Here is a 72,089-nt window from a genome sequence, read left to right on the forward strand (position 1 = left end):
ATGTTGCTGAAGAATTAAAAAAAACATCCCTCTCGCGAACTTTTTTTCGCAGACGCTTTCAAACCAGGAGACTTTTCTTTAGTAGTCAATAAGCAAAACGTTCGAGAAGCTATCAGTTCGTCTCCTGCCGGTTCTTCACCAGATTTATTATTATTATTATTATTATTATGTATATTATTATTGTTATTATTATTATTATTATTATTAGAATACGTCTATACCACAGAACAAGTCCAATTAAGGGATAGGAGAATAGCAAGAGAAAAGAAATACATACAGAAAACATTACCGAAAGATGTCAAACGCATGTTGATGTACGTTATAATTTTCGCACATGGTATATAAAGGAGAATGTTTCTGAACATCAATACGCGGAGTAGGTAGGTAAAAGCATACATGGTTTCGGGAGGTCAGGCGGGGAACAAAGTAGAGCTTGCTCAAAAGATTACTACAATCTATACGGTAATGTATCAGATTACGAAGAAAGCTCATTGAAGCGTTCACGCGTCTAGTCTTAAGATCCTGACATTCGAAACGCTCAAGGAGTTCAGATTGCGAGCGACCCCTTTCGAGATAAGTACCATCAATTCTATGGGCCAAGAACTTAAGAAAACGACGCTGGACTGTTTCCAGATTTTGAATGTGTGTCTGGCAATTTGAAGACCAGATAATACTTCCATATTCGAGACGAGAACGAACAAAGGCAAAATATAACATTTTCAATGATCTGATATCACTGAAATTTTTAGTGCATCTTATAATGAATCCCAGAGATCGCAGTGCCCCGGAGACTATAACATTTATATGATTTGAAAATGTTAATCTTGTATCAAAAGTAATTCCCAGGTCGCAGATCATGTTGTCTCTAGTAAGCACACAGTGATCTATGTGGTAATCAAAGAGGATTGTTGTGGATTTATTCGTGTAGGACATAGCATGACATTTTTGAACATTTAAAAACAGATTATTACATTTGCACCACTCTTGTATCCTAATAATATCTCGCTGCTTCACAGTCATGTGTGTTAGATATTTTTCTGTACACTTTAAGATCATCCGCATACATGAGAATATTGGACTCGATATTTGCACTGATGTCGTTAATAAACATGATAAAAAACAGAGGCCCAAGAACAGAGCCCTGCGGAACTCCAGATGATACAGTGATTTCTTTAAATCTAAATCCGTTACACATTACAAATTGCTTTCAGCTCCCAAGGTAAGATTCGAAGAATTGCAACAATGATTCTGAGAGACCAAATTCCCGAAATTTGCATAACAGAATGCGGTGATCCAACCGGTCGAAAGCTTTAGAGAAGTCGGTATAGACCACATCAACAAATTGCGTAAAGGAGCACAAGTTAGTTACTGTAGAACGACCACTAACGAAGCCGTGTTGAAATTCGGAGACCGTGTTGCGAACGCTTGCAAACAAAGTGTCATACAGGATGGATTCAAACACCTTAGAGAAGTTGCAAACAAGAGATATTGGTCGATAATTTTCTACTTGAGTTCTGTTGCCTTTTTTGAAGATTGGCGAGATACTTGATAATTTCCATATTTCAGGGAATTTGCAGGTTTTGAGAGCAAGATTAAACACCAACTGCAAGGGATACGCTAGGACTGAGGCACAGTCTTTTAAGAGAAACGCAGGAATATTATCGGGACCAGCCGTTAATTTGGGTTTAAGTTTCTTTAGGGCTGATGTTACGTCTGATTCAGATATGAAAGGCGTGTTTACATTATTAGTGTCAGAATGAATAACGTCCCGGCCAGTGAAAACTCCCGAAGCAGTGTAGCACTGTTGGAAGAAATCTGCAAAAGCATTGACGATGTCGTTTGAATCTTGGAATTGATTATTTAAATATGACATGCGACCTGGAACACCCTTAGAGTTTTTGATGCCACTAACGTGAGACCAAAATTTTTTTGGGTCAGTTCTAATGCTACCTTCAATACTGTCAATATAAACCTTATACGCCTGATTGATGTAGTGTTTAATTTGCGAGCGGATCGCTTTGAATATCTGGCATGTTACGGGATTGTTATTAATTTTGTATTGACGCCAAATTTGCCATTTCCGTTTAATATTTATAATAATCGATGAGTTGAACCAGGGCGGATAGCAACCATTGTAACCGCTGCAAGTTTTTGGGACACACGTATCTAATAAGTTGTTAAATTTGTTGTAAAATAGAGAGCAGGCTATGTCAACATTGGTTCCAAAAAAGACCACTCTGTGGATGCAATTTTCTTATATAACATGTGAAAATCAGCTTTTCTGAAATTCCATCTCTTAAAGTTTTTATTGCTGAAGGATTTAACTGTTGACACGTTAAGACTTAAATTCATTAAAAGAGAAGGATGATGTAAATCTTCTGATAAAAGAACATCGACTGCCTTAAAAACGGCGCATTCCTTATTACACAAAACAAGATCAAGATATCTATCGAAGTTGTTAGGCACTCTATTATATTGATGCAAATTATAGAATTGTAGGAAATTGAACAAAACTGAGGTTTTACCATCATGGATAGAAGTAATAGTCAAATCAAGGGTGTAAGCTGGTATATTAAAGTCACCTAGTATCATGACATTTTTACCCTGAATATAGTTCAGCTGCCCAAGCAATTGAAACAACAAATCATACTCTTGCAGTGTTGACTTGGGATGAATATAAACTAGAAACATGTAAAGACAGAACTTGTGACAAACAATTTTTACTCCTAGAATGTCCGTAAATTGCAGATCGTCAAACCCATCCAATGAAAGATCCAACCTATCTACTATAAACTCACGCCTACTCGCCAAAAGGACACCGCCACTTCTAGATAAATTCATTTTCGTTAAATCTCTGTCGGATCTGAGAGTATAGTAGTCATTATTGTTGCACAACTCAGAATCTAAAACGGAATCATTAAGCCATGTTTCAGTTAAAGCAATAAAGTCATAACTGCAGGATGAGATAGCATTATACAACTGTGTTAGCTTAGTGTTGCGACCGCGAACGTTCTGATAATAGATTGAAACATTTTTCCCCTGATTATGAATGGACGATGGAGACGCTTCGGGCGAGAGACTGTAAGAAACTGATACTAATTGCTATTTGATACCTAAAATTTCAGATTTTATTTTATTAAGAAGCCTCTGATAAGTTTGGCAATCCCTCACATCCCAAACAGAATGATTAACATCAAAGTTTGTTTTGTCTTTCTTATTCAATAGCAAGCAATTGACACATCTTTTAAAGGTAGATTTGCAATTTTTTAAATCATGACCGAGTCCGCATTTCGGACATGTAAGTTGATTTTTGCAGTTGGTTGCAATGTGTTGAAACTCGTTACAATTAAAGCATCGTCGAACTTCGATGGCATCATATACATTACAACTGTCATAACCTACAATAAGACGTCCAGCATCCATGATCCTTTTATATGAATCTTGATCGACCTGAACAAGGGCTTGAAATATCTTATCATTTTTCTTTGTCGGACCGAAATTGATAATTTTGCATTCAGGCTTAATTGAAAATAAATGCTTGTTAATCTGAATTAAATAACTAGTTAAGTGCTCCAACTCCCATTTTTCTGACATACCCACAACACGAATTCGGGGATTTAAGGGTTTTACCTCTTTCACTTCATAAGCGTTAGATAACTTATCCACGGCAAGCTTCTTAAGCTTCTCATTGTCGACGGTACTATTTCCTGCTATCAAAACACCACCCTTTTTTACGTTTTTAATTCTGCCAATCTGAATTTGTCTTTCAAGTGGATCAATATTCTGAAAAATATCTGACTTTGTCTGAGAGTTAATCTGCTGATTTTTTGGTTGGATTATGATGGCTGGATTGTTATGTCTACGAACAGTGTCCGAAAACAAAGGACCGGGGCTGGTAAAATTTTGGCAGCATTAGAGTGATTTTCTTCAGCGAGCTTCAAAAATTCAGTTTTAAATGACTCAAATTTTAAATTAAGATCTGACAGCAGATCATCTATTCTTGCTTGATTAAAGAAAACTGAACTTGCTCTACAATCGAGACAACGCCATGACAACCCGGAATTTTTTCAATTACGGCAGGTAAATCAGGATCAACACCAGCACAGGCAATGTGAAAGGATGTTTCGCAAGGTCCATTACAAGTAATAAACTGCTTTCGGAAATTAATTGGTTGCTCACAAATTTTACACTTGACCATTATATCGAATTAAAGAGACGTCACCGGGTACAGAGTGCTCTGACAATGTCGCTCCACTCATCCGAGTAAGTGACGCTCACCGACACTTGGAAGACTTCAAGTACACATGCACTAGGCAGTCAAAAAAATAACGATAAGATAGGAATGTCTGTTTGAGAAATCGATTGAAATAGCTTAACTGTTGGAACAAACTCACCAAATCAGCGGTTGGAAATCGAACCACTGGCGCAAAACGCACAATTACACCAATGAAATAATAAAATGACCATTTATTGCAGACAAAACTCCGAAAAATTAATTCAACTAACGGAGAGGTGCACGTCGCACCGACAACGATAGTGGCCAAGTTTAGACGGCATGAGACCACAATACTTGAAAGATATTATATCTTTGTCAGCAGGTGAAGCAGATCAGCAGGCACTAAGAGCTTTAACAAAACTGTGCAATTTTTTATTGTTTGGCCAACTTCCTTCAGAAATTTGTCATTTATTATATGGTGCGTCTTTATGTGCCCTTCATAAGTGTAACGAAGTTACTTAGGAAACGCTCCCGGTGGCGGAAAAATTCCGCTCCGAGCCGGGCCAGAAAATTAGCGCGGAGCCGACTACATCAACCGCGTCCACCGAATCCGCCCCGGAACCCGTGTTTCTTCCGGCCGACAATACCCGGACTCCGCGCTGAACAGAGCTCCCCCACCGCCACAGCCGCGAGTCAACGGCCGCGCGTAGCCACCGAGCCAACAAAAGGACCGCGCAGAGCCTGCAGAGCTCATTCCATTCCGATTCCGATCCCAATTCCGATCATCCACCTGACTCTCCTAGCACCAGCTCCGAACCGGCTCCCGATACAACCTCCGACTCCGCTTCCGACCCCCAACTTCCGGCCCGTTCGCTCCCCTAGTGAGCGAACCAGGTCATCCCCTGTTTTCGGCCCGTTCGCTCCCCTAGTGAGCGAACCAGGTCATCCCGCTCATCCGGCCCGTTCGCTCCCCTAGCGAGCGAACCAGGTCATCCCGCTCATCCCCTGTTTCCGGCCCGTTCGCTCCCCTAGTGAGCGAACCGGGTCATCCCGCTCATCCCTTGTGTCTGGCCCGTTCGCTCCCCTAGTGAGGAAACCAGGCCTCCCCCAATCCCCCCCGGATCCCGTTACACCCCCGCAACCCCGTTACACCCCGACCCGCTCTCTCGCTACGCCGCCAAGAGAAAGTTCCAGGGTCGACCGACGTAAGTACGAACATCCCCATATCTCCCTTGCCGCCGAGGACATCCCCCAGGTCACGGACACCATCCCCGGAGGATTTCGCCTTCACCAGGTGGTCCCCTTGTACATAGTGTAAATAAAGGTTTTGCGACGACTGTTTGTTTGTTTCCCCCCTTACCCCGCGCCCTGACAGCTGACCCCTGGACGCCGTCATTCCGCAGAGCTACCCCGGCCGTGTGGCGTCCCACCACAGCCGAAAAAACGGACTGGCGCTCCACCCGGAAGTGATCGTCACATAATTTGGCACCCGAGCAGGGACCGCTGTCAGAAACCGGGTAAGAGGAAAAGCGCCGCCCGTACGGACCCTCCGACGAGATTATCGCCGCCGGTAATCCCCGGAGTCTGTCCGCCGACCGACGATCCGAATTTCCGGAGTGGAGTGACCGCCGCCGGTCAACCCGGACCCGATCAGCCGAAGGATGAGGCGAGCACCCACGGGGGAACGCGTGCTCCGGTATGTCCGGCCCGATGGGACGCCACTGGCAGCCGGAAGCACGACCGCAAACCCGGAACCCGCCGCCCACCGCCGCTGAGCCCGGCCACCACCGGCGACAAGAAGACACCTTTAGTTCAATTAGATTTTTCGAGAAATCGCCCTTTTATTTAGTTTCTTCAAGAAGCCATTTTATTTTCCAAGAAACCGTTTTAATTTTCGAGAAACCGCCTTTTTTATTTATTTTATTTTCAAGAAGCCGTTATTAATTTTTCTTTTCCAAGAGACCGAGAAGACTGTTTTGTACCTGAAGAATAGATGTTTTAATTTTGTAAACCGCCGTTTCAATGAAAGAAAGTTATCAATTTATCCAGAAAAATTGGTCTTGAATTAAACTTTAACAAATGCGAGATCTTTTGCCGTTCTGGAGACACAGATTTAAAAGTCATAAAGGAATTTCAAAATTTAGCACCAGATATAAAAATTTGTGACCGAGGAAGTTTATCTCTTTTAGGCTCTCCAATCTGTGACCAAGGTTTCAAAAATACCGTCGAAAAACTATAACTACAATTGAAAATCTTTTAAGCAAAGCTGAACTTCTTAGCAGACACGTGGCTTATACTTTAATCAAGAACTGTCTCTTCATACCAAAATTTAATTTTTTATTAACAACTCCATTGAGATTTTCTAATTATGTTAATTTGATTTATTCTTCTTTAAAGTCTTTTTAGAAAGAATACTTAATTTACGTTTAACTGATTAACAATGGTCTCAGTCCAGTGTTGTGCTGTGCCTGTGGGTATAATACAATACACTGGACACTGCTTCAGAAGAAGTTCTGCAACCTTATTAGCTAATCGAGGAGGATCTTCTTACTTTGAAGAGACATGGCGGATGGAAAAGTGGAACGGTGGCAGAAAGCTATGTTGCTGATTCTTTAAAAAGAAAAATCGACGTGGCTCATATGATGACTGAAGCCGGGCCTTCAGGGTCAAAGAGCCCAGCATTTCAAGTACATTCTGGTCCCTCCACCACTCAAGAGGATTCAAGCATTGAAGTTGGGTAGACTACAAACAAAAGCACAACTGAAGTAATCAGCTAATCCCGGGTCTATTTTCTGATGTTCAGAATTGCACAATTAATGTTACTAATTACAATAATTGCAACTTAAATAAATAAAGCATTTAAATTGCCGTTTTTACTTAATTGTTTATTAACTTGAGATAAAATAAATAAAGGAATATATTCTGGTAAATATGGAAATGTTTTTGTAGGCTTTTGTAAAGACAGGAGTTAGGATAAAAGTGATTCAAAGCAATTCCTTCGATTAGTTCATTAACCTTCAATATTCGTATTCTCAACCTAAACTTAAGTTAGGAAAGATAAAGGATTGGATTACTACAAGGATACGTTTAACTCAACATTACCTTTTTCGTTTTGATTGGAAGTTCACATTCCATACGTTAATTTATAAATCGAACGAAATTGAATAAATCGAAGTCCGATACGTCAATACCAGTCATTCCGTGCTGTCAATAATATCGGTCTTACAGTGATCTGTAATAGCACACAAGATGGCGCTAATCCAATTGAAACTAAAAAATATTCAAAATCATATCATTTTTTACCGTTCAACAATAAAAAAGTTATGTAGGTATCTGGAGTTTCGATAGGTATATATTCGTTGTATAAAAAGATTTTAATTTATAAACGTATCTGAAGAGTAGACAATTTGGGCAATTTTTACGCACGGTGGGTGGTAAAAATTTAGGTGACTGTAAATATGATGTTTCCGGAGATGTCATTTGAATGTTAATTTGACATTTACATGCAAGGAGACCAAAAAAGTCATTTTTATATTTATAATTTATCATCACAATTATAGCGTATCTATCTGCATATTTGCGGTGTCATCTTATTGGTTACAGTTTGATTTATGCCAGTTTTTGTCTCAGCCTTGATATACAAATAACTATTAAAACACGAGTCACTGGGCAGTGTGAATAAAAATTAAGCAAAAGCTTCTACTTACAATTATTAAGAAAAAGCTAGGGTTGGGTTGAATAAAAATGAAGCCTTTGCTAAATGTAAAAAGTAAAAGCATATACTTTAAGTATAAACTAAATTTTCCAGCATTTGCTCAAAACCGTGCGAATAAAATAAGTAAATACTCGATATATTAAGTAAAAGCTTAAATATTTCTAAGCCTGAGTTCTCCCTAACTTAAAAATTTTGTAGTGCTTGTTCTCTCGCATAATATGGCAGCTTTCATGAATGTAAGGTCGCAGAAATACTATCCTGAACGAATTAGAAGTCGAAGTGAAGATTACCACAATTTGTATCGCTTTAGGGAGGAAAATGTCAACTGATTAGCTGAGCACTTTCCGGGCCAGAACAACGAGACTAGAGGAGGTGCTTTGAGTACAAAGAAACAAATGCAAATATTTTTAAGGTTTCTTAGTGACCCAAGATTTCAAATAGGGATCGGAAAAGAAGAGGGTGTACAGTACATAGATCAACAGTCAGTGAGACCGTAAGTTTCTTTTTACGAAAAATAGTGGCTAAAGTACATACGTGGATCAAATTTCCCGACGACAATACGGATGAAGCACTTGCCGATTGGAGTGCTCATTATAGATTTCCATTTCCATGTGCCATCGGAGCAATAGACTGTACTCACGTTCCGATTTTAAAGCCATCACAACATGGGGACGAATATGTAAATAGAAAAGGTTATTGCAGCATAAATGTGCAAGCTACGGGTAACGGAAAAGAAGAATTTACCAGTGTTGATGCACAATGGCCTGGATCAGTGCATGACAGCAGAATATTAAGAAGATCATTCATTTACCATAAAATGAACAATCGTAGGCGCAACCATGAACTTCTTTTGGGTGATAGAGGTTACGGAATTACACCTGCAACTTCTGAAGAAATTGCATACAACAAGCTGTATAAAAAAGAACGCGTCCTTTGGTTATTATAAGTTGTTGCGTAATACATAATGTTGCCAAATATTTAAAAAACCATTTGCCAAATGATGATGAAGTTGAACATTTACTTGAAGAAAACGACGAGGATAATGAAGAAATTGAAGAAAATCAACGAGAAGATTTGCGCCAGCGTGGTCAACAAAGAGGAGGTGAAATTCAGAATAATTATTATACAGGGTGACTGACGAAAAACCTTTGACGCTGAATCTTACTTATTTTTTATGCGATTTGAACAAATGACACATCAAATGAAATAGTTCAAAAAACACTTCATTATCATCCTATTCGATATTTTTTTCGACATCTATTTTTTGACAGACGATAGCCAACTTTTTTTTTTCAAATTACACTCTATATATTTTTTTATTCGTTCTTATAAAGAATCTTCTTCTGAATATTCGTACATTAAAAGAAAAAACAAAAAATGTATTTTAATTGAAAAAAATTGAAAATCAAAAATCAAGTAATCAAATTTGTAAACAATACAAAATCTATTCTGGTTGCTCAAAATTTCCTCAATGCTGTTGCAGACACTGTCGATACCTTCTAGAAATGCCCACTTTTGCATTCAGTAAAAAATTTCGGGGTTTTTCCTGACATACTCGCACTACCCTTTTTTTTAACTCTTTTTGGGTACCTGGTGGGGTCAAATAAACATTGTCTCGAAAGCTTCCAATGAATATAAAGAAATCCAATGGATTCAAATCTGGGGATCTAGCGGGCCATCGAATAGCTCCATGAGCACCCATTCATCGTTCACCAACATAATTTAAATGATTTAAAAATACAAAAATCATGTGTGAATTATGTGGTGTGGCGCCGTCCTGATGAAACACGACTCTATTCAACACTGCTACTGGTATCTCATCCAGAAAGTTGCTTATTTCGTTTGATAATAAATAATATGATATTTTGTTTGATTGAGGCTGCTATCAATAAAAAAAGGACCCACTAGTCCATTCTATCTCCAAAAATGCCACACCACACGTCAACACTAAATCGTCATTGGAAATTTTCTTCCACAGCAACATTATTATTATTATTATCATCAAACTGTTTTGACAAATGAATATTCAGAGCTTACTTAGTCATTTCGAGCATTTAGAACAAGCTTCTCTCTTGTTTATTTTGGTCACTTGATTTTTAAATTTTGTACATTTACTCTTTAATTTCTCGACTTTTGTTTAATGAATGAGTATAGTTCTTTGCATTTTTATATTCAGAAGACAAATCTCTACAATACTGACTAAAAAAAAAATGTATAGTGCTATTTGAAAAAAAGAAACTGATGTTCATCTGTCAAAAACTGGACGTAATGAAGTGTTTTTTGTTCAACACTGTCAGAATTTGAGAATTTTCTCCTGTGTGAATGAATTTTGATAAATTTGAAAACTTGTCAAAACGAAACGTCAAGCTAATTTTGAAGATTTTAAGTGATTTAGAGCCTTTAAGGGGCTCGTCGAACAAAAAAACGTTGTATTCAACTCGTTCTTGTGTAAATTGGCCTTTTTTGGCAGTCGTGGGCCTTTAAAACGCTCGTTTCACTCGCGTTTTAAACTGGCGCACTCATGCCAAAAAAAGGCCAATTTACACACGAACTCGTTAAATAAACTACTATTTCTAAATTATTTCATTTAATGTGTCATTTATTCAAATCGGATAAAAAATAAGCAAGATACAGCATCATAGGTTTTTCGTCAGTCACCTGTATATCAGTTAAAGTGGTGAAGGATAATTTATTTTCGTTAGTATAATACCGGGTGATCAAGAAGGACTGTTTAAGTTGGCAATACAATTAAGAAAATTTTTTCATTCGGTTATTTATAACACTGCAACCGGATATGTTTTGTTGGTTTATTTGACAAATATCTAATATAGGTATAGCATTAACAACGACAAGCCATCAACAACCAAAAGTTACTCCTGTTATACGATTTAAAATACCATTATGTGTTACCAACTTAAACAGTCCTTTTTGATCACCCCGTATAATCAAAATAAATTTATTCAGCATTTAAAAATAACAATTTTTTATCTTATAAGGGGGAGATTCACGAAAAGTAATTTGCAAATAGCGTTCGATACTGCAACTTGCAAATACTTTACAAGTGCTTACCGACACGATTGCAATCTAATTCACGAAAAGATTGCAAGCTACGGATAAGTTACCGGGAATGGAGTGACGTTGTCATGACAACAGTAAATAATTTGCAAATTTAAACGTCAAACTAAATCGTCAAACGTCGTAACGTGCATCACATCACATACAGTTGTTTTTGTTAAGTGTTTGTGAATTTGTGCAAATTGTTTTCACAAGGGGAAAAAGCGTAAAGGCTGATGGACAAAAAAGAAAAAGAAGCGCCAACTTTACGGCAGCTGAAACAGAAATTTTAACGAGGGAAGTGGAGGCGCGCAAACACTTCCTTTTCGACGCACTAAAGGGCCCAAAAAAGTAAATGCAGTGACCCCTACAATAAGATCAGTCCAAGAGCTTAAGAGCAAGTTTTCCGAAATGAAGACTCGCACCAAACGCAAAGCAAATAATTTATTTAGAGAAGCCAAAAAACAGGGGGTGGTCAAAATACGGCTGAAAAATTGTCTTCTTCTGAGCAACTGTTATGTTCTTTTATAGGAAAGCAAAGTATTGAAGGTAATTTTGATTTTAAATAATAACGCTGTGAGGTCCAGGAGTTATTTTGATGAATAAAAATAACCGGACAAAGGAGTCAATATGATATTTTGTTTCCGTAGAAGGGTTCTGATTACTCGTTTGGCCGCGTTCATTTTTGCCTTGCATTTTCGCTTTACTTGTAAAAAGAGCGACTAGGTCATCTTGATTCTCGGCACGTTGTTGACGACACTTTTCTTCCGATGTCAGTACTTCGATAAGGTTGTTTACCATCTGTTGACTTTCTGGTCGAACCCACCATGCCTGTCGTAGACCTTCAAACTCATCAGGAACCGAGTCCAGCAGTTTGACCATGAGGGACGACTCATCTATACTTGGGCCAACCAACAGATATAGTAATAAAACCGCCCCCTAGTGCCCGCGTATTTTAAATAGCAGCTTCCAATTGGCTTATTCAAAGCGTGCGCAGATTTTCGAAAGCCTGATGTACATCCACAAAAATTACTTGATGGCATTCGGCATCTCATTCGTTTTAACCTCGCTTCGGGAGTTTGACCACGTGTTTATGTTTGTTTGTTTTCCTTGGCATTTTTCGATTTGTATTACAAAATAGTTGTTTTTCAAGACTTATAAGAATGACAAATGGTAAAGAACCTGCTTCATTGTGAAACAAGCTTCGGCGTATATCGTTCTACGCAACTAGGCCACATCCCCTTTTTTTTATTACTATATCTGTTGGTTGGCCCAAGTATAGCTTTACATTCAACTGTTGCATGCGCAAAACAAGTCCCTCGAATTTGGCAATATGCGTCACGATATCATCGGTCAATGTTTGCATAAAACTGAACTCCGCTTGCACGGTATGTGCGGCTTGTTTTGTTTGTTGCTCAAAAACACTATGTAACTTTAGCCACATGTCTATTGCTTTTTCGCAAGTTATTATTAACGCCATTACCTTCGACTCAACAGTTTTAACGATGACCTGACTCGCTGAACGATCCGCCTTGTCTCATGTCTTCAGCTTTGTTTCGTGTGCCGCTCGTGCCTCGGGAGACTCGCCTTGTTCCGCCAACTCTGGCTCCAACAATTCACCAGTGCACACCTCGTAGGCGCCCTCGATTCCACGAAGCAAGTTCTTGACAGCGAACTTCCAGATATGCCAATTTTCAGCACCTCTCAGTTTCTCGATTCCGTGAAACTCCATACTGTTGCTTCAAATCCAGCGAACAAAAGAAAATAGCAATCCGTCGACCGCGCTAACAATCCGCGCTTCCTCGACACCGTTCGCTCCAGCAACAAGAATCACTTCTTCACGAGGAACCACGCTCTGCTACCATGTTGAGGTCCAGGAGTTATTTCTAATCGTTGGGTTTATCGAAAAAAACGCAATGTTGTTGGTGAAGTTACTCGATTCAAAGCTCGTCTGGTTGTTCGTGGTTTTTCGCAACGAGAAGGAATTGATTATATAGAAACCTTCAGTCCAGTAGCACGTTTCGACACAATTCGAGCTGTACTGAGTATAGCTGCAGATGAAAAACTCGAGTTATCGCAGTTTGATGTAAAAACTGCATTTTTACATGGTTTCATTGATAAAGAAATTTATATGGAGCAACCAGAGGGATACAATGATGGAAGTCAACGTGTTTGCAAGTTATTGAGAAATCTCTATGGTCTCAAACGGTCTCCGAGATGTTGGAACAAACGATTTAAAGATGTTTTAATGAATCTTGAGTTTCAGGAAAGGATTGTGGCTGCAACAAACAGACAGAGTATCAACATATTCCTGGAAACTGAAGGAGGGGTTTCAAATTACAGTCGACACTCTCGGTTGTTTTCTGAACGTCCAGATCGATGGGACTATTCACATCACACAGAAGAGGTACATTGAGGACGTCTTGCGTCGGTTTCGCATGGACTCAGCAAACCCCGTGTCAACCCCAATTGAGAAATGCGAGCCTCTGGGCATCACAGAAGAATCTAGCTCTACTAGTGCACCGTATCGAGAAGCTGTGGGCTGTTTGATGTACTTGGCTGTTGCGACACGACCTGACATTGCTTTCGCCGTTGGCTATGTATCAAGGTTTCTTGAAAAACCGAAAGAACGCCACTGGTCAGCAGTCAAGCGCATTTTTAAGTATCTACGAGGCACAAGTGCGCTTGGAATTCGATACGATGCTCTCGGAAATGCTCAGCTCGAAGCTTACAGCGATTCAGATTTTGCCAGTGATCCAGACACTCGAAGATCTGTCAGCGGAGTAGTTTTCAAGTACAGTGGCGGAGCCATTGTTTGGGCAAGCAGGCGTCAGCAGAGCGTATCCTTGTCGACTACGGAGGCTGAGTATGTGGCTGCTAGTGAGGCCGCCAAGGATGTTGTTTGGCTTACACGACTATTTAATGAGATCGCTCCATTTGATGCAACTCCTGTTCTTCAGGTCGACAAAGCTTGCGAAGAACCCTATTTTTCACAAGAGATCAAAACACATTGATGTTCGTGCCCATTTCGTTCGGGAGCTGGCCGAAGAAGGAAAATTGATCATTGAACACATCGCCAGTAAGGACCAAGTTGCTGATTTGTTAACAAAACCGATCCCGAGCACACAATTTCGAAGATTACGGGACAAAATGGGCTTAACAGTAAATTTGACGTTTTAGGGGAAGTTTTAGTATTTAAAAACTTTCAAATGTGCAGCGCCAGTTGTGTTTTGTTTTTGTTACTAGGATATATTGAATCCATGTTATTTTTGTCACAAACGCCCAAATTAAAAATTATTTTTTCTTAGGTATCTCGGGAAGATTCGATATTGGTATACCAAATTATAATGAACCACCAGCAGCAACAAACAGCAGTAGTGATGAACATGAAGTTATTTTACAACCGCCACCACCATTTGGTAAAGAAACCTGCGAGAACCATAGCGTTAACGAAAATCCTGGGCCCTCTTCATCATTTGGTAAAGGAAACTGCGGCAAAGATGAAGTTATTGAAAATACAATTCCTGGACCTTCAAAATTTAAAGCAAGCGATTCGATAACACCAAAACAAAAAACTACATACAAAAGAAATCTCTTTTAGAAGTTTCACAAAATACTAATTTGCAATTAAATAATATTTTTAAAGAGTTGCAAACATTGAACCGAACGTTGAAAAGAAACATGGAAATTCAGGAAGAACTTCTGAAATTAAAGAAGAAAACACACGCCTGAATACTTGTACTTTTAATTTTTAACCCATAATTTGTGAAAATGTATAAAATAACTTTTTCTTTACACCATACTGTTATTGGGATTTATCAGTACTCAATGCTTGATTGATATGACACCTATAACAGTCTAGGCCGTTATTGAAAATTATCAGAGCGAGGCCGTTATTTTTGCTGCCGTTGCTACGGTTACGGCACAAATGACAACAAAAATGTTTATGTAATTATGTTATTAATATAGATCTTTCGTTTCTAATGACAACTAAATTTAATTTTTGAAGTAAAGAGAAATGTCAGTCTTACAAATAAATCATCGTTAAATGTTAAGTATTATTGGTATAAAGAAAACTATAAAACAACATACGGCCGATATGGATATAACAGACTCGGTTGATTATAAAATCTCGGCTCCGCCTCGATTTTACAATATCTCAACCTCGTGTGTTATATAACCCATATCGGCCTAATACCGTTATATACTATTAACGAGTAAATCTGGTTCGAATTAAATTATTTCGGGCGTCATTATCGATAACACCTCCTAAATGATGTATATCTTCTTGAGCAATAAGTTCCTGCACATCAGGGTCAACAGCCATAACTTCGCCCTGCTGAAGGCAAATGTTATGAAGCACACAACATGCAAATGTTATAGCACAAACTTTTTCTGGGCTATAAACAAGAGCACCACCAGTCATCGCTAAGCATCTGAAACGAGATTTCAGTGCCCCAATGCATCGTTCAATTGGATTGCGTGTGGTGATGTGCACGTCATTATAAAGTTGTTCGGCAGGTGTTCTAGGGTTTACCACAGGTGTCATTAACCAATCTTCTTGTGGATATCCCGAGTCACCTACAAAATTATAACAAAAGTGTATAGTCGATATCGCATTATGAATTATAATTACACCTATCAGCCAACCATCTTGCGAAGTTGCCATCTACAAGTGCTGTTCGCAAAGCACTATTTCGCCATATACCGGGACATTTTTTTAACTCTGAACATAGTCCACGCTTATTCCCTATGTTCAATTTTAAAAAACACAGATCAATGCATTGTGAGTTGCTATGGTACCAACTATACATGTCACGCACATTTCTAATGCTCTGATTGGCATAGAATAACTGCATTATGTGTATTTCTTCTTCAAACAACATGACCATTTTGTTAAACTGTCAAGTTCCTACTTATTTTCGTTACCTTGGTTACGTGATTACAAACATGCATTGACCTGTGTTTTTTAAAACTGAACATAAAGTCCATTCATTTTGTATTGAACTTTTCAAGGTCAAATAATTTAAATTTTGGCACTGTAATTATGTTTTGTAAATAGTGACATGCATATAACCAACATAATGTGATTTAGCAATGCTCAATTCAACGTTTACGGTGTTTACCTGCATGTCACTATTTACAAAACATAATTACAAAGCCAGAAAATAAAATTATTTGACCTTGAAAAGTTCAATACAAAATGAATGGACTTTTGGGAATAAGTATGGGCTATGTTCAATGTTAAAAAAATGTCCCGGTATAGGAATCGTGATTGCCACCTGGATGGGCAGCTAATACATTAAATGTTTTTAAATCGGGTCCACAAACTAACTGAACTGTGATGAAAAAATCTGTCAACATATTGTTCTGGATATTCTCTTGGTTTCTGCAGAAGTACATGTGTACAATCCATCACGGCTAAGACATTTGGAAAACCCCAATGAAGTCTGCCTCTTTGGCCAATTTCATAAAATTGTTGTTTAATATTAGCCAGGTCTGCCTCATGGCAGCGGAGGCGGAGAGGCTGTTTCCAACAGGAAACGAACCGCACAGAAACCTCATTATCAGAGAGGGACCGTCGAGACCCTTCGGATTGGAAGAAATCGAGAAAGCGGGACGGAGGCTTAAGAGTGGTAAGGCGCCAGGACCGGACGGAATTCCGTCGGAGGTCATAAAAGATATCGCTGCTGAATACCTGAACATCCTTGCGGAAGTAGCCAACTACTGCTTGGATGAGGGAGTATTCCCGGAAGAATGGAAAGAGGCAAGGCTTGTCCTACTAGAGAAACCGAAGAAGAACGCTGCGGACAAACCGACATACCGACCAATATGCCTGTCGAACGCGATAGGAAAATTCCTCGAAATACTTATGGAGGAGAGGATCAACGAACACCTGAGAGCAGAGGGAGACCTGTCGGGAGAGACGGTTTCCGGAAGGGGAAGTCGACGCTTGACCCCATGCGACGCATAAACGAGATTGTAGCCGAAATTAACCAAAAAAGCTACAGACACAGGAAGGTGTGCCTCATGATTACATTTGATATAAAGAATGCCTTCAATTCGGCCGAGTGGGGGCTTAACAGAAGCGAAGTGGATAGGTGGAACATGTGCGGTCACATTACGAGGCTGGTAGATGAGTATCTATCTCGGAGATACCTGTGGGTGGGACGCAAAAAAATGCAGGTCACGAGAGGGGTACCGTAGGGCTCCATATCAGGACCTCTGTTATGGAATATCTTCTATAACCGCATCTTGAATGTGACAGTACCGGAAGGAATCGAACTGCTAGGGTATGCAGACGACCTGGCGGCTGGAGTGATTGGTAGAGACAGGGAGGAGCTGCTCTCGAACGCTCAGGAAACGGTGAACCAGGTCACGAGGTGGATGAGGGGCATGAGACTAGAGGTGGCCGCCGGAAAGTCGGAGACAGTGCTGTTATGTAGAAGGCGGCAGCTGGATAGCCTGACTGTAAACATCAATGGGCATAGAGACCGGCAGCGCCGTGAAGTACTTGAGGGTCTATTTCGACACCGACACCAGGATGACGGAGCATGTCAGAAGGGTTGCAAACTGTGAATACCAAAAACAAGTTACGAAGTAGGAAGGTACGACATTTATTTTCGTACGTTTACAGTAAGTAATAAGCAATCTTTTCAGTAAACCGCAATGGTTTTATCGCTAAAGCAAAACACCTTCATTGTGATGTCGTATTACCGAAATGGTACCCTGCAGAATGGAGAGTGGGCTTATTCTAATAAACGCTTGCAAGGAAGAATTTTTCGGAAAATTTCCAAATGATAACATGCGGAAGCAAATTTAATTCCACATGTTAGAAGGATTGTGGACAGATTTGTGGCAACTAGAAGTATCGAAAAAGGTAAAACTGTAGGAAGACCGCCAGTGAATGACGAAATTGTTGAAGATTTACGCCAACGAATGGAACAAAACTCAAAAAAATCTGAAGTTATGACTTCAGACTGATGTACCACTCTCCACTTGTCAGATAATTGTTATAAAAAAAACCCGGTGGCATCCTATAAAGGTTGGAGTATGGATTGCTGCCTCACGAAGGAGTTTAATTGCTTTTATTGTAAAAATCAAAGTACCTATCATTAATGAAGTTACATAACCTCTGTTTTTCTATTTGGTACCACAATATGCGACAAAGCGGCAAAAATCAAATATATTCGAATTCCACAGGACTCTTGATATATGTTCTTTTATAGACAATCTGTACTTTATGGTCGAATTTTTCGATGACAAAAACTAGTCTACGAATTAAGAACGATGTGGATATAGGAAAGTATCACAAATGAATAGCATTTTTACAACGGAAAAATGTAGGATACCGTGCAAAGAAATCCAAAGTGTTAAAAAGGGAGCACATTGACAGATTTTTAAATGAACCACCAAATATCTGATGGTGAAAGTTGCAACCATTTTTGGCTTATTTGGCTGCTTACGTCGAGAAGAGTTGTGTAAACTGACAGTGGACGACATAGAAGAATTAGAAGACTCATTATTAGTTCGTATTTCAGACACTAAAACCAAGATTAATCGTAGTTTTTGTATTGTGGGCAGTTATGTTACTTATTGTCGTAAATACGCTGCATTACGCCCACCTAATGTCACTCATCATCGCTTTTTCTTGAAATGTTACAACAATAAATGCACCGTCCAGCCAGTCGGCATAAATACATTTGGTAAGATGCCTTGTGAAATTGCTGAGCTTCTGAAACTACCAGAACCTAAGCTATTTACTGGTCATTGCTTCCGAAGATCCGGAGCATCCCTGTTGGCAGATTCAGGAGATAACTTAATGACGATAAAACGATTTAGAGGGTGGAAATCATCAAACGTTGCAGAGTCATATATCGACGACTCTGTTGGAAATAAAAATCAAATTGCATGCAATATTCTTCCTACTACCTGCGCAACTTCATCGTCTTTGTTTGAGAATTCTTATAGTTTAGAAAAACCCTCGGAAAGCAGCAGTTCTCTTCAAGCTCCTACAACGTTGGGAGTCTCATCACCTAGCAATGATGTCAGCAGCCTTTCCAATAATGTTCCAGTGAAGATGAGAAATAAGATGACTACATCCGAGGGAATTAATGTTAGACATTGCTCAAACTCTAATGTTTATATTAACATTTATAAATAAATAAAAAATAACTAGTGTTAAAAGTTTTTTTTTACTAGTGTTAAAAATACTTTTAACACGGTAAGTTATGAAGAGCAATTTTTAATCAAATTAGCTTCCACTAAAAACGTCACTTTTAATGTCAGTTGTATAAAAATAACTATTTATACACAGAAAATGGAATAACATTTACGTCAGCTCCACTATCAACTCTAAATTTGACATTTTTGTTAAAAATTTTCAAATCAACCATCCAATTGTTTTCATTGTTGGTGTTATTTTGTACCAAATCTACAAATCCCTTCATAGCAATCAACATTGTTAATTCTCCGATTCTTACAAAATTTAGCAAAATGCGTGTATCCACTACAATTTTTGCATTTTTTTACTATAAGCTTTGCACTCACGTGGCATATGTAGTGAACCGCACCTACTACGTAAAATTGTACTTGTTAATGTTAGCGTCAAATGATTGTTTATTGTCGACATTAAAGTTACTGGAACTTATCTGCTCCTCTCAGTCTGCTGCTCTCTTCTTCTCTTTCCCCATCTCTGTCTCGGTCAACACCAATCTGTCCTTTATCAGAGACTCACTCAATGTCCCAAATTCGCAATTTTCACTTAGCTACTTCAACTGCGTTACATACTCGTCCACGGATTCTGCTTCTCTCATATCCCTTGAGAAACATATGTCCCTCTCGTAGATCACATTGATCGTAGGAGCAAAATAACCTGTGAATTTCGCGTGAATACTTGCGAAACTCGCCTTTTCTTTATCACTTTCAAACTTGAAAGTATTGTAAATCTTCAGGGCGTTATTTCCAATGCAGTTAAGTAAAACCGCCTCCTTGTACTCCTCTGTTTCTTTTTCCGCCTTTGTTACTTACAGATAAATATTCAACTTTTGCACAAAAAAGTTCCATTTCGCTGCGTTATCAGTGTTATCAGTTTATCACCATCTAACTTTAGTTCTGAAGGTGGTTTCGCACTGTTCTGCATTTTGCTGTTTTTTTGCACTTTTCACTTTTCTGGTTGAATTCTTCTTTTTTTTCGACTGCGCCATGTTATATCTGGGAATGCCAATGCCCAGGCATTACTACTTTTTATTGAATCCCCACTATTTACATTATGTACACTCATACATATACTATGACAATTCTCATGTTATAAAACTTATAAATGGAAAAATATTTAGAAGCAGTAAGTAAAACTTTAGATAATTTTCAGTTATAATACCACGAGTAGGCAAAGATTGTAGAATATTTTTGTGGTGGTATCACGAATGGTCATTCGCTTTATGAACACCATGAGTGCGTAGCACGAATGGTGTTCGAAAGCGTAATGACCATAAGTGATACCATCGGAAAAATATTCTACTATCTTTGACTACGAGTTGTATTCAACAGACTATTCATATATTATACAACGAGAGGATTGAAAATTCTCGATTATACGAGACGTGTTTCCGGCAACACGTCGAGTAATCGAGAATTTTCCATCCTCGAGTTGTATACGGGTAGACTATATCATGAATAAAATAAATAAATAAACAAATAAACAGGTTCCCGAAACCGACTGGGCGCATTCAGTAGCAGAGCGATTTAATGTGACGTTAATGTGACGGTTAGCGCAAAAAATTTTGTAAGTTAAGGCGGCGAGCGAAAATACAAAGGTTGGTATATTCGAAATCGCCCTGGTTACTACAATAACCGCTGTAATACATGGTAACTAAAGAAAATCAAAGATTCTTATTGGTTTATAAAGTAATGAATGATATAGTCAATGAACCAAATCAATGATTAAAATAAAAATTTTCAAAGCTAGTTCGCAAATCTGCGTTACACATGATTTCATTGTTCAGTTAACTTCGTAAGAAAGTAATAATTTCCTTGAATAAAAATAATAATCAAGGATTGTTTAAAATATTCACCTCGACCACTAGTGGAATAGTCAGTTATATTTTCACTAGTGGAATATTCGCTGGAATTTTCTGTTGCTAGGCTACGAAAGTAAATATCTGCTATTTTATTGGTTAATACTTGAAAAATAACAGGTGAATTTAATAGTCTACTTTATTTTTTGAAATTGGGGTTAGGATCTCTGTTATTAATTTTCTGGGTTAGCTTAAGATGAGAACAAAATTTGGGGTGAGTATGGAGGATATACATAGAAAAACTACGTAAGTTGCAGTTTTTAATGATGAAAGAGAAAAACAAAAACAGTTCAGACAGTTCACAAAATGGAGTTCCTTGGGTATGTGCAATTGAAAACTGAAAAAACTTCTATATCAGAAATAGTTAAAGTTTATGTGGTGGCCCATAACATACATTTGGATGATGGGTCAATTACAATTTTAAAATTTTAAAGGATTTTCAAAATAAGCATAAAAGATAACAACGAAAAGCAGGTTCTGATAACATTTGGAAGACCACTATCCTGCTTGGGATCATTTATGAGTTTTAATTTCCAAAACACTACAAAAAAAAAAAAACGAATTTTTAGAAGCCATAAGCAAGATTGAAGATGAGACAAGGTGAAACAATTCAAAGCAATTAAATTATTTCCTTGTTGCTGTGATGATAATAGTGACAACGACAAGACGCCTCCACAGTAGTGGAGTCCCGGTATTCGGGCAAAAATCTGGTCCCGGGGCCACAAGAAAAGTCCCGAGACCTAAAAAGTTCCGAACTTTAAAAACATGTACAAAAAACAGCTTATGTGTGCCATACGTGGTAGAATTAACCCTTTAGCAGTCGCGCGGGGTGTACACAACACCCCAGCCTCATAAATATAGCTGCCATACTCGCTTCGGGCTGGATAGGTGGCACCGCCATTCAGTACCTTCCATAGACAACACAGTAAACCTATAGAACGCAAACTCCCATAGTTTTTTGTGCCCCGACGCCATCTACTGGCTTGTGGTAGGTGCAAAATAAGACACAGCCAGCTGGATATCCTGGCTTTTTTATTTATTTTAATTTAAAGTAATTTATTTATAAAACTAAAAGACAACATTTATTTTGAAGTTTTTATTTTCAATCTTCTTCGATACATTTCCATTGCATTTTTATAAATTTTGGTTTGGTATTTCTTTTCCTCAATTGCGGCAAATAGAAATTTATCGCATCCTTGCCTTGCATTGCATTGCTCTTTATTTTGTCATCGAATTTTGCATGAAGTTTTATATGTTTTCGGTACATTGCAACCCGAATTTTTGATCGACCTTCTGCCTTTTTATAATTTTGAATATGCTCAGCTTTTCTTATTTTTTTTTTAAACTTTCACAAGAATTTATATCTTCATTACTACATAAAACAGGAGTTACACAATTATAGTGTCTTCAATAGAAATGTCGTAGATCAGTAGATCGGATGAAAATTCTATAAAAAGTAGTTTTCAGTTAAAATATAATTATCAATACAATTTTTTTACTATTACTGGAAGTAAGTCTGGACTGGAAAAGGAGGGAACTTGTATCGAGGGTACGGCCATATTCATTCGTGCCGAAGTCTTTGCTGGTAAAATGAAGTCCACACACAGTGTAGCTTATACCTACACTTTCATAGGCTCCAAAGTTGATAACTGCTTGTTACCCGTCTTTTTAATCCATTCCATAAAACGCCCAGGATATTTAACTGGATTTGGAAATCTATGGCGAGTTCCACATGGTTTATAATTCCTTTGCAGGGTGCAAAGTCGCACAATAGTAAATTTATTACTTATGACTTGATATGTCAAAATATAATTTTTTAAATTTTGGCATAAGTTTCCGCGATTTTTATTTTTATAAAACGGCAGCGTCCCCTGACGGCTTGTGGTGGGTGCGTTTCCAAAAAAATGGGGAAAATGCATAGGAGTTTGCGTTCTATAGGTTTACTGTGTTGTCTATGGTACCTTCCAAGGCCATCTGAATCAAAAAGCTACGCTTATAAGGCCGTTTGAATTTTCGATTTTTCCATATAAACTTTGTTTCTGTGACATTTCGGGCGGCAGAACCTTTTTGCGCTCCATCTACCGATTTCGAACACAATCGATTGAGACTTTTTCATGGCCTCCTAGATCAAAAGAGACAAAGCGTCTCTTACCAGGCCCGTCGCATTCGCAAAATGTCTGTTTTTTGGATTTGACATAAAGGGGTTGTACTGTAGGTCCATCTATTAAATTATTATGGAACATACATTTTACAAATGCAACCAACATTACACTAAATTTTGAAACTATTTGAGTCTCTGATCTACTTTGTTCATGTCAAGCCATTTGCCAATGTGGTTGTCAATTTGAAATATATATTAATAGCACAACAAAATGCCGCAAATTAAAAAATGTTGCGTTATTGACTGTAGTTCTTCCGGATTAACAAAGAAAACTTCATTTCACTGTTTTCCCGCGAATTTAGAACTGAATTTACAATGGAAAGAAGCTTTAATCAATCATGCTGGTAGTACAATCTCTATGATTTTTTTTTTAGTAAAACGCCCATTTCGTTTTGTTTTTCAACAGATGTTGAATGTTTTACTGAAAGTTCTGTCGTCTGTGGTGAACATTTTTCAACAGATAGCTTTCTGACCACAACCAAACGGCGCATGTTAATTCCTGGAGCAATACCTTCCATATTCAAAGTATATTTAATATATTATTAGATATAATCTTTACCATCTTGTAATAACATTTTTAGCACATCAATTATGAAGTTGATGATGTTTCTAACAATTTAACTTATTATGAAAATTTAGACGAGGAATATCAAAATTTTTGTGATGTGGGTACTCAAACTAACACGACGTCTTCGGAAATAAAAGATCTCTATTACACAAAGCATTGTTTGGCACAAAAATGCAAACGTTTACAAATTCGGTGCAATCGCTTGAAAGAAGAGCTAAAAAAAGAGAAAAATCATGAAAGCTCAAAATGGCAATGTACTATGCAACAAATTATAACAGATGCCAACAACATGAATCCGCGGGCAATATTAATATTAGATCAAATTAAAAACTATAATAAAAAAAATCCAAGATGGTCAGAAATGACCATTCGTTAGTGCATTGTATGGCGATTTTGTTCTCCAAAGGGTTATGAGTTTCCCAGGAATTCACTATTTAAACTACCTTGCAAAACAACATTGAAAAAATATTTTGGCATTGGAAATGAAGACTTAATTCGGAATCGCCTTATATGCGAAATTAAAAATTTGAATGCCCCGGAAAAAGTGTGTTCTTTGGTAGTGGATGATATGGCAATCAGGGAATCCGTTTATTATTCAAAAGCAGAACATCGTATATTTGGATTAGAGACAGTCACTAATAAATCATCTAACAAAATTGGAACTAAACCGGTTATTGCAAATCAACTTCTTTGTTATGTAGTTCATGGACTTTCAACAAAGTACGTTATACCAGCAAGTTATTACTTCCACAGGCAACTAAATAGTAAAGAGTATAAATTAACATTAGATGTTTTAAAATTACTAGCTGATTGTGGATTTAAAGTTATTAGAATCGTGGGAGATAACCATAAAAATCACGTTGCCCTGTTCAAGCATTTTGGAAATGGAATGCTTCAAAATGTTATTGCTCATCCTTATAATCCTGGACTTAAATTCTTTATGAGTTTCGATTATTGTCATGCACTTAAAAATGGTAGAAATTTATTTTTGGATCATGATATGGCTTCATCAGATGGAATTATTACAGCAAATTATCTGAAAGAACTATTAGGAATTCAAGAAAAGTTAATAATTAAACCAGTTCGATATTTAACGAAAAAACATATTTATCCATCTAATTTAGAAAAAATGAAAGTACGTTTAGCAGTTCAAATATTTTCACCGCCAGTTACTGCGGCTCTACGATATATTGCTCATCATGGTGGAGAAGAATTCGCTTATTTCAAGGATTGTTCTGCAACGGTGAAATATATGGAAAATATGTATAAGTTTTTTCAAATCCATGATGTTAGCAATAAAACACAACACATTCATCAAAGGGATGTTAATACTGCTCCATATACTAACATTGAAGATGTACGTCTTCTTTGGTTAAATGAAGAATTCCCACATTATGTAAATGATGTTCAGTCCACTTCAGCTGAAGCAGGTATACAAGGCTTAACAAAAGAAACTGCTGAAGGGTTAATTTTTACTGCGAAGAGCACGTATCTATGTATCAAATATTTAATTAGTGACCTAAATTTTTTTTATGTTTTAACAAGAAATTTCAGTTCCGACGCTGTAGAATCAATATTTTCTAACGTTCGACTCCGCGGTGGTTCAAATGACCTCACAGATTGTAGGGCAGCTGAACATGCACTTCGACAGATTTTGAAAAGCGGTTTGATAAAAAGCGTAAACAACAGCAACATAATATCTAACACTGAATACATTAGTAATGCAAAACTGGCAATACCTCGAAATTCAAATGACACTGATGAAATTGTTATTACTTTGAACGAAATTGTTATTGAAAAACTTGAAAAATTATCTGTGTTTGTACATGATGGTTTTGAAGTTAATAGTTTTAAAATGGAATCGGCAGCTACAGCTTTTTTATGTGGTTATCTTATAATGAAAGTTGCGGAATCTGTGAACAATTGTGAATTGTGCTTATCAACGTTACGGAACACCTCTCCTGAAAAAACGAGCCCTTTGCTAGAATTAATTTATAATCAAGACCGAGGAAAATTGAACTATCCCAACGAAAGATTTGTAGGCCTAATAGAATTTGTGGTGGATATTATGATAGAAATCCTTCCCAGTCTTCCAAAAGAAAATGTTGATTTTATTTTAAAAAACGTTTTGGGTTCATATTTGCTTCATAATCCTGTATTTCAATGTAATGTTCATTATGGTATAGTTTGCGATACAATAATGAAAAAATTAATTCCCCCTGTATTGATAAATGTTTGTAATTTACACACTCAAAATATTAAAAAAAAATCTATCAATACTAAAAAAAGAAAACTGTTAAAATTAAATTGATTGTTAATTAATGGTATTTTATTTTAAAGGCTGTAAGCAGATTTTTTTTTGTTTTATAAAAAGTAATGAATATTTAATTCATATGACTGAGGTATCGAGGTATGGACTGTGTGGACCACAGACCAATAACGAATTAAGACTCTTAAAGTCCATATAAAACCTAGGAGACGTGGACGATGCTAGCGCAACCCTAGCGTAGGGCCGAACTAAATAACCGTATTTAGTCGATGATGAATCGGCTATTTACGTTGACAGCGGGAAATTTGATTTATTCAAAAAATCAAATTTGTTCGTTTCAAAAATCTTTATTAATCATTGTCAAAAATTTGCTAATCAATTTCGTTATGATAAAAATTATAAAATAATCCAAAACGACTTTCGTACTTGTCCCGAGCCTCTTCTACCTGCGATGTCGAAGCCTGACTAACTTGTTTGAATAGTTTTTGACCAAAAAGTTCGTATTCGGTAAGTAATACTTTCGAAGTTCTCAAAAAACTAGATTTTATAGATGTGCCCCGCCATTCCCATCAATTTTTCGTTCCAAATTTACAGTGTCACAAAATAACAGTTTTTCCAGACAATTCGAAGATTTTAATGACTATGGAAATTACAGAAGTTGTGATTCCTGATCCTGAAGTTGTCCTAGAACGTGCACATTCATCAAAATTCTCAGGCAAAGTGTTATAGGTTTTTCAACGTACCAAAATTTGTGAACTCAATCTCAGAGAAAAGATAATGGATCGTTATAAGCGAAAAACAATTTCAAAATTAAAAACTTTATAAGAAAACTCTAAAAATAATGAAATAAAATGTTTGGATAATTGTTTGTCTTTGTTTTTTTTTTTTATAAATAAAACCATAATATGAAAAATAGGTAAATAAAAACAAAAAAATATGTCCGTATGCAACTAATTATACATTCGATTGCAATAATTGAGGAATATGCAACTTATTATACACCTAGTTCGGCCCCACGTTAGCGCGTCGCTAGTATTGCGCGTCTCTTAAGGTACTATATCTTTAGAAGGTAGCGCCATTCCGCTCCACAATTTTTCGCCTCGAAATTAAAAGAGATGGAATTATCGATAAATCCTGTGAGTGTGACAAAGATAGAATCTGTTTGACTCGATACAAACATCCCGTAAAATTGTGTATACTTCTATCTTTGTCACACTCACGGAATTTATCGATAATGCCATCTCTTTTAATTTCGAGGCGAAAAATTGTGGAGCGGAATGGCGCTACCTTCTAAAGATATAGTACCTTAGCGTCGCTGAAATTTGAATAGATCTAGACAGTCTTACTATGTTTAATTGTCTGTGGTGTGGACTCGGTCACCAATGTCACTAGTTGAAATTGATTGTAGGCAACCAATAAGGCTCCTTACTGTGGCGCACTCTAGAAAACAAAAATAATGCCTTCAACTAAATATGCGACGGGCCTGGTAAGAGACGCTTTGTCTCTTTTGATCTAGGAGGCCATGGACTTTTTCCACTTTTTACTATGAGGTTAAGTGCAGATGGCCTTGGTACTATGGCGGACAATAAATTTAGGCCGGCAAATTTCTGACATTTCAAAAAAGTCAATGCAAGCGACCATTTATTGTCATTATGACTGATGTGTCAGTTTGTCAAACTGAAGGTTTTCACGCTGTTTGGCGTTTCCTTCGCCTTTTTCGTAACTTACGGATCATGACGCACTAGCACAACTGATTTGTAGTAGCACTTCTCTCTGGTGCACGCTTCTTTTCCCAATTTTAATTTTGATTATCGCTGTTACGACAAGAATGACAAAAATCGAAAGTGGGGTTAGTTGAACATAATGCCAGCTTCACATTTTGATGTCAACTCAATGACAGGCCGGCCTAAATTTATTGTCCGCCATAGTACCTTCCTATCTTACTATGATTTCACGTATTTGAACATAACCTAAAACATTTTGTTTGTTAGTTATACCTAGAGACTGGATTTAATGCAAAATGCATGTTTTCATTTTTAGGTCTATCTCTCTTATATTTTATACAGGGTCGCTAAAAAGTATGGTTAGAGCTAAATATTTTCAGAACGGTTTAGCAGAGATCGTTGAAAATCGGCACACAGTTAGAAGTGTTGAAATGCTATGATTTGACATTTTTTGAATTTTCTAAAATCATTTATTTTGAAGAAACAAGGCCAACTTGATATTTTTTAAATGGCAAGGGGGTCAAAACCAATGATCTTATAATACTACGTTATTATAAGATCATTGGGCATAAAACAGTCTGCTATAAAAATAATCCCAATACAGAATTCACCCAGGAACGAGAAGCTATAGTTGTCGTGTAAAAAAAAATAGAAAAACAAATATTCAATACGTCGACGGGGTGACAATCCAAGGAAAATATAATACAATACCTTTCTTTTAATTGAAGCAACAACCAGCTTAACTCCAGATGTGTACATGGTACAACTAGAAAATGGTCAACAAGTCAACAACTACAATTGTTTTTGAATTATTGCAATTAGCAACTCTGGGCCGTATGATTTCCCATTCGTTAAGCCTTTCATTAGCTAAATAAGACAGAGACAAAACAATTTAACGACGTTCTTTAACTTTAATGAAAGGGAAATCATACGGCCCTCTGAGTTTAATAGCCTCAAAAGCTTCTTCAGTAAACCCTGGGTCACCATTTACTGATGAATACTGGTATGTTATGTTTTTCCATTTTTCTGAAATTGTCCCAAAATAACGATTTAAAAGACTTCGGGTCGAGATCCACTGGAGACTGCTCCAGAGTACAACCAAAATTGTGGGGATAGGTGGTGATAACCGGGAGAAGAAAACCTCCGAGTGGTTTAAGAGAAAATGATACATATACCTATTCACTCAGTCCTGTACATGTAATAATCTAATAATTATTAACAAAAAAGGAAATTGGACAAAAAAAAGGGGGGGGGGGGAACCGAAAGTGAAGTCCGATATCGTGCTCGACGCTAATCTTCTACGCCACCCACGATCGGCGGGACCGTTCCCTCGGGCCTGACCTCGCTTCCCAAAAAAAAAGGAAAATTCGAATAGAAGGAGAAGTCGCGCGGTAGACGAGGGCACACAAGATAAATAATATAATAAGAACAACAACATCGGTTTGACCGGCCGGTTGGCAAGCGAGGTCACCAGCAGACCGATAACACAAACCCGAACAAAAAAGAACGTTCTGTCTGAAACTAAAAATTTACTTGAGCGACGAGAACCTGGAAGCTCTGAGTAAACCCATACGGGGCGCCTCCGATACCATTAAGGTGCGGAAGGCAGGCAACGAGGGGAGCATGAAGGCGCTGCATATCCGGGGGATGTATGCGCTGACTGAAAGGGACGAGGTGGTCAAAGCGATAGAAAGTAAGGTAGGAACCCTGGAAAACAAGACTTTCAGACTAAGTGAACTCAGGCCGAACGCGAATGATATGCTGGCGGTGACACTAGTCATAAATGAAGAAGACGCGCAAAAAATTATAAAAGACGGATGGATAAGGGTCGGCATCGCGAGGTGTTCTGTCGAAGAAAGGATCAGACTCTACCAGTGCTACAGGTGCTGGAAATACGACCACGTGGGGGCCAAGTGCACCGAAGGCGACAAGCGGAACCTCTGTCGCAAATGTGGCGAGGAGGGACATAGGGAAAACGGATGCAAAAATGAAGAGTACTGCATCCAGTGCAATAGACCCGGCCACAAGGTCGGAAGTGGAAAGTGTGTAGTCTTCCGACGAGCACTGAAAAAGCCAGAAGAGAGTGGAAGGAAGGACAAGGAAACGAGACCCAACTTAGACAAGAAAGAGAACCGCAGAGAGAGATAGATGCTGGGACGACAGCGGATGATCAGCCGCCTTAGACACTACACCAGGTACTTAAAGTAATGCCGAACGGCGGTTCCGAGTACCTGGGAGAGGATACGAGGAGAGGTTTTAGTGGGTAGTCTCGCCCCGACTACCATGGCGAGGAGTCCCACACTCTCCAGGGCATTCTGGTGTCCTGGAGGTTGTACGTAACGTATTTCCCCTCCTCCCGAAAAAAAAAAGGTTTCCCCAAAGGATACTTCCAAATGCACGAACGTTTGTGAATGTTATCCACTATCTACGCGATTTCGGGAGTTTCAATATGAATAAGCGTGATCTTGGCCGTCAAGAAGAAGATCGTATTTTAGCTGCCGAAGAAGAAATTCTCCATGAAATTGAAAACCAGCCACGAACGAGTACTCGGCGTCTAGCAAATCAACTCGGAGTTTCTCAATTTGTAGTTTGGCGGACCCTAAAGGAGCAATGACTACATTCATACCACATCCAAAAAGTTCAGGCACTAAAACCGGGAGATTTACCTCGGCGTGTAAGATTTGGTGGATGGCTTCGTAATAAACAAACCGAAAATGATAACTTTTTAAGTTATGTTTTGGATACGGATGAAGCTGGTTTTACGAGAAATTGTGTTTTTAACAGTCGAAATACCCACATTTGGAGTGAAGAAAATCCTCACGAAATCCAAGAACGTCACTTTCAACAGTCTTGTTCACTTAACGTGTGGGTTGGGATTATTGAAAATCACCTTATAGGTCCCTATGTGTTACCCCGTCGTTTGACTGTAGACGGTTATCTTCAATTTCTAAACGAAGTTTTGCCCGAATTACTCGAGGGGGTCCTCTGGCAATTGGGCGAGAAATGTGGTACCTTCACGACGGTGCACCACCTCATTACGCTGGGCAGGTTAAGACATGGATGGATATATCTTTTCCAAATTGTTGGATAGGTCGTGCTGGTCCAATTTTGTGACCTCCTCGGTCACCAGATTTGAACCCGTGCGATTTTTTCGTATGGGGACATATGAAGCAACTTGTGTACGTCAGTCCAGTTAATACAATTGAAGAACTTCAACTGCAAGTTCAAAACGCCGCTCAGGAAATTCCTCAAAACAGAGGGATTCTGGATCTAGTTCGGCTTTCTTGGGCACGTCGTGCTGAAAAGTTTGCGTTGCAAACGGTGGCAGGCATTTTGAGCAACTTCTTGGATGTTTTATTTTATTTTTACTCACAATTACAGTCCTTTTACTTTGTTGTTTAAACCTTCGTTGTTTTCTGCACAGACCATCAAAAGAATTAAGACTTTTAAAACCCGTATAAAACATGGGAGACACTGACAACACTAGCGCTGCTCTAGCGTTAGGCCAAACTAAATTACCGAACTTACTCGTTAATCCGATCGGGAATTTCCGTTTAAAAAGAAGGTTGATTTGAATATTAATTAATAATGTCATCAGTAATTTAGAATTTTCTAATTTCTGTCAAGGTTTAGTCAATAAATTCTATAAATTGTTCTACAAAATAAATTACTTCAAACCAGTATCTTGAGATAATTTTTCGCTATCTTTTTATTTGGTAAGTTATCTTTTTCTTTTTGAAAAAGTACGAAATATGGTTTTTCAGATCGCAATTTTTATTTTATATACGGGGTGATCAAGAAGGACTGTTTAAGTTGGTAACACTGGCTCGTATTTTAAATCGTATAACAGGAGTAACTTCCGGTTGTTGGTGGTTTGTCGTTGTTAATGCTATACCTATATCAGATATTTGTAAAATAAACCAACAAAACATATCCAGTTGCAGTGTTATAAATAACCGAATTAAAAAATTTTCTTAATTGTACTGCCAACTTAAACAGTCCTTCTTGATCACCCGGTATTTGGATATGGGAAAAATTAAACATAAATGCTTTGTAAACAAGATCGGCGATAAAAAATAAACATTTTAAATTTCCAAAATTAGAAGAACAAAGGAAAGGATGGATAGAAACTTTAGGTAAATGTTGCACCACCCTTCAAAATAGATACCTAATGCCTTTATTTGCGAGAAACATTTTAGCAACAATTTCTTTACTCAAAAAACAAAACTCAATAAATACTCCCTGCCGTCGATTTTTCTTCTTGAAGACAAACAAACTTCAAGAGACCAGCTGAACAAATTGAAAATTCTACGATTGAAAATCCCACTGTAGAGAATCTAATCCTTCCTGTTATGCCCAAGGCCCAAAATAGACACCCAACAAAATGTAATCCCACTTGACAGTCTTACTATAGTTTAATTGTCTGTGGTTTCCTGAATAAGTTAGAGGGACTATTTTATCGTCACTTGACAAATTTTATCAAAAATTCGTGATGAAACTCAAAACACTTGAACGATTCAAGTCAAACATAACCTCGAATGACAGAAAAACTCTGAAAGTTGTATCGCTATTGAAAAATGTCCAGAAATTTTTGCCGACGGCATTTATCAAAGCAAATTTTGAGGTAATTAGACATTGCATAAAACAATTGGAAGATCCGAAATTGTTACTAAATAATAGTTATTTATTAAGGGCATAATCAGGAGATTATGGCACGAGGGAATGTTTAAAGCCCGAGGAACGAGGGCTTTTAAATTCCCGAGGGCCATAATCGACAATTATGCCCGCGGTACATACAACGTTTTATTCTATTTTATAATTTTCAAAATATTCAAACAAATATTTAGTATTCCTTAAAGGAAATCAACTAAAAGTTGTGTCCATGCAAATTTAGTTGGCTATTTTGATGTTGTTAGGGTTACTGTGTATACAGGGTGACTGACGAAAAACCTTTGATGCTGTATCTTGCTTATTTTTTATCCGATTTGAATAATTGACACATCAAATGAAATAATTTTGAAAACACTTCAATACCAACTAAATAAAAAAAAAATTCTTGCGTCCAGTTTTTGACAGGTGAACATCAGCTTCTTTTTTTCAAATAGCACTGTACATTTTTTTTTATTCAGTGTTGTAGAGATTTGTCTTCTGAATATAAAAATGCCAAGAACTATACCCATTCATTAAACAAAAGTCAAGAAATTAAAGAGTAAATGTACAAAATTTAAAAATCATGTGACCAAAATAAACAAGAGAGAAGTTTGTTCTAAATGCTCGAAATGACTAAGTAAACTCTGAATATTCATTTGTCAAAACAGTTTGATGATAATAATAATAATAATGTTGCTGTGGAAGAAAATTTCCAAAGACGATTTAATGTTAACGTATGGTGTGGCATTTTTGGAGATAGCAGTCTCAATCAAATAAAATATTATATTTTACTATCCCACCTCCACCCGGCGGCACGGCAATTTTGCCGGAATACATACACTATTACGGATATTACTATCAAGTAATAGTGCAGTGCTTATCAACATAATTACCGGCGTCTTGCCTCCGCATTTTGACTTTGTTGTGTATTATGTTCTGTGTCAATGTTAAGGAACTTCCTCACGATGTGACATGAGTATAATAGTATACCTTTTTGAATTTCAACTACCAATGTGTTATCTAAATCAAACGAAATAAGCAACTTTCTGGATGAGATACCATTAGCAGTAGTGAATAGAGTCGTGTTTCATCAGGACGGCGTCATACCACATAGGGTAAACAGCATAGTCGTTGGCACTCCTACAGTTATTGGCACTCATGCAAGAAAAGTGAATTTAATAAGTAAATAGGGGAGGGTTTAATTTTTTTCAAAGTTCCATTATGTAGCGACATCTATGATAAATTTATGTTGTTAGTTGTGACGTTTTTCATCCACCATAGCGTTCGCACTGGTTGAATGTGTGACACGTGTTTAAGTTCTGCCGTGCTAACGTTCAGTTTTAACGAAATTTGTAAGGTTCTGCGCCATTGTTGGATGCGTTGTTCTTGTGCGTTATCAGACTCAAGAGGTTATTACTGGTGAGTAACAATAATTTAAACATTTATAAATGACAATGTGAGCTCAGTTGACAGTTTATTCTATATTTTATCGATATTTTGAGTAATGCCAATCACTGTATGAAAAAACGACCACTTTTTAGATATTGGCACATAGGTGCCAATATCTACATATATTATTGACTATAAAATATTTTTTGATAAAAATCATCTCAATAAAATACAATTTAAGTTATCTTGCGAAATTTGTTGAATTTTCGTGTCAAAATCCGTCACTGACAATAACTGTTTAGTTGGGTGCCAATTACTGCATTCGTGAAATATTGTATAGGTGATCGTCATGCCGAAAGTAATTGAGGGCTCAAGATATAAGAAAAAATATAACCAAGAAGCAATATCAAAGGCTTTAGAAGACATATTAAATAATGGTGTATCAAAAAAAGCGGCTTCAAAGAAATATGGAATACCACGTTCAACACTGCAATTTCGATTGAGTCAAAAATTCACCAAAACAACATTTGGACCGAGTCCGATTCTTTCAAAGGAAGAAGAACAAATTCTAGTTGATTGGGTTCTTCAGAGTCATCGAAAAGGTTTTCCGCGAAGAAAGGAAGACTTGCAAGTCAGCGTCAAATCATTTCTAGATGAGAAACCAAGGGACAACCCTTTCAAAGATAATATGCCGGGTGATGGGTGGTACAAAGCATTTTTGAAGAGACATCCTGCATTGTGTGAAAGAGTACCTGAAGCCGTGACTGCTGCCAGTTCGAAGGTTAGTGAAGCAAATATTCGAAAATGGTTTCTGGATATTGAAACGTACTTGAAAGAAGAAAATTATTCTGGATTCTGGAATGTCCCGACAGAGTTTTTAACGCAGACGAGACATGCTTTATGTTATGTCCAAAAAACAAGACTGTCTTAGCCCTTAAAGGTGCTAGGAATGTGTACGAGATCGATAATGCTCCAGCAAAATCCAATTTAACTGTCTTATTTACGTTATGTGCTGCAGGAGAAGTAACGCCGCCATTTATTATTTATCCATACAAACGTTTGCCTGCTTCAACTGCTGCTTCAGTACCTGATTCGTGGGGCATAGGCATGAGCTCTAATGGGTGGATGAAAACTGAACTCTTTTTTGAGTACATAGCTAACGTTTTTCATCCATTCCTTGTTAAAAAAGGTACAAAATTCCCAGTTATCCTATTTGTGGATGGCCACAGTACACACACGTCGTATCAGCTCAGTGATCTCTGCTCCCAGCTGAATATTATTCTAGTTTGCCTTTATGGAAACTCCACACGAATTTTACAACCGGCAGACGTATCCACATTTAAACCTCTTAAGTCTTATTGGAAGAAGGGTGTATTAGATTGGAGAAGGCAACATAATTCGGAGGCCCTCACCCAAGAGAAATTTGCTCCTATTTTACAAATAGTAATGAACACTTACATGAAGCCTGAAATTATTCAAAACGGTTTTATAACTACTGGTTTGTGTCCATAGAATCCTAATGCCATAGATTATTCAAAATGTCTGGGGAAAATAAATACAGACCCAATCCCAAAAAAAAATGAGGCTACTGCAATATCTTATTCAAGATTTAAAGAACTAGTGGGTGATAATTTAATTCGCAAACTAAAAACGGCCGATCCAGCAACTAAAGCGGAATCAAAGGAATTTTGGGTATTGCAAAAATTGTTAAATGAATACGGTTTAGCAACTGATGAAAACAACTCAGATGCAGTTGATGTAGTTACCACAGAATTAGATGAATGTGACACAAATAATATTACCGACGAAGGATTCAACTTTGAAGAAATGCCAATAATCTTTCAAGGTGGCTCACAAATGTGTTCGCCCCTAAAGGAAAAATTATCAGGACCTCCTGTTGTTACAGGTGAGTTTGCTTTTATAGTTACAATTTTTCCTTGATTTAGATATTTGTGTATTTATTTCAGAAAATGAATTCGCGACTGAAGATTTATTTAATAAAGCAAATGAATTAGATGAGTCATGAATTAGTACGCCTTTAAAGAAAGAATTATCGCCTACATTCTCTTTAGTGACAGAATCAGCAGTTCTCACAAATGATTTGTCAAATGAAGCACTAGGAAACATAAGTAATGCTTCGTCAATTAAAGATTATTTAGTATGGCCAGAGAGTCCCATCAGGAAAGGCAACAGAAATTCAGAGAGAATGCCTTTTGTACTAACATCTGAACAGTGGAAAAATTTGCAGGCAGAAAAAAGAGAGAAAAAAAAATACAGAAAAAGAAAAGGAAGAGAGAAAACGCAAACGAATACAGAAGAAAGAAGAAAATGAGTTAGAAAAGTTGAACAAAAAGAAATTCAAGGAACAAACAAAAAACAATAAAAACAAAAGCAATAGAAAGTCTAATAGTGATTTGTTGGTGAAAAAAGTTGGGACATCTGACAAGACGGAGAAAGTTACAAATGATAAGAAGGATACCGAAAAGCAGATATTGGATTCGAAAAAATGCCTTCAAAAAATTAACGTAATATCAAACATTCAAATAAATAAAGCTGTTGACCCTGATTTTAACGCGGATGCTAATGAGGATCTAGATATAATATCGAAAATCCAATTAAATGAAGCCATTGAGGCTGCAAAAAAAACTCTATTTGAAGAAAATGAAAAAGAAAATGACGAAGGCAAACAGTACGAGGTTCGAGGAAATTTAATCAAACGGGAAATATGTTATATTTGTGTTCGTAGTATAAATGTTTCCTGTCATGGATTTAAATGTTCGATTTGTAATCGAACTTATCATGAATCTTGCATTAAAAATCATCGCCTTTTTGACATTTCAGTTGACGAAACGTTTACATGTAAAACCTGTAAATGTAAAAAATAAATATTTAGGTATACTTATTTATAATTACAAAATACATTTTTATGACACTATCTAATTAAAGATATATTATAAACAGATTATTATTTACTTACTTGCCAGCTAGCCTTTACCTGTTCTGCTTACCACCTACGTCTACAAAGTACATACACTTTTTGAAACAGAAATCATTCGTGCCAATCACTGTCCGCCTAGGGGGGACAATTACTATCAGTCTAGTGCCAATAACAGAAATTTAGACAACTTTATACTCCCAAGGATTGTTTACTGAATTAATAGTGAAATTTCGGAAAATCACCTACTAGATATTGAATCTATAACAATTTTGAATGCCATGGTCACATCGCAGATCTGTTCAACATTATAATACAGCAGTTAAATATAAATAAAAGTTGGTCTAGTTCTTAAGGTGCCAATCACTGTACTGTTTACCCTAATGCATGCATGAATTTTGTATTTTTAGATCCCCAGATTTAAATCCATTGGATTTCTTTATATTCATTCGAAACTTTCGAGACAATGTTTATTTGACCCCACCAGGTACCCAAAAAGAGTTAAAAAAAAGTGCGAGTATGTCAAGAAAAACCCCGAAATTTTTTACTGAATGCAAAGGTGGGCATTTCTAGAAGGTATCGAGTGTTTGCAACAGCATTGAGGAAATTTTGAGCAACTAGAATAGATTTTGTATTGTTTACAAATTTGATTACTTGATTTTTGATTTTCAATTTTTTCAATTAAAATAAATTTTTTCTTTTTTCTTTTAGTGTACGAATATTCAGAAGAAGATTCTTTATAAGAACCAATAAAAAAATATATAGAGTGTAATTTGAAAAAAAAAGTTGGCTATCGTCTGTCAAAAAATAGATGCTTGGTAACCCATTGATGTTGACGTTTTTTTGCGCAAAATCAAGTTTTATAAATATGCCGCCAAAAATTGTTTATGAAATGAAGAAACATGTATCAGTTAGAGAAAAAATAGCAATTTATAATTGTTACAAGGAATTTGCTGCCTTACATTTAAATAAATCGAAAATTATCATAAGACTAATGCGAATATTTTCCGTGAGTTCATCGCTTGTTAAGAACCTTTTAATTTTACGACTTTATAAAAAGGCGATTTCTGGTGTTACTACAAGGGTAGTTTAGCAAAGACCGCTAATTTATAATAATACCATATTTTAATACAGATTTCTTAATGATCAAGTTTTACAAAAAGCAAATTTTTGAAATAGGTATTTGATTTTACAGATTTCTGAAAAAAACGGTAGACAATCCTTTTTAAAAAAGAAAATCGTTTAAATCTAGAAAATAAGAAACCCAAAGGACGTGGGAAAAGTGAAGAATTTACTAGTGTCTATTGTAAAGAAGAAATAAATTACAAAATTTTTTATTATCATGAAAAAGGAGAATATTTTACGATTAATGACCTTTTGAGTTATGCCAGAAGCGAGTTGGATTTCAAAAAATCCAGAAACACGTTTATTACTATTTTAAAATCCATGGGTTACATATATAAGATCGCAGATGGGAGAAAAGTATTAATAAAACAACCACATTTAACGGGGAAAAAAATTAAATTTTTGCGAAGGTATTTACAATTGTTGAAAGCGTCGGAAACTGAACCAGTCTGTTTTGTGTACCTTGATGAAACTTGGATTTATCAGAACGGTAGCCAAGTTCGTCAATGAATACACAAAACAGACTTGAGAGGTAACCCTTCTGCAAAAAAATTTAAAAGTGAAGGAAAACGTTTCACGATTTTGCATGCAGGTTGTGCTTCTGGATTTCTGCCACAGTGTAATTTATTTTTGGGCAGCAAAATTAATGCTAGAGATTATCACAAAACGATGACAGGGGAAATATTTATGAAATGGGTGAAAAATCTGTTAATCCCTGCTGTGGCTAATTTGTAAGGGAAGGTGGTAGTTGTTATGGACAATGCTCCATACCATTCTATGAAATTAAACAAACCACCATCTTCTACTTCCAAAAAAGCTATTATGCAGCAGTGGTTAACTGATCACAACATAGCTTTTGAAGCAAATTTTACAAAAAAACAATTGTATGATTTAATAAAACCATTTTCGGCCGATCAAAATTACATCAAGTATGAGGTAGCTGAATTGTTAAAAAGACATGGTCATGAAGTTTTGCGATTACCTCCATACCACTGTCAATATAATCCAATTGAATTGGCATGGAGTTTTTATAAGAACTATTACAACAAGCATGTACATTCTAGACCTTCATCGAAAGATAAGGTGGCTAATGTGTGGCTTGAAGCTGTGTCTTTATGGACGAAAGATATGTGGATCAATTATATAAAACACTGTGAGCAGATTATAAGGGATGATTGGGTTAAATGTATGGGTACTTGTAGTGTGGACAATTGTCCACCATTTATAATTAACTTAGGATCAGATTCAGATTCTGAGCATGCAGGTTAATTTTGTCTTTAAACCCTTGTTTTTTTTTGTTACTGCTTAGGTTAATACATTGGTCATATTTTATTTTTCGTTTTATAAAGTTACATTTTGTTGTACCATGTAGTCATGTACGCATGTACCATTATTTAAATAAAATACTTTATTTCCTAAAACATGTATCTGTTATTTTTTTGAAGCAAATTTACTGCATTATTCTGATTTCGGTACCTTCGGGACTAGTCCCGGGACTTAAACTTTGGTCCCGAAGTCCCGAAAAAATTTTGGTCCCGGGACTTGGGAACACAGTCTGATGTTTCAGACCACGCAGATAATATGTAATAAGTTCATTTGTTATTTGTATTATATATATTTTTTTATTATTTTAACTTATAATATCCCGATGCATAGATTCTTTCCGAAAATATTTTTGAGTGCATTACTGACAAAGTTCGTATTCTTCCCTAATTCTGATGTTCAAATCATCAATTGTGTGGACAGGTTCCTTGAAAACGGTGTTTTTTTAAGTGAGGAAACAGGTAATAATCAAACGGCGTAAGATCTGTCGTTCTCTTACAGGCCAGAGATCTCGATTGATCAACCTATCGTCAAAAAATTGTCACAAATAACGAAGAGTCTCACGTGCTGTAGCCCCGTCTTGTTGAAAATACCCATTAGCCAATTCATCATCGTGGAGTTGATTGATCAAAACATCAAGAATGTTGTCCCGGTATCTTTCAGATGTTACTGAATTTTCAAGGTCTTTTCGAACAATTCTTTGACAAGTTGACACTGATAGCTCAGTATGCTGCGACAGTTGCCTGAGAGATAATTGGGGTTCGTCTTCCGTTCGACAGTTTCAATATTTTCCTCAGTACGAACCTTAGGTCGACCACTTCCAGGCTTCCGTTGCACACTGCCACTTCCTCGAAATCTGCGAACTGTCTACGCCAAAACCTCAGAAAAGTGTTCATAAAGGACAACATTTGGAAAAATTTCCGTGAATTCTTGAAAAGCCGCTCTTAATGTCCAAGAGCGAGAAAAGAAAACTAGTGACGCCCATCGCGCGTGCCAAGAAAGAGAAGTGGAAATTTGAGAAGAGGTAGACAGTGATGTCTGGGCACTCTTGTAGCCGTACCACGATGCCCTCGAAATAACACCTGAGGAGATGAAACGGGAAGCGGCCAAGATTAAAAGCAAGAAAGCGCCGGGCCCTGACGGCATACCGCCAAAAATCGTCAAAGTCACTTGCACGAGCACTCCCGACAAGGTAAGGTGAGTACTGAATCACGCACTCAGAAACGTGACGTTCCCAGGAAGGTGAAAGATGGCAAGGGTGGTGCCTATTCCAAAACCGAATAAGACCCCGACCAATCTGGATGCATACCGGCCTATATGCATGCTGGATGGTTTGGGTAAGCTGCTGGAAAAAATTCTGGTCGACAGGATAATGAAGTAGCTGCAGGACGCGGCGGAGCTCTCCATGAGACAGCACGGCTTCACCTTGGGGAGGTATACAGTCACAGCTGCCAGGCGCGTTTTAGATATCGCGCAGGCAGGACAAAGAAACCGCTCAAAACGAGAAATCTCGTCGCGCTTGTAACACTGGACGTCAGGAACGCATTCACTTCAGCGCCGTTGTCAGGTGTGGTACAGGAGATGGAGCGCAGGAAACTGCCTAGATATTTGGTAGGTATATCCCGGAGTTACCTTTGCGACAGGTTATTTCTCACAGATGGACAAGGCAAGATCGAGGTCACCGCCGGAGTGCCACAGGGATCTGTTCTGAGGCCGCTTCTGTGGAATATACATTACGACAGGGTCCTGAAAGTCCCATTACCGCGGTGCGCGGATGCGCGTATGCGAACGCTCAGGCGCTGGTGGTCACCGCAAGAAAGGATGACGCACTGGAGCGGAAGACTAACGCGGCTCTCGAAAGGATCAATAGTTGAATGATCGTCAATCGACTAGAGCTGGCTCCGGAGAAGACGGAAGCAGTGCTTCTGATCGGGAGGAAAAGATGCGCACCCGTAAAGCTTGAGCTGGCGGGGAAGGAAATACGGTACCTAGGAATTGTCTTCGACCGGGGGCTGACCTTCGGGAGACATGTGGAAAAGGCGGTGGCAAAAGCTCATGGCAGCGCGAACAGTCTACTGAGGATACTCCCGAGAACGGGATGGCCCCGGGAGAGCAGGAGAGGAATACTTGCGTCGGTGATCGACAACATCATCCTGTACAGATCACCAGTATGGGCCGGCTGCGTAAAGGTCCAGAGGCACCGAAAGGCACTAAGGAGCGCCCAGAGGAAGATCGCCATCTGGGTGGCCAATGGCCAGAGCATACAGGACGGTCGGTACCGAGGCAGTGCGGGTGCTGGCAACAACGATTCCGGTGGAAATTCTAGCGTGACGGTCGGGTCGCCACGACGGAGCTGGGAAAGGAGCCTGAACAACAAGGGCGATAAAAGAGGAGGAAAAGAGAAAGATCATTGGAAAATGGCAGAAGCTGTGGAACCGGGAAAGACGGAAAGTGGACGTACGGCCTTCGCTGGAAAGAAAACGCGGAGAGCCCTGACGGGACACGGGTGTTTCCAGAGCAAAATGGAAACGTGTCGGCGGAATAATAGCGGTCATAATGAAAGAAAATGAACAGGATGAGAGGATATGGGAAAAAATAGATGCAAACGCGTAAGACGAGAGCAGCAGCTCGGTTCCTAGCTGCTGATGTCAAATTGCAGTGAGGATCGAAGGTTTTAAAAGCTTAAGTCCTAAATTGCAGCTCGCAGTTTCTAAAAGAAGAATGTATAATATACGAAAATGTACGGACCACAATCATCAATACAACGAGCAAAAACTTCAAAGACAATTTATTAGTGTGACGGCGAAACGAAACGCAACCGATGAAATTTCAAGCAGACCTTCCAAGATATGTCACGATGTCATCAAAGAAAATCCCCAAACCCACTTGAATGTCATTGATTTAAGATAAAACACTTTTTCCATATTCACTATAGAGGAACTTATTTTTTTAATTATAGATGCATCAAAAGAAACATATATAATGCAAGAAGAAGTTGATATCCCTATTAGTCATTACCCAACGATGTACATGATGCTCTTGAATAGATTCAAAGTAAAACCAATCAAAATGAGTAAATTTTTTCTTGCCATACAAATTTGAAATTTTTGTCAACATCGTCAAGAATTTACGTGGACGGTACGTTTCCATACTGTACAAATTTTTTTAAACAATTATTTACTGTCCACGGATATAAAAATGGACATTATGTGCCTCTTGTGACGGACAAAACTGCTCAGAATTATGAGCACTGTTTCCAGTTCATAACGAGTTTGTGTTCAAGTCGACAGTTAACATTTGCGCCTATCGAAATCGTTATACGAGATACATCAGGCTATTTTAAATACACTGACCGGCACAAAAAGCGACTCATTATGATTTTTTTAAATAAATAATATTAAAATTATATTTGTGTTTATTCTTTTTTTATAATAGTTAAGTTGGGATATTTTCAATGATCGGAAGTGCTATGGTCACCATCGCAACCAAATTGTTTTGTTTAAATAAATTATTAGAAAAGTGTGCGGTACTTCCATGTTGTTTTTGTCAGTTTCTTACCTGTTAAAAGATTTAATTTGACAATTTTTGGATAATTATGGCAATTAATGAAGAACGCAGCCCGAGTAGTTGCTTTGATCCAGGATGGCCAATCTCAACGTTATGTCGCACAATCTCTTGGAATTACGCAGTCGTGTGTCCGCAGAACATGGGGTCGCTTTTTGGAAACTGGATCTTACAGTCGACGGCCAGGAACAGGTCGCCAAAGATGTACAAGCGCCCGAGATGACCGTTTCCTTACCCTAGCAATACTACGTAACGGGACCATGACTGCTGTCGAAGTCAGAAATCGCCTTGCTGAAGTTCGAGATGTGCATGTAAGTGATAGGACTATCACAAGACGCCTTAGTGAAGTTGATTTCATGGCCAGAAGACCTGCACATGGCCCAGAGCTTACCAGGCAGCATCGAGTCAACAGACTTGCATTCGCACATGAACATGTGAATTGGGATATGGAACAGTGGAGCCAAGTACTGTTCACAGATGAGTCCCGCTTTTGCTTAATGGCGGTTCGATCATGGTGTGGGATGGTATTTCTGCAAACGCGCGTACGGAGCTTGTGTTGATTGATATGAACGCCCATAAGTACATTGAAAATGTTCTTCTAAATCACGTGGTTCCTTTTGCACCACTTATTGGCAACAATTTTATATTGGTGGACGATAATGCACGACCACATATGGCCAGAGTTGTTAATGAATTCCTAGATGAAGTTGGTATCAATCGCATGGAGTGGCCTCCGAGGATTCCAGACTTAAATCATATCGAGCATGTTTGGGACATGATATAAAAAAAAGTTAAAGCTCGAATCCCCGCCCCAGCCACCCTAGAGGAAGTGTTTCATGTTCTTCAAGAAGAATGGCATCTTCTTGATGATCAGGTCATAATGAACGTGGTAGAATCAACGCCACGACGTATGGAGGCTGTAATACAGGCTCGCGGAGGCAATACGAGGTACTAATTCAAAATACTGTTCAAATTTTGCAATTTTTCATAACATTAAAATTTTTCTAAAAAATTGCTTTTATCATTTTTCATTAAAATCTTATTTGTTGTGTTTAAGTTTTTGTTTGTCGGATATTCTTTGGCAAAGAATTACTTCAATAACACTTATCTATAAAACATGATACCAAAAAATCAGACAATCAATTAGTTAAAATTCAAAGTGGGTCGTTTTTTGTGCCGGTCAGTGTATTTGGCCAAATGTTATAATTATTGAATGCCGATTCCATTTGATACAAGCTTGATGGTGGAAAATTCAGCAACTAGAATTGACCGCTGATTATAAAGACAAAGAGTCAGAAATTGGAAAATGGCTGCGTTATACGAGTACTTTTGGAGTGAGGTTGGTGACTGTTTTGCTTTGATTTATATGATTTAATTCCGAGCGACTCCAGAGTTAAAAAGTTTACAAATTACCTGGTCAATACGTACATCGACAATAATCCAGAGTTTTCCCCACAAAAGCGTCCCCAAGTACCGCACTAACAACGAATGCGTGCGAGTCATTTAATTCCCATTATAATGAAAGTTTCCATTCCTCCCATCCACCGCGATATGTTTTTGTTGGAACACTATTATGGTTTCAAATTGATAATTATATAAAAATTAATAGTGTAGAAATCAGACATAAATCCAACGCTACCAGTCCTAAAAAACAAAAAACGATAGACATGCTCTTAAATTAATATTGATGACGACATTACGATATTGAAAGCTGGAGCGAGGAAAATGGTTGCAGGCCTTTTGTCAGAACTTGGGCCACCTTCGACGACAATTTAATCGCAGCATTCCCTGACCATGAAACCTGGCATACAAAATTGGTGCGTGCTGCTAACATGAAAAGTTCCGATTTTGATAGTGTAAATGAGTACGCAATTGAAAAAATTGGTAGTTTGTATCGCTTTTATTCGGATTTGCCGTGGGACAGAATTTTGTCAGTTGCCAATCGAATCCAATGCTATGTGCACGGGGATAAAGCATCATCAGCCCAAGAATCAAACAGAACTTATGCCACTGCTGGGACAAAATGAATTGGAAGAGCCCCCTATAAGCGGACCTGGAGTAGACCATATTCACCGTTTTTCGGCTAAATCTTTCGCGTGTAATAAAACCGGCCGTAAAAAATATCAGCGCAAGACTGTGTCACCATTCATTGTCAAACCCATCGCTGTCAATGAATCACCCCAAGAGAAGTTCACTTTTGCTATTCCACGGAGCAAATCTTCAAGGCAATACGTCAGGTAGAGATTGGGTGAAGAAATTTCTTTCACGTCACAAACATTTGACAACCCGTTTAACACAAAATATAAGGAGGAATCGAGCAGAAACTAACCCTGACGTTATAACAAAATATTTTGAAGCATTGAAAGGTTCTCTGGCGGGTGTTCCAGCTCAGAACATAGCAAATTATAATGAAACTAATTTTTAGTTGTTTGTGAAAGAGGTTCGAAACATTGTGACAGAATAATTGATTCATCAAAGACAAACGTCACAGTTATGATGGCAGCATCTGCAAATGGAGAGTTATTGGCGACAATCTTTCGACCCACATCACTGTAGATATTAACAACTGTCACCTAAAAAGTCCATAGTTTTGTTTTTGGTAACTACGAGTACAAGTATCTGTCAAATTTACTGATATAAAAATGGTCCGGGGTGCAGCAACAAACGAAGATGTGCGAAAAATAATTGTCAAACTGTATTGCCAAGGCAACACCGTTCGTCAGGTCGCTGAATCTTTAAATATTGCAAAGTCAACTGTTTTCAACGTCCTAAAACACTATCGAGAAAACGGAGATGTTGTTAAAGGCAAAAGTCCAGGCCGCCCTAGGCTAGTTTCATCAAGAAATCAACGAATGAAGGGTCAGGATTAAAACTATGTCGTGAATATTGTATACAATGGATACACAAATCTGGACTAAAATTTTATAAGGTACGGCATAAAGATTGTGTACATTTTCAATTTAAGAGTAACTTTTTATAACACAAAAGAAAAATAGATATGAATGAGCGAAATCCAAACTATCATGGACTGTAGACGACTGGGCAAAAATTATTTTCAGTGACGAATCAAAATTCGATGTTTGTGTGGGGGATTTTCGGAAACGAGTTATCAGGTCAAAAGATGACGCTTTTCATGCAGACTGCATTAAACGCACCGTGAAATTTCCAAAAGGGGTGATGATTTGGGGTATATCAGCAAAAGGCTTGGGCAACTTTGAGTTTATCGACGGGATTGTAAACGCCGAGAAATACCAAAAAATATTAACAAATGGTCTTCTTCCCAGTATCAATAAGCTGCATGCTGAGGAAAATTCTATTTTCCAACAAGACGGAGCCTCTTGTCATACAGCCAATTCAACACAAAAATGGCTCTCTGAGAAGGGGATCACAGTTTTGTCATGGCCTTCTAGTAGCCCAGACCTTAACATTATTAAAACACTCTGGCACAAGATGAAGTTACGAAATAACCCTCAGAGAACAATCCCAGATTTAAAGTCAAAATTAGCAGACATATGGACTAAATTTACACCTGAGTTTTGTAAATCTTTAGCAACAACCATGCCTGCCAGAATAGCAGCGGTTGTTGGGGCAAAAGGAGATGTAACACCATATTAAACTGCACATTATCGATTTTATCCCAAGATATAGTTGTCAACAATTTTTCATGTTTTTTGTAATTTATTTAATTATAATTACTTTGTAAGCCTAATTACCGACTTTTGTTACATACAATGCATTGTTCAGTAATAAAACTTTCATATGCATGTTAAACAACTTTTATAAATCTTACTGCTTCTCTTAAATAATAACGCACGAAATATTAAATGTTTTGTCCCAACATTTAGTTGTTAGTGCTCGTACACTTGCAATTAATTTTATTACAGATGGATCGTAGAAATAAAATTTTGAGTGAAAGGCAACTTTTAGAGCTTGCTGAAAATTTTTATGACAGCGAGGATGACTTGGAACATATGTCCGAGGAAGAAGAAATTGAAGAACAAAATCTTGACATCAATAATATTATTTGGAAAAAGAAAAACTTGGAAATAGATGATGAAGAAATAAAATTTAATGGAACGAATAGTTTACCGGAAGAACTTGTAATGATTTGAATACATTACTTTTTCCGCCAAATATTCGAACCTGCGCAAAACGGTAACAAATGTGGTCGTGATCGTCATCGAATCGGAGGAGCCCTACGTTGTGTCTTTCTTTTGGCGGAAAAAGGTTCGGAATGCAAACGATGAGGGTTCCAGTTGGAAGAGTGCCGCAAATAAAACACACATGTGAGGGACGCCAAACTTTTATTTCATTTAATTATTTGATCTGCAATAACTTTGAATTTTTGAAGCGAGCAACGCAAGATGGCAACAAAACAAAATAAAAGATATACACAAATAAACAGCATTAAACGATGCAACACAAAATACATAATTTACCAAAATCGAAATAGCAAACGATGAATTTCTAAAGAAATAAAGACAAACAAGAAATTAGACACAATACCAAATCTCACGTTGCGCTCGCATACGCCAAACGAACCGACAAAGTGGATTTTTGAATTAAGGTGAATGAACGAATTTTTCCCGACAAAATACAAAAATAAACAAATTATAAAACACCAATCAATGCCTATCGAAGTGCGGCACATTTATTACAACCCGTGACGAAACGAACGCTGATGTCGCTCTAAACTGCTTTTCCAATTACATGACACAAACTTTTCTTCCGATACGAACAAATTACGATTTTAACAAATTTGTGAATTTAACATGTCAGAATTTAATATTTACAATGTTTTTCTACATGCAAAACATACCTATCACCACAAAGCACAGTCCTGGCTCGAACAAAGATTAGTGGAACACGTGAGACAAAAGGGGAAAAAAGTGGCGCCAAATGGGACAGCTTCAATATCACTGGTTTACACCAAATCTCACGGGAAAACACTCCGTCTGTTAATTTGCGACTGAAAAACGTTTAATTCAACAGCGGATGGCAGTGGGAATTAGCAAAAAAAAAACGATTTTTTTTTCTTTAAACAGAACACTGCACGCACAAAACACGTCTTGCGTCCAGCGAGGGTGGAGGAGAAAGAGGCCGCTTTCTCCTCCCACCATCCCTTAAGTCATTTCTTGACCATGGCCTACTGGATTCCATTTTTGGTAAACAAACCAAGGCCTACTCGGTAGCCGTGAAGTGGAATTTTGAATCTGGGCACTACAAACTTATGAATTTATCTTCACCATATGCCTTTTTTCGCTATTTTTTACTGAAGAATTATATAAAAAAATTGGCGATAAAACCAATTTATATAGCACACAAAAAAATCCAAATAAACCTTTCAACGTAACCATAAATGAAATTAAAAAATATATAGGCATTTGTATTTATATGTCAATAGTACATATGTCCAGTACTCGAAAGTACTGGTCTGAAAAATATGGTTTTGATAAAATTAGAAACATCATGTCAGTAAATACATTTGAAAAAATTAGAAAGTCAATGCATTTCAATTATAATTCTAAACAACTTCCAAAGGGTCATACCAATGAAGATCCCTTGTATAAACTCAGACCAGTTATTGACTTCCTCAACAAGAAATTTTCTATGTAGTGTTCTATTAGAAGAATCTCTTGCGCTAGGAAAGCCCGTCATTATCTAAAGCAATACATGCCAAACAAACCACATTAATGGGGCTACAACTATTTGTCCTGGGCGGTGTGTCTGGTTATGCCTACAATTTTGAGATATATTCTGGACAAGAAAATGCAGAAAAAAACAGATTGTCAACTGAACCTGATCTGGGTGCATCCGCTAATGTTGTAGCACGTCTGCCTCGTTGTATACCAAAAAATGTCAATCATAAAGTGTATTTTGACAATTACTATACAAGCGTTCCACTTGAAATTTACCTTTACAAGCAGGGGATTTTTTCATTAGGGACAATAAGAAAAAATCGTCTACCAAATTGTAAATTTTCCCAAGAAAATGTATTCAAGAAGAATTTGTTGCCACAGTAGATAACTTTGACATTTCTTCTATTATGTGGTTAGATAAAAAAAATTGTAACTCTTCTTATATACAGGGTCTTTACCTTTTCAAGAGGTAGGGTAATTCCGGGAGAGATGCGCTTGCGGGAGAGATGCCGATTGGCCATAATTTCTTTATTAACGAACAGAGGTCGGTTAAATCGCAGTACAGTGATCTTCTTCAGCAAAGTGTAGAAAGTAGCCTCAGCCAACTGTTTAAACTTAAACGGTTTTCGAGTTTTTCCCGACAATTAATTTAGGTTTAGTTGAAAGTTTTATCATCGGTAAGCAATTTTTTTCCTATGCAGTGTTTTTCACGTTTTATAACTGGTTAAATTTCTGTGGCGGTCGTGAAAAAGTAGGTAAGTCAAATAATTTCAAAAATGAGTTAACGATGTTTACACCTTAATAATAAATCATGGAGTTAAATAATTCAGATTTTCACAATTTCACAATGATGTGGAATTTTGAATCGTTGCCATGAAAAATTAACATTTTCGACTTACCTACTTTTTCACGACCGCCACAGATTTATAATGAAAGTCGAGGAGTGTTAACAGGTTATGAGTTTCTTGGTATGCACTCCGTATTTTAAGCGGGTAGTTTAAAAAATTAATCGGCATCTCTCCCTTAATTTTGGTAGAGATGCCGAAAGTAATGTCGGGTAAGATGCCAGTTTACCTCCAGATAATTTTGAGTTTTATCTTTGTTTCTAGAGGCAGCTATGCCAACTAAATATAAAAGAAAATGCCCCTCTCGTGGAAAGTGGTCTGAGAAACAACTTAACTCTGCGATTCAAAATGTTAGAGACAATAATATGACATTAGGAGAAGCTAGTAGAGCATACGGCATACCACCGAGGACCCTAAAAAGAAGAATTGATACCAACAATACTGTAAAAGCGGGAATGGGACCATCTTCAATTTTTGGCGCTGAATCAGAACAAAAAATAGTTAGGCACGTTATAAAATTACAGCAACATGGTTTTTCTCCAACGAGATTAGATGTACGGGAAATGGCTTTCCGTTTAGCCGAACGTCTACAAATAAATCACAAATTTAATAGAGAAAAAGCTTTAGCCGGTTATGATTGGCTCACTTCATTTTTGAGACGAAATCCAGAACTTGTAATCAGGAAGGCGGAAGGACTTTCTAAATATCGTAACGTAGGAATGAATCGAGAAACTGTAACACAATATTTTCATCTACTGGCCCAAGTTTTAGAGGAAAACGAACTTTTTGATAAACCTTCAAACATCTACAACATGGATGAAACCGGTATGCAGCTTAACAATAAGCCTGGAAGTGTCGTAGCCCTAAAAGGGTCTAAATCTGTAACTACACTAACGGCTTGTGAGAGGGGTGAGACCATAACAGTGATAACATGCTGCAATGCGGAAGGTGTTTTTCTCCCCCCTGCATACATTTTTAAAGGCAAAAATTTTAAAAAAGAATTTATGGACGACATGCCACCGGGTGCCCAAGTTTACATGTCTCCGAAATCGGCCTATATTAACTCTGAAATATTTTTGAAATGGCTAAAGGAACATTTTTATCCTCGAAAAAGTGCTGGAAAGACTCTTTTAATATTCGATGGACATGCATCGCATTGTAATAACTTGGAGACTTTAAAGTTTGCAGAAGACCATGATATTATTTTGCTGTGTTTACCGCCGCACACAACACATTACTTGCAGCCACTGGATAGATCAGTGTTTAAATCATTAAAATCTACTTTTAATGCTGCTGCACACAATTGGGTCAAAACTCATGACAATAGGAATATTTCTCGTTTGGCGTTTGGATCTTTATTAAGACAAGCTTGGGGGAGATCAGCGACTGTCCAAAACGCAGTGTCTGGTTTTTCAGCAACAGGTATACCTAAGCAGACGTTGTAATTTGGTACCTAAAGATTTTTATTGGCGTGTTTTTTCTTTCATAGGAATATACCCATATGACCCTTTAGCCATACCCGATTATGCATTCGTGGGTCAAGAGCAAAGAGAAACATTTAACCAAAGACTAGAAAATTTTCAAGATCGGGAGAAACAAAATGAGGAGCAGCCGGATGATCTACAGCAACAGAATCGCGGTCAGACAATTTATCAAAGGTTGACGTGTCCTCGACCGAGTACTCCAATTCCTACTCCGTCTACTTCTACATCTGCAGAAAGTGCAAATGATCTAATTACACCTGGTAAAATACTTAATGAAGAGGCGCCAGTTCCAGAAACATTGGCAATCATCAAATCAAGAGGAAAAAAAATTGCTGAAATTTTGACAACGCCAGAAAATTTATCTAAGCGGAAAAAATTAATGATGCCAAAGAAGAAAAACAAAATAGGCTCTCTTCACGTCCAGGTCCATCTACTTCTGGCAAAGGAAAGACGCCTGTGTTGAAGAAACAAAATAAACAATACAAAAAGCGACAGATAAGTACCTCAAGTGATGACGCATCATGCGATTCACTCTAAATGATTCTACGGATGAGTGCGAAAATGATGAAACTACCTGTATTGGCTGTGGAGAGGAGTACCATCAAACAAAGAAAAAGGAAGATTGGATACAGTGTATTCATTGCAAACGTTGGATGCACGAATCTTGTTCAAAATTTGAAAACATTTGCGAACTATGTGCAAAAATTCTTCTTAAAAAGAAGTAAGATTAGTACGGGCATCTCTACCATAATAGTTGGGCATCTCTCCCGCGTACTATGGGAGAGATGCCAAATGTAATATTTTTAAAAAACATTTTTTTTGTCCTTAAATTTAAACACGAATATGTTTTGTTTGCGTTTATAACATAAAATATATATGTATCTACCTCTCATTAAAATTTCTGAATAAAATCTACGAAAATCTGATGAAAACATTTAATTTAAAAAAGGTGCGCCATCTCTACAGGGAATTACCCTAAAGAGGTTTGATAAGAAAGAAAAGAAACATGTCCAGATTCCCTGTCCCAGTGCAATTATTGAATACAATAAGCATATGGGAGGTGTGGACCTCCTAGACAGCATACTGGGACGTAATAAAATTTTTACCACCTTCTGGACATTCTCTTATTAATTCTTGGCTTTTATACAGACGCGTAGAAAAGCTGAACGGAAATAATAATACAATGACATTAGAAGCCTTTAGAGCAGAAATTGCAGAATGTTTATGTCATTTTGGACAACAAACTCCGAAAAGAAGCAGACCATCAACTTCATTGGATGGCAGAATCGCAGAAAAGAAAAAAAAGCAAACTCCGCAACTCTTCCACCAAAAGAGGTCAGAAAACACCAAACAGCGCACTGGCCCAAATATTTAAAAGTAAGACAAAGATGCAAGAATGCAGGGTTTTACATATATTCTTTGTAAAAACTGTCACGTTGCTCTTTGTTTCAACAAAACTAAAAATTGTTTCAATTTATTCCATCAATAAAGCTTTCTTTCTTATAAATTTACAAATAAAATCAATCCATCATTTGATAAATATTTCTTAATGATAAATGCATGGTGTAGCACATCTGCTGCAACCATTAAAACTTTTAAAAAAGTCAAAAAACATTATAGTAAATTTTTTTAACATTTTTCCTCATAAATAGAATCAACAACAAAGATAAACACCATTTTTTAAACCAAAATAAAAAAATCATGCACTGTAGGGATATAATCGTCAGTTTTTAGTGCATATTTGCCCAGGCTTACCTATGACAATTCCCAAACGAGCAACATTCCAGAATTAATGACCTGAGAAGAGTCAATAGTTTCCAATATGATTTTGATTTTTCCACTTGTGTATTAAAAGTTATGTCCAATTTTCGTCGAGTGTTATATCGAGGGAGTTGTGGTGAATTATCTCAGCTTGCTACTATCACTTTTAATTCTTGTTGACGTTCCTGGAGGATTAAAGCAATAGCAATAGTTTGCATCCATGCTCTCAATAATTTAGTGACATTACAAGTTACTCTGAAAGGTGCTAACACAAGTACACCCGTCTCAATCTGAGAACTAGTAACTGTAATGACAAATCGTTAATCAACACTTTCAGTCAACAATCAACGAATAAATCTGAAAAATCTACGGTCGTTCATCTCACCGCAAATACTCATCTCAGAAGATACGAGCCCACCATTCGCAGACCACAAAACGTATCAAATAAGAGCGTTAAATACAGAATAAAAAGAATTCATTCAGTAACGTAGGCGTTCGATTTTCATCATTCAATTTAATTCCAGCCAATAAACATAAATCTCAAGAGAACAGAAGGAATAAATAAGTTTCAAGATTCTAGAATTTTTGTTTACAAAACTGTTAAATTTCAACAAAAAACAAGTTTCGTTGGGCTTGTTGAAAAGATTCAAACAACGGCACGGTATACGGGAATTACAAATTCAGGGTGAAAAGCTCAGTGCAGATTATGTGGAAGCAACTCTATTCATTGAAGAATTAGAACAAATTATTGAAGAGAAGAGTCTTGTTGCAGCACAAATCTATAACATCGATAAGACAGATCTAAATTGGAGAGCAATACCTACTCGTACATTAGTATACGCACAAGAACAAAATGCTCCTGGATGTAAGTTAAGTAAAGATGGAATCACGGTCATGTGCTGTGCCAATACTTCAAGGGAAGACAATTTGAAACTGGCCGTTGTGAGAAAATCGAAATCTCCTAGAAGTCTGACGAATGTAACTAGTCACCTAGTGGATTATTATAATTACCGTCCCGCATGGATTACTAGAGTGGTGGACAAATACATTTGCTCCCAATGTCAAAAAAATTTTGACTTCACAAAAACTTCCCCTAAAAGCAACTCTGCTTCTAGACAATGCAGTATCACATCCTCCTGCAGAAGATTTAACTGCAGAAAACGGTAATTTTTCTGTCATCTACTACCCACTTAACGTCACTTCGATTATTCAACCCATGGATCAGACCATGAAGATGTTGCATAGGAAATTTGTAACGATGGATTTGATAACACGTGAAAAAGATGCCTCTTCGTTTTGGAAATATTAACCAGCCTTGCCACTCTAGAGCAGCAACCCCCACGAGGGAAATGTATCGATCGTGGATTTCACCTGGGAAGAAGCGAATATGACCTGTTTGCTATCTGCAATTTTATGTCGATTTCACTTTTTCATATCTGCTGAAAGCTAATTTTTTGCTGCGTATAGTGGTAATACATGTTACGTGCTACTATGGCCGGTATTTATGGTCGGCAACTTAAGTCCAACTTGGGTAAGTTGAACTCAAGTCCTGAGTTTTGCTCAAGTCTAGATCCGTATTATGGTCATTACTTCGACTAAACTCGTAAAAGTTAGACTTGAATCTTACTTCAGTTTTGTTTGAGTCGGGTTTCCATGGTTATACCTTGTGTTGTGACAGCTTGTTTTGAATTATTTTCCAAAATGAAAACAGCGTACACTTTAAAAGAGAAAATTCTGTTGGCTTCTTTTACACGAAGTATGGGAGAGGCAATAGAAAGTAAAAAAACAGACGCAGTTTCGGTGGAACGGAAAAATAGTGCTTGGGAAACGATTACCACCCACTACAACAGTCAGCCAGAAAGTACCACAATACGCACGGCCCAGCAGTTGAAAAAATTATGGGCCAATATAAAACAAAGGTAAGTAATCTAATTTCTGTTTTTACGGTTGTTTCAGAAAACGCGCAAAAAATACGAAAATTATATCTGAAACACTTAAAACCAGGGCAAGGGAACGAAGTGATTCCGAACCTGACGCCTTAATGGAGCTTGTGGATGTTGCTGCACCAAACGCAGACATTCAACTAGATTGCAGGTGGGACTTTACAGCAGTCTTCATTGGTAGATATACTTAGGTGTTATTTTTCTTTATTTAAATCTAAATCAATAACCCCGCAGATCAAAGTGCTACAAAAGCAAACAGTGCAGCAGAAGATATTCATTACAATGATGCTGCCGTGGTAGCTGTAGCGCAGCTACCACAAGAACAATGGATGAAAATTTGTTTGTCGGAAAAATCCGCTCCAGTCGAAATACTCGTCAAACCGCCTTGATAGATGAAGAGAAGAGAGAGGTTCAGGAGGACGACGAGTTTCGGAAGTTGAGAATGATGAAGCGCTGATAGATGAAATTAGAACCAATCCGTTTTCTAGTGCCGTTCAGGCGTCATGTGTTACAAATTTTTCAGGCTCAGTAAGAACCGCGCGTCGAGGAATAAAAGTCAGCGGGCTTCATAATAATAATCATGTAGCGGCACGCAAACTTCGACTTACTCCTTGCCACAAGGAGGCAAGGGTCGCATTTGCTCTAGACCATGTAACTAATAATGAAGCCTTTTGGAGCCAAGTGATATTTTCTGACCAAAAACTTTTTCAATCGTGCCCTAACGGTCGCCTAAGAGTTTATAGACCACGAAACACCCGTTTTCATGAAAGATATGTGCACCAAATGGAAAGGAGAGGGCGTTTTTCAGTGAACTTTTGGCCATGGATTTCTGTAGGTAGCCCTGGGGTAATGTTGCATGTAGCAGACCGGTTGAATAGTAACGTTTATGTTAGGATCCTCCAAAACGTAATGGTTCCTTCTGTTGAATGAATTTTTCCTAATGACAAATTAATTCAAACACTAAAAATCTCATAAGCAGCGGTGTTTTTGTCACTATGACAGCGAAAAAAGTTTGCCCTAAGTTTTCCAGCGACAAAACGGAACCAAACTTTTGAAAGCGTCTGATTCTAGTAGGTCTGCATCATAGTGATTTATGTATTCATTAAATTGTCTTACCGAATTACACTCAAGCTTTTTTTTTTCTCAAAAAACTGCCACAAAAAATTACTCGTCCTACGGACTCGTAATTATTTCGGAAGCAGTTTTTTTCGTTAAATTGCCAGGCAACAAAATTCATTAAAATGTCAAGTTTACTTCGACAAAAAAAAAGCTCTCGTGTAATTATAAGTGATAAATGCATTTTCCAGCAGGACAATTGTCCAGCTCACACAGCACATAGGGTGACGGAGTGGTTCGCGGATCGTAATGTAAACGTTCTAGATTGACCGAGTCCAGTCCTGACATCAACCCTATTGAGAACCTTTGGGGTTTATTAGTAAAAAAAATTGAACAACAACGTTTAGTATTTCATAACAGAAATGTCGATCCTTACAACAGAAATAAAGAAACAGCCAACCTGAGAAAGAAGCATTTGTTAACGTCTCTGCAGATAGCAATCGAACTGCATTATCATTACATTGTGCTGCTAAAAATGGGGATATGGAAACAGCCGAATTATCAATCGAGTGCTATATTTGTGACTTTTTACCAACGTCAAATAGTTATTTACCTAACGTATGCGGGAAGAGAAATTTCCCATGTAAGCACTTTCCTGCTTACAAAGAGAAAGTGGAAACAGTCGAATTACTAATCGATAATGGAACATCTGTTCGCGACCTTAGAATGACAGGATTGTAAGTGACATTTCTGATAAACCTCAAAAGGTTTTTGAATATGATCCAATTTGTCTTTTTTTGTATAGTTTGATAACTTTATAGGTACAGAGTCCTATATGCTTTAGTTTAGATAGTTTCGGTGGGTTAAAATTGTATCTGCAGATGGATACATATATGAGTTAATCTGACATGGTTCTAAGTAAACCAGAGAGAACTTTGTAATATAGTACGATGATGTGATCGCTTGTCTCAGGACCGAGACAGGTCCGCTTATTTTCACCCTGTATAAACCCAAATTGAATTTATACTTATAATTTAACGACCACAAAAACTGTTGTGTCAGAATACACATCAGGAAGAACCGAAAATAACATGGCATCGGCGTTCATGAAACAGAAACGCAAAGGAAAAAGTCTAATGTGGAATATATTTTAATGGAGTACTCTTTATTGGCACATTGAGCCGTCCAATAAATGGATGATGCTCATAGTGCAATCGAAAAAGTACTCAAAGATGATGAGTTTTTCTGGCCCATAGGGCTCATAAGATTGTTGAAAACCGTAAACCGAAAACATCCATACATTATATTGAAAATGTTGAACAAAGAATTGAAAGATTATGTTCCATCACTAATTATGTTCGATTATAAAAAAGTTGCTTTGACTAAAGCAAACATGTTGAAATATACGCAAGCCCTGAAGGTCTTGAGGCTATAGGTACGTGATTTTATTAGGCCATTTTGTAGCCTATTCACAACCATTTAATTTGGTGTGTAGACAATAATTAAAATCCTCGAACAAATAAGAGAGCTATCGACTCGTCTTTTGTTTGGGAACACCTGTATATCGCAAGTAATCAAACTCAGTTTCATTACGCTATTAAAAATGAAAAAATTTAAATAGTCGATACAAATAGTATAAATGTATCGCTCCTACATTTCTCTGTTGGAAATGGAAACAGCCAAATTATTAATCGAGAAAGAAGCATCTGACTTTGTGAGTCATAATGAAACTCTGTTACACAAGGCTGTGGGCAAAGGGAAACGGAAAATAGCATCTGTTAATACCGTTGGAAGTACTAATGGAAACTCCACTTCATTTGGCTGCTCGTAGTGGTAATGTGAAAAGAGCTGAATTATTAATCAAAAAGGATGCATAAGTAAATGCTATTGAAAACAATAATGTAACTCTGTTACATGTTGCTGCTTGTAATACAAGTACGGAAATGGTGAAATTATTAATCGAAAACCGAGCATCTACCAATGCCATTACAAATGATAACGTGACTGCATTAGATTTAGCAGTGTACATAGATAATAACATTCGTTAGATTTATACGAGATAGAAATGTTGAAAATCAAAATTAATCACACAAAATACTGTGTGAAATCTACTATGAGAAAGGGCGACTGTTTTGACCTTGCGTGGGACGAAACAGCTGGCCGTTCAACAAAAAAGAGGAGACTAGCCGAAGAGGAGAATGAAGAGGAGGAAAGAGAGCCGAAGCGTGGGGACGGCTTAACGAGTGGAAGGCAGCGTTGAGGCCAGAGAAACAACAAATCTGTGCCGGAAATGCAGGGAAAGGGTGGACAAGGAAGTGCAACCTGAGGAGATAGAGGGTCACCTCCTTCCAAAGCTTCGCTAAACGGGCAAAAAAGCAATGGCCTGAGATCCTTTTCTACAAGACAAGACGGGCTCATGGCAATCCGCTGCAGGCCGCGAGAAAGTCCGATCTCGCCGTAATGGTGACGGAAGAAGACCGGAAAATGGAGAGGGGCATCGCCCGTCTCTTTGCTGAAAGGTTTCCAGAAATCGGAGAGCTGGATGAGAGCGACTGGGAGGCCAACTGGGTCCTTCATATAGTGCTCAGCACCGCGGTACCGAAGAAGACGGGAGGAAACATCGTCAACGAACGATATATCTTCCGTCGCATCCTGAACACCCAAGAAGGGGAATCCTCAATCGTGGCGGCATACGGGCACTCGTGCGAGAGGCGGAGTGTCTAGGAAGAAGACAACTGGCGATGGCACGTCTAGAAGGGACGGATGAGCTCATCCAACGAAAGATGCTGGAGTGCCTGATGATGAGGGACCTCGACCGTACAGTGACTGAAAATGAGATTCGGGCGGCGATCGATGCGGTTATCGTCCCAAATGGGACGGGTGAACACATACAGAACAGCGACCTGTAGAAGCCGCAAGGGGGGATGGCGGGTATGGCGACCTTGCATCTCCCGGACGTCGAGGCCGATCGGCTTTTGGAAGTGGAACGCGTCAGGATCGGTTGGAACCACTGTCGCGTACAGGAGAGGATGGTGCCGATGAGATGCTTCCAATGCCTACGGTTTGGGCATTTGGCAAGTAGGTGTGCAGCAGAGAAGAGGGTCGCCGCAGGATCCTGTTTACGATGCGGGAAGAAGGACATCTATCCAAGGACTGTGAGAACGATCTCTGATGCCATAACTGTGGAGTGGCTGGCCACCGTGGAGATCGGGTAGCCTGTCCAGAATACAGAAAGGCAATGGAGGCAACGAGGGAGAGCAGGAGACCTCGTAAAACCGCAGCATGAGGTTTCTGCAGTTAAATGGCAATAGGAGTCGAGCCGTCCACAGCCTCGTCGACCAACTGACGAGAGAGCGAGGCTCCTCGGTACTGCTAATGAGCGAGGCCAACATCAGGCAAGTAAAGACCCGCGATGGCTAGTGGACGACTTGGAGGACGCTGCCATTGGGCTGAGGGGTAGTCCAATGAGGAAATGGGGGAAGGGCAGAGGCTTTGTTTGGGCCCGACATCGCCAGTGGCAAAATTCGGATTAGCATTTGTTACGGTTCCAATTTCAAACGCAAGTGTCGAACGCGCGTTCTCCATCTATAATTTCGTCAAAAATAAGTTGCGGAATAGATTATCCATTGAAATATTGCAAAGCATGATGATGGTCCGACTCACATTAAATCGAAATGTTAAGTTTATTCAATGCCAACATGTATGATTTTAAAAAATCTGAATCTAGGAAAAGTATTATTCTTTTTAGGGGGATTTTTTTTTATTTTTTTTTTATTTGGTATGTTGGTTAACAGGTTGTACACCCAAACAAAAACCAACAGTAAACAGCGTTATACAATGCAACAGCTCAAAAAGCGACTGTGTACCCGTTACGGGAAACGCTCAATTAAACCTCTGAAATGCAGGTAATCAATCTCTTAAATTGTCCAAGACTAAGCACAAAAATATCGCACTCACTGCAGTTGCTACTGAATAATGTGCAGGCAGTATAAAGAGGGGAACGATGCAGTATATTAGTAACTGCTCGCGGAACATAAAAAAAACGACCAGATCTAAGATTTGCCCGAGGCACATTGAAATAAATTTGGGATAACAAGAAGGGAGAATTAACAATGCCGTGTATGATCTTATATATAAATATCAGAAAACTATCATTACGTCTCATATTGAGAGAACGCAGATTTGCCATATCATAAAGAACATAATTAGGAGTACCTCTTGGAGGAAATTCAGCAATTAACTTGAACAGAAGATACTTGGCAAACTTCCTCTGAACCGACTCCAAAGCATGAACACCTCTTTGATAGATCGGCGACCATACAATTGAACAGTATTCCAATTTAGATCTGACCAAGGTAAAATAAAGTGCCCTTAAGCAACTCTCAGACCTGAATCGTTTGCACGATCGAAAGATTAGTTAAAGGTGAATTGAGCGTCAAATGTAACGCCTAAATCCTTGAAAGTGAAACACCTAGTCAATGAAGAATTCCCAATTCTATTCTATTTCTAAGTAATTGGGGCGATTTTAGGGGTTTTTGACTTTAGCTTTGGGGATAAATATTTTTGAGAGTTGGTAACACTGTCCTGCCCCTTCACTTTCGGGGCGACATGCGCATTCGTTATGTGCGGGAGTTTTCGCCGCTTTTTATGTTTTATGACTTTGAGTTTCTAACCTGTTTTCGAGTTGGTGTTTGTTATTAATTGTTAGTGTTAAAAAATGCATTGTGTATTAAAAAATGTCTGTTCAGCCTACGGTTGCAGTCTTTTGCTATAGTGAATCCAAGAGTACTTACGTTAGTTTTTACGATTTGCAAAAACATGTGAAAAAACATCACCCCGAAAAATTGCAGAATATCACACCTCCAAAACACAAAAATTAGAGTTTTAAATGCGTTCAATGCAAGCGAAATTTTTCTCGTAACCCACATCTAAAATTTCATATCAAAGAAGCAGGGGCGGCTTCTCTGGGTAGGCAGGTGAGGCAGTGCCTCACGAAACACTTTACTAATCAAAATCTTTTTGATTTTTTTTAGTATAAAAATATTTGTATCTTACAGGTGGAGTTTTTGAGCTATCTTAGACCATTGTTTTCGGTGCCAGACCATTTAACCATTTAACTTGACATAAAGTACTCACAAGTTACTAAATTTGACAGCTGTCATTTTACTTGTATGAAACTTATTTTCTTTGATTTTTGGCAATTGTTGCACCTGTAAGATAAAACGTCGTACATCACACGTGATCGAAATGCCATTATGAAACTCATGAGAGGTGTCCCACTCGTGCGCAAGCGCACACGTCGGTCAAAATTCTCACTCTTGTATAATATAATATAATATAATATACTATTATGTTCGTACACTTTTATTTTGTACCTACTTGGAATTAATTATTATCGAAGAATAACTGTTGCATGTGTTAATTTGATTACTTATGTATTTGTATCTGGCGCGTTTTGCATTCGGTGTCTTCGCTTCGGACTGCAGAGCGTAGACTCAACTTCATTCACAGGTATTGCTCAAAGGAAACAACAACGTGACCTTGTACATCCAGATCTGAACCTAGAAGCCAGGAGAACAATGGAACTGGTACTTTTTGACATGATACAACCAGAATGGTTGCATTCATCGGAAAAAGCTGCAATAGAGTTTTTAAAGAGACTAAAAATTGCTGAAAAGTTAGCTCGGTGGCCGCATGGCTGTCGGAGACAGTGTTCCGAGGTCGCGGTTCCCCCACCCCCCCTCCTTCTTCCCGTCAAAGCCCCGCCCATGTACATAGTGTAAATTACTAGGCTAAGTAGGATAGTGCATAGGGTAGGTTAGGTTAGTTCAAAATGAAAAATAAAAGGTTAGCTTTTCCTTTGTAACCAAACAGGTAAATTTTGAAAGAAGAACGAGGCTGCGTCCTCACAATATTGAAACGCTCATGTGAGCAATATCATTCACGATCCTAGGATAAGCCAATTGGCAGGAGCCTAGAAGATAAATAATTACACATAAATCGCTGTATTTTTTGTAATGCATATTAAGACAAATAAAGCCTCTTTCTATTCTATTCTATTCTATTCCGAGGTCGCGGTCCCGGCGCTAGTGGGTTCGAATCCCACCGAAGGGGGAGGATTTTTTCGAAGGAAGGAACCTCCGCCGGGCCATGGATGTGTGTGTATGTCTATCAGGGGCTGACGGTAGGGTGGTGGAAGGAAGAGCGACACTCTTCCGACACCACCGTGAAGTCAGCAGGGTTCAAATCCCAGGCCGGATGGGCCTCCCATGGATGTTGTGTGTTGTTGTATTCGTGTTGTGTCGTCCAGAAAAAGGAGAAAGGAGAAGAGAGGGTGGGCGTGGGTGGCCGGGGAAAGTACCCCGGAGCCCCGCCGCACCACATAAGGAAAAAGGAGAAAAACAAGCCGACCGTAAAAAGGTACCTGATAGGCCAAGTGGCGAAAAGAGGAAAGGCTATAAAAAATAATAATAATAATAATAATATAATATACTGTGTTAATTTGATTACTTATGTATTTGTATTTGGCGCGTTTTGCATTCGGCGCCTTCGCTTCGGACTGCAGAGCGTAGACTCAACTTCATTCACAGGTATTGCTGAAAGGAAACAACAACGTGACCTTGTACATCCAGATCTGAACTTAGAAGCCGGGAGAACAATGGGACTGGTACTTTTTGACATGATACAACCAGATTGGTTGCATTCATCGGAAAAAGCTGCAATAGAGTTTTTAAAGAGACTAAAAATTGCTGAAAAGTAAAAACTAAGAATGCGCGCTCGTGTTTGGCCTTCCCTATCATTTGGTGTGGACATTGAAGAACATGACATGTTTCGTTAGTTTTATTATGTTACGAAACAATTTCTCTTTTCGACCGCCCCGGCCGGCTGCAGTGGACTGGTGAGAGCGCCACCAGTTTTAGAAAGTCGGGAAACAAAACAAAACTGGAAATTTTGATTCCCTTTATATTGAATCAAGCAGATTAAATGTATGTACAAATAATAAAAAAAATGTAGAATTCAGTGTCCTGGCAGGCAGATATAACCCGGCACGCGTATTTAGTCGTTAGAGCATAAGTTCATGACAAATAGTTATAAACTGCTTGAAGGATATATTTCAAATTTTACGTGCGTTTTTTTTTTTTTTTTTCTTTAAAGCCAGTGCGAATTTAGTAGAAATTTTATTTTATACGTATAAAGGCCGTTTTCAAAGTTCGGTCCTATTAAAAAAAAAGTTGTAGATGACCATTCCTTATGCCCCAAAATGTCCTCTACAAGATAGTATAGATCTCATTTAGTTATACCTTGGAATCACTATTATAACCGGCCTGTTCAAAAGTGTAATTTGAGTGATCCCCGCAGAGCGCTAGTGTACGGGCGCTTTTTGGGGAAATTATTCATCTTAAGTTTTTGTTACCGAGAGTTTTTCTCGTTCAAATGACATTCGAATTTAAAATCAAAAATACAAAAATTCAATTATATTCAGTATTGTATTAGAAAGAAAATATGAACTTACTGTACTCAATCTTAACTCTAAAATCATGTCGAAACATATTTTTCCACATTTTTATTCTTTAGAAGCGCCCGTACTGTGGCGCCCTCATCGGCGAAAATTGGCTCTTTCTCGGAAACATTTTCGCAATGCTTTTTTAATGAAATGAACAGGCCGGTTATTATACAGCAGGTCATGGTTAAAACAAAGAGGAAAAATTTTATCCCTACAAAATCTAGCCGAGTTTGCTTAACTCATTTCACAGATGATTTCGAAACTTTTTCAGTTTTGATTTGAAAAAAACACCTAACGGTAGAGGGGAAGTTTCAAAAATAAATTTAAAAAACCTGCTATTCCCTCATTGTTTCTAACTGGCGAAAACGTAGGTGAAACCTCATTATCATCAACATCATGTGCATCGAAAAAGAGAAAAGAATGTAACTATTTACGCAAACAACAAGTTTCAGAAATCATGGCATCCCAGCAGAGCCCTAGAAAATTTCATATACAGTATGTTATTGAAAAAAGTTAAGAAAATTTAAACGGTGATAGAACTTACTTTTCTATTTACCATTTTTTCGAACAATCTTTCTAAACCCAGATAAAATTTTAATTAGTTTAATCGTAAATTCTAACGGGCCTTCAAATAAATTTATATTTAGAGCAACCTATGGAAATTCAATTGTTTGCAACATTTTTCCAGCGTAAAAAATGACACAAGAAACGTCTGACATTTTAACGAAATAAAATTAGGTTAGAAAATATTTTTAATTTTTGTAGTGCATTCTCCCTATTCCCCCTCCACGGAATATGACAATATAAAATTGAGAAAAAGCTTACTATGTAACCTGTGTAACTCCGGAGAATAATTGGTTACCTACAAAAATTACTTTACACTGTTAACAGAATTAGAATGTCGCCTACGCCTACTCTAAATATATGTATATTTATTTGAAGGTCCTATAGTACCCGCCAATGTCTCCGTGCCTACATTAAAAGCGAAAGAAGATAAAAACTTAGATAGTCAAGCAAAAACCAATTCTTTATTCGTAGTAAGTGAGAGTGAAATTGAAGTTACGCACCACACTTGATCAAGGGCACTAACCTTTAAATTAAATGTTCGATGTACGTTCTTGTGTGCCCTTCAAGCCACAGAAGCTTGAGTTTTCATCAACATGTCAGAAGTTTATCGAATTGTCTCGGTGTCAACTGGAGTCTCATATACAATCTGTTTTAAATGGCCCCATAAAAAAAATCACAAGGGTTTAAGTCCGGTGAACGAGCTGGCGATAAAACTGGTCAATTACGACCTATTGAAGAAGCCACTGACAAAATGCAATTCGACGTGGTGGATCTTCTGATTTTAAGTGTTGAAGATGATACGGATGTTCGGGCAGCGTTCTCCAAATTGTAAAACTGGAAATGTCAATTCCTAATGCAAGTCGTCGGCAACTAACCTTCCGTTCTTGGTCAACAAGACAAGACAGGATCCCTTAAATGCTGGACAGCATTCACAAAGGTACGTGGGCAGGGAACTTGGCAACCGGGAAATCTCTTCATGTACCTACCTACATACAAACGCCTGGTTGCATCAGCATTTGATAAAGTTTCCCAGTAGATGAGCACCATGTCTGTTAACTCCCGATTAGTGTACTTCACCATTTTTAACGATAATTACGGGAAATTCACTTTCTAATAAATTGTAAACACGGCCGCATGCAGGTGAAGGACGTGACTAAATTGTGTCCGTAAGTTTTTGCAAGACCTATCCGCCTGGGTTTTTGCCGTATTTACTTTTTTTGCGTTAACGTTTTTCGTACGAAGCCGTTGTTCTTTCACCGTCCCATCCATAAACGACTCGATGACAAGGAATAGAGTGAAAATAAATTCGAACATCATTCTGAATTTTCGAAAAAATGGTAAATAGAAAAGTAATTTGTTTTGATGAGTTCTATCACCGTTTAAATTTTCTTAACGCATTTCAATAACACGCTGTATAGTTCATCTTCTGAGTCAAATAGTAATTCTGCTGCCAAATCACTTATGGAAATGGAAGTAGACAAGGCATGATCAGTTACAGTGTTCAATGTGAACTTGGAAAAGAAACCTTTTGTAGTGTAACCAAAAAACCCCTAGATCAGGATTTGGACACATCATTTATTCCATCGGATTGCAGCGAAAGTAGTGATTCTAGTGACAATGAATCTAGTGACGTTGATAGTGGTAATGATAGTTATGAAAATAATATTGCTGAAAAAATAATTTGAACATTTCGGAAAATGTGTTTCTTGTATTTGGAGAAAATATTTTACTTTTATTCAAGAAATATCAAAAGTGTGAAAAGGAAACTACTAAAAGAATGTGTTCGATGAAAGGAACACTATTTGTAATAGTAAAAACCGTATGTATAAAAAATCGTACATATTTTAGATAATTTTGTTGCATATAAGTCCGCCCTCTAGTAATGATGAAGACAATGAAATTGACGTCGACAATGATGAACAGTTTGACTATGAGGACGATTTACCGCTTTCTAGTTGGATTGCTTTAAATAAATGTTTCGAACTACCTTTCACCGAAAATCCTTGTGAAGACGACATTGTCAATTCAGTTTTAGAAGAGAGCGAAGTTATCGACAGTAGTGAAGATGAAAGCGACACCGACACTCTTCGGGTTCCAACAAATGAAGTATTTAAGGCCGTCAATACGTTGTCTAACTTTTTAAGTGCACAGGAAAATGTGTTTACCGAACTTTTTTGCTTCTTTGAGAACTATGGAGACCATTTGCGAAAGAGAACACTTCAAAACAAAAAAGGAAACAAATATTTCTGATTACTTTTGCTGAAAAATGTATACAAGTTTATACTGGGTGCCCAAAATTCGCGGAACAACTCAGTGAGGCAATGTCAACTCATGTTAGAAAACAATGAGAAAAATAATTACAAAATTCTATACCTCTTAGATTTGAAGATATCGGGACAGCTTTGATCTCATTTATTTTAAATATTAAAAAAGATTTTTTCCAACATCGATTATGAAAATGATACACTCAATTTAGTGAGGAAAATAGGCGTTTGCATCACTATTGAGGAAAATTTATTTAACAATCTACTACTAATATAAAAATTTAAAACACTGTTATTTGCATTAATTGAAACTCCAGATCCGGAAAATTCAAAAAATAGGGGAGTAAAATAATTATTAAAATTGAGACTTATTTTCATAAGCGATGTTGGAAAAAACAGTATCCACAATTCGTGATTCGCAATACTATCTTCACTCGCTGGCGCTCGTGAGTTATCATGTATTGCTCGTTGAAAAATCAGGCATTTTCATCACTTATAGTGTAATATACTATTTTCTACTTCGGTGTCACAATGAGCATTTTGTGACACCGAAAACAGTTTCACAAAGATCAATTTTATAGCATCGTTTCTAGTGATAATTTAATTTGGGGTTGGTATTGCAAGTAAATTTCAGTGTTAAATGTGGTGTCATTTGAACCTGAATCCATGTTTTGGATCAAAATAAACTATTAAGGGGGTAGATTATTATTGTAACAATATCTGGGAGACCATTTAAAATTTAATTTTCAATTAAATGACATTGTTTCGTCAATACAAACCCAATTCAATTAAAATAAAAGTCACTAGATCATAATTTTATATTTAAAAAAATTAAATTAATGAAGCCGAAGTAGAAAAAATAGCATGTTACACTCGTTGCACAAGACATGTTGTCGAACTCGTTCCTTTAGAACATTCCTCACTGCGTTCGTCGTGTTCTATATAAATATACATATGTATAGTACTTGCATCTTCGTGAGGAATTCTGACTTAAGTCATAAATAAACCGAACAAAGACCCTACTTAAAGAAATTTATTGTGATATTGTAGGTACCTGTCAATCACTGGGCGGTCTCGGAGAAAAAAATTACCTGAGGTAGTATTCAAAATATTTGTCGGAGACCGTCTAGTGATCGACAGGCACAATATGACAATACATTTCTTTAAGTAGGGTCTTTGTTCGGTTTATTTATGACTTAAGTCAGAATTCCTTACGAAGATACAAGGACTATATATGCACATTAAATGTAATGTTCCAAGTACCTGTAACATTTCAAATTTACCTAGTTTAAGAATACGTGGGAGGATTGGGGCAATTATTTTGCTTTCCAAGGAAAATTGTGGAATTCCCTATTCATTTTTGCCTACTTTATAATAAATTTTAATTTTGGTAAGTTATACACTGGCGAAAGAAATTAACTATTCACTTGTAATTTCTTCGATATCTTGGAACCGATGTTTTGTTTAAGCGAAAATTATTTGTATAATTAAAAAGTTTATCAAGCATGATGTTTTACTGCTTGTTTTTTGTTTTTTGTTGTCATAGTATTCTGTCCATATATAAAATAACGCCCTTTTCACTATTCTAACTACAAGAAAAGTGCAAATTAAATTATTTTTTGTGTTTGTTGTGAAGTACTTGTTTAAATTAAGTGGTAAATAGTGAAGCATAAATATGAATAGGCTTCCGAATCGAAATTTAAGTGTTGAAAAAGCTGTGGCTGTAGTAACATTTGTAGAAACAAGAATACTGCGCCCAAGATCGTTTTTTGATGATGCAGACGGTAAGGGAACGGTTTATTACGGCTCCTAGGCTGCAAAATATGCTCGCAGAGGCCCACAATGTTCATGTCACTTCCGTTACCATAAACTCCTAAACAGAATCCCAAAAATGTTTAAACGCAAACACCCCTCAACCGCTGTTCGCTCTACGGCCAGCAACGACCTTCCCAAAAATCTCCAAGAGCTTGTAGATACCACCCCATTGGCCATGTGTTATGCGAAGACGACAATAGGACTCGTCCTAGGACATAGACCCTTTAAAAAATCCTTCCTTTCCCTTCTACTGTTTCATGTTCCAGAAAACCAGTACCGTCAGATCCCAGAGCAGAAAGAACTACCGAGAACCAGCTAAGCCTCGACCCAGAATAAAAAAAGACCAGGACCAAAAATAGAGAACCACTGTTAATTAATTTATTATTAATTATAAGTGTCTGTTATTATTGCAAAAACAATCTAATCCCACGGCAGAAAAGGCTCTAGGCATCAGCAGCGAGATTGTTAGTTTCAAAGTTGTGTAACAATCTAATAATGATAAATGTAAAAAAGCTGAAAATAAATATATTTTTCATGCCGCCGGCCGTTATCGACGGTTTTGCATGATTCAAAATCCGCCGGGAACATTAAATTCCCGCCCTAGTACTTATAAAAGTGACCTTGACTAGAGAATGAGCCGGCAGCATTAAATATAGCCAACGGACTCCGTTTCGGCTCAGGGACGCGAGGGTCGCGGGTTCGATTCCGCTTGTGAGACAAATTTTTTACTTTTTAAAAATGATTTAAATTTGTCGGCATGAAAAATTTTGTGGATTACACGTCCAGAAAATGTTTTGCGAGTGCTCGTGTTGCTTCGCCTCGGCTAAACCGCCTCGGCTACGCAATATCACTCACACTCGCAAAATATCATTTTCTGGACTTGTGATACAAATAACTATTGATTTGATTTTATTTGAAAAAGTTGGTTGTCATTTCAACAGTTGACGCGCAAGAATAAAATCGCAAAGATGGTTCTTCGCTTTCCCAATTTATTTTTAATGAACAGCAACAAAGAATTTGATGTTGAAGTGGCCGTGGTCGGAGTTGAAACTACACACGTCATCTCATCATACTAATCCCCGTAAATCCACCAACCAAATATAAGAGGTTGTGCCGAAGATGGCGATAGGGTGCTGATAAACTTTACGCAACATCGATCACATTTTCAATTGCGCGAGACTAAGGGACAGTTCATGGAGCTGGTACGTGTCACCCCCAGGAAATAAATCGTCCTAACCTGTTTTTAATAGATATTTATACAAGTATACAAATAGTTCAAATGAAAAGTTTTATCTGTGAGATTTATGTTAAGTACAGGAACGTTAGAGAGTGCATAATAGGTTATTGATTCTTTCTAGGGTGACCTGTATTTTGCAGTTTATACCATGAGATCAAAAAAAGTATGAATTTAAGTAGGCTGTGACGATATTGTTTTTTTTTGGGGGGGGAACACTTTAGCCATTGCAACAAAACTAACAGATTAGAATTTTAGGGTGTCACTGTCCTTATCTACAATTTTCGGCCCACTGAAGGATGTCGTGTGACTGAGCATCTAAAAAAGAAATTTAAACATGATCTTGGATGGGAAGGAAGTACATACGTCGTCACTTAGAAGGGTCTTGACCAAAATAGGCTTCAAATAGCACCCCAGCTAACAGAAGAGTTCTGGTTACAACCACTGCGATAAAATTATTACGACTTACTATTTAGAAAAAAATAAAAGAGTACAGACGTCAAGGACGACCTATATACGAGGGGATATTGATATCTAGTTAGCCTGGACACTTTCCGGTAGACAAAATTGAATTTGGTTGCTACAGTAACAACTATGATGTTTTATAAATAACTTGTTCACATTTGACAGCCACACGTTGAACGGTAACAAAACTGTGAATTTTTGAAAACGACATGTCAGACAAAACACTAGATTTTGAACGAAAAGAGTTTCGGTCAGTTATTAAGTACTTGTTTGTGAAAGGGTTATCAGGCAAAGAAATTTTTGCTGATATGGTAAAAACCTTAGGTGATCAGTGTCCTTCATATGCCACTATTACAAACTGGGTTGCGGAATTTAAAAGAGGAAGATCAGATGTGAAAGATGAGCACCGCTCTGGAAGACCAATTTCTGTGACCACTCCAGGAGACATTGATTCTGGTCATGACATGATTCAGAAAATCGACGAACAAAGAAGGGATAATTCTGTTAGATTTCTTGGAACAGGGCAGAACTATTACGGGAGCATATTATAGTGAGTTACTAACTAAATTGCACAAGAAAATTCTGGAAAAACGTCGTGGAAAACTTGCCAAAGGTGTGCTCTTTTTGCAAGACAACGCTCCTGCTCACAAGTCGTTCATTGCACTGCAAAAACTTCATGAAATTGGTTTTGAATTGATTGACCACCCGCCCTATTCCCCGGATTTAGCACCATCAGACTATTATTTATTCCCGAAACTCAAAAAACATTTCAAAGGTGCAAAATTTTCCACGAATAACGAAGTCATATGTGCCGTTGAGAATTGGTTTGCAGACCAAGATACTTCATTCTATCAGCATAGTATCCACACTGTATAACAACAGATTATACTAAAGGTCAAGCTATTGCCACCCATAGCTTTCAGAAAAAATAAGAAGGAAAGTGCAACCAATGTCACAAACAAGCTCGTAATATTCCAGGACACGCCGGTACCTTTGAACTAAGCCTGTAGGATATTTTACTCCTTGCTAATAGCTACTATATAGGCCGTGGGTGGTGGAGCATTCAGAGAAACACAACCGCCCAGAATAACATCTATTTACATACTGTTGAAAATAATAATACAAAAACTCTTGATAACCACATACAAAAACTAATCACTCTACACTCTCCCCTGCTATCCAAATACACTTTCCACTCAGAATACATAAGTCTCAAAAATACATAAGTCTCTGAGGTGGGCGCACTTCCCGTCTAAGACGCTTCCTAACAGGCGAAAACACCCCTGCTGGAGACGTAGCTTCCCGTTTACCCGGAGCCGACTCCACGCTTCCAGGTTCAGCTGGAGGTGCGGAAACTGGCAAACTACCCTCCAGTCTCAGTTTCCTGATCTGGTTGGTGTGCCTTTTCCAGATAGCCCCTGTCTCAATTACTTGGCACAAAAACGTACATTTTCCTATAATTTTTTTAATAATCGCCTTCGTCCAAACTTTGGTTCCCTTGTCTCCCCTGTAATCCCGCGTCATTACTTTGTCACCAACTCGCAACTCTGCCCTCTGTCGCCCCCCAAAATGAAATTCCTGAATACCTTGCTTCTTTTTAACCGCAAGCTCAACGTTTTCATCGCAGATTATATCAAAACGTGTGCGAATATTCCGACCAAACATCAGAAATGCAGGAGAAAACCCCGTAGTTGCATGTGCACAATTTCGATAATCGAATAAAAACTTATTAAGTACCTCATTCACATTAAAACTACTATTTTTAACAACTGCGAAAGCCTTCTTTAACGCGTTCTTTACTGTTTTGACGGCATTTTCGGCCGCACCATTACTTTGGGGAAAATATGGGGCAGATGTGATTTGTTTAATGTTAAATGCCTTTAAAAAGTCTTGAAATTCAGAACTTGTAGCGAGATTTGTAGCGTTATCGGAGACAATTAACCTAGGAATACCAAATCTTGCTATAACACTATATAACGCTGAAAATGTGAAACTCGTTGTGATATTCGTAGTGGGAAAAACTTCCACCCACTTCGAATGAGCATCTAAAATTACTAGGAAATGTTTATTTAAAAAAGGTCCTAAGTAATCGATATGAATACGACTGAATACTTCTTTAGGCCACTTCCAGTTATGCAATATGGTCTTTGCGGGGTGTTGTTGATTTTGCCCACAACCCTCGCAAGCTTCAACTACACGCTCAACATCGCGATTAATCCCCGGCCAAAAAAAATAAGATTTTGCAATCTGTTTCATTTTGACTACGCCCAAATGCGACTCATGCAGACTTAAAAGTAATTTTTTTCTTAACCCGGACGGAATTACTATTCTATTATTCCACCACAATAAGTTCTTATCCAGAGATAACTGGTGTCTAATGTTGAAATAAGACCACAACTGCGAATCTTTCTTAACCGAGCCGGGCCAACCCTTCTTGACCAAGTTAACCACCTTTGTTAAGGTATTATCTAAACTCATTGATCTTTTAATTTCGTCTAAATCAACATTCGCACTTATGTGGTTTACTGCTCCCTCGACAGTTTCCACCGAATCATAGTCATCGACATCGCCTTTCGTTGGTAATGCGCGTGACAAAAAATCGGCCGAATTCCTATCCGATCTGACATATTCAATTTTGTATTGGTAATTCGAAAGAATAATCGGCCAGCGCCTTAACCGATTCGCCGAATATTGTGGAATACCCTTAGTTGGGTGAAAAATTGCTATCAGCGGTTTATTATCC

At 37.8% G+C, this 72,089-nt stretch overlaps 3 protein-coding genes across 3 annotated transcripts; all 3 read left to right on the forward strand.

Moving 5' to 3' along the window:
* The first annotated feature begins 29,406 nt into the window (after window positions 1-29,406).
* On the forward strand, window positions 29,407-40,489 carry LOC138129378 (uncharacterized). Its single transcript, XM_069045666.1, has 3 exons — window positions 29,407-29,811; window positions 40,260-40,402; window positions 40,444-40,489. The coding sequence occupies exons 1-3, from the start codon at window positions 29,407-29,409 to the stop codon at window positions 40,487-40,489; spliced, it is 594 nt and encodes a 197-aa protein (XP_068901767.1).
* A 590-nt stretch (window positions 40,490-41,079) lies between these two features.
* On the forward strand, window positions 41,080-41,775 carry LOC138129379 (uncharacterized). The gene has a single exon (XM_069045667.1). The coding sequence runs from the start codon at window positions 41,080-41,082 to the stop codon at window positions 41,773-41,775; it is 696 nt and encodes a 231-aa protein (XP_068901768.1).
* Window positions 41,776-49,446: 7,671 nt separating this feature from the next.
* LOC138129380 (uncharacterized) lies at window positions 49,447-51,200 on the forward strand. The gene is made up of 3 exons (XM_069045668.1): window positions 49,447-49,465; window positions 49,518-50,675; window positions 50,743-51,200. Exons 1-3 carry the CDS (start codon window positions 49,447-49,449, stop codon window positions 51,198-51,200), a joined length of 1,635 nt encoding a protein of 544 aa, XP_068901769.1.
* The last annotated feature ends 20,889 nt before the right edge of the window (window positions 51,201-72,089 follow it).

This window comes from Tenebrio molitor, chromosome 4 (assembly GCF_963966145.1).
Source record: "Tenebrio molitor chromosome 4, icTenMoli1.1, whole genome shotgun sequence".
Classification (NCBI taxonomy): domain Eukaryota; kingdom Metazoa; phylum Arthropoda; class Insecta; order Coleoptera; family Tenebrionidae; genus Tenebrio; species Tenebrio molitor.

What these genes read in the sequence shown, in the direction of transcription:
- LOC138129379 (XM_069045667.1), top strand. Translation starts at nt 41,080, where the DNA reads ATGATCGTCAATCGACTAGAGCTGGCTCCGGAGAAGACGGAAGCAGTG.
- LOC138129378 (XM_069045666.1), top strand. Translation starts at nt 29,407, where the DNA reads ATGAAGGCGCTGCATATCCGGGGGATGTATGCGCTGACTGAAAGGGAC. An exon ending in GCAATAGACCCGGCCACAAG is followed by an intron (nt 29,812 to 40,259) that starts GTCGGAAGTGGA and finishes GCACTCTTGTAG; the next exon opens with CCGTACCACGATGCCCTCGA. An exon ending in AGCACTCCCGACAAGGTAAG is followed by an intron (nt 40,403 to 40,443) that starts GTGAGTACTGAA and finishes TGACGTTCCCAG; the next exon opens with GAAGGTGAAAGATGGCAAGG.
- LOC138129380 (XM_069045668.1), top strand. An exon ending in GTCTGGTTTTTCAGCAACAG is followed by an intron (nt 50,676 to 50,742) that starts GTATACCTAAGC and finishes TTTCTTTCATAG; the next exon opens with GAATATACCCATATGACCCT.